The sequence below is a fragment of the Musca autumnalis genome, unplaced genomic scaffold (genome assembly GCF_047663935.1).
Source record: "Musca autumnalis isolate F117 unplaced genomic scaffold, ASM4766393v1 scaffold_4, whole genome shotgun sequence".
Taxonomy (NCBI): domain Eukaryota; kingdom Metazoa; phylum Arthropoda; class Insecta; order Diptera; family Muscidae; genus Musca; species Musca autumnalis.
Window position 1 is genome coordinate 233,098,882 of NW_027411977.1, and position 71,232 is coordinate 233,170,113.

Genomic DNA, 71,232 nt, shown 5'->3' on the forward strand with positions numbered 1-71,232 from the left:
GGACTATAGAAGCACCCTTTCTTTCAGAAAGGGACTATAGAAGCACCCTTTCTTTCAGAAAGGGACTATAGAAGCACCCTTTCTTTCAGAAAGGGACTATAGAAGCACCCTTTCTTTCAGAAAGGGACTATAGAAGCACCCTTTCTTTCAGAAAGGGACTATAGAAGCACCCTTTCTTTCAGAAAGGGACTATAGAAGCACCCTTTCTTTCAGAAAGGGACTATAGAAGCACCCTTTCTTTCAGAAAGGGACTATAGAAGCACCCTTTCTTTCAGAAAGGGACTATAGAAGCACCCTTTCTTTCAGAAAGGGACTATAGAAGCACCCTTTCTTTCAGAAAGGGACTATAGAAGCACCCTTTCTTTCAGAAAGGGACTATAGAAGCACCCTTTCTTTCAGAAAGGGACTATAGAAGCACCCTTTCTTTCAGAAAGGGACTAAAGAAGCACCCTTTTTTCAGAAAGGGACTGTAGAAGCACCCTTTCTTTCAGGAAGCGATTATATATCCAAGGATAGATGGCCTTTAAGCCCATCTATCCAACGATAGATGGCCTTTAAGCCCATCTATCCAACGATAGATGGCCTTTGAGACCATCTATCCAACGATAGGTGGCCTTTGAAGACATCTATCCAACGATAGGTGGCCTTTGAAGACATCTATCCAACGATAGATAGCCTTTGAACCCATCTAATCAACGATAGATGGCCTTTGAGCCCATCTATCCAAAGATAGATGGCCTTTGAGCCCATCTATCCAAAGATAGATGGCCTTTGAGCCCATCTATCCAAAGATAGATGGCCTTTGAGCCCATCTATCCAAAGATAGATGGCCTTTGAGCCCATCTATCCAAAGATAGAAGGCCTTTGAGCCCATCTATCCAAAGATAGATGGCCTTTGAACCCATCTATCCAACGATAGATGGCCTTTGAGCCCATCTATCCAACGATAGATGGCCTTTGAGTCCATCTATCCAACGATAGATGGCCTTTGAGTCCATCTATCCAACGATAGATGGCCTTTGAGCCCATCTATCCAACGATAGATGGCCTTTGAGCCCATTTATCCAACGATAGATGCCCTTTGGGTCCATCTATCCAACGATAGATGCCCTTTGGGTCCATCTATCCAACGATAGATGCCCTTTGGGTCCATCTATCCAACGATAGATGCCCTTTGGGTCCATCTATCCAACGATAGATGCCCTTTGGGTCCGTCTATCCAACGATAGATGGCCTTTGATGCCCATCTATCCAACGATAGATGGCCTTTTGAGCCCATCAATCCAACGATAGATGTCCTTTCGAGCCCATTTATCCAACGATAGATGCCCTTTGGGTCCATCTATCCAACGATAGATGGCCTTTGAGCCCATCTATCCAACGATGGATGGCCTTTGAGCCCATCTATCCAACGATGGATGGCCTTTGAGCCCATCTATCCAACGATAGATGGCCTTTGAGCCCATCTATCCAACGATAGATGGCCTTTAAGCCCATCTATCCAACGATAGATGGCCTTTAAGCCCATCTATACAACGATAGATGGCCTTTGAGCCAATCTATCCAACGATAGATGGCCTTTGAGCCAATCTATCCAACGATAGATGCCCTTTGGGTCCATCTATCCAACGATAGATGACCTTTGACGACCATCTTTCCAACGATAGATAGAATCTGATGACCATCTATCGAACGATGACCATCTATCTATCCAAAGATAGATAGTCTCTGATGACCATCTATCTATCCAACGATAGATAACCTCTGTTGACCATCTATCCAACGATAGATGGCCTTTGATAACCATCTATGCAACGATAGATGGCCTTTGAGTCCATCTATTGAACGATAGATGGCCTTTGACCCATCTATCCAACGATAGATGGCCTTTGACTCATCTATCCAACGATAGATGACATTCGATGACCATATATCCAACGTTAGATGGCCTGTGACCCCATCTATCCAACGATAGATGGCCTTTTAATCTATCTATCGAACGACGATATATGGCCTTTTGAGCCCATCTATCCAACGATAGATTGCTTTTGGGCCCATCTATTCAGCGATAGATGGCCTTCGAGTGCATTCCAAGTAAAGATGGCCTTTAAAGGAAATTTTGTTTTTGATTTACAAATTCTTCTCCTCTCCCTAACTTTTGTGGCCTCAAAACACTTATTTTCCTTTTCTTCCTTCTTCTCAGTTTTATTTTAATTTTATTATGGTTTTCTTACAAATTTTCGTTTCTTTTTTTATAAATTAATTGTTAAAAATGTTCCCATGTCCTTTTACCATGGACACTGATAAAGCTCCGCCGGCACACAGCTAGCCAGCTCAGCACTGAATAACCAGTTGACTTGACATTGCCATATTTTATTCATTGCTTTGTTGCCAAAGCAAAGATAATATTTTGTGCAATCTCCCACGAAGGGTATAGCTTGACCATAACCCACCTCCAAGCAATCGGGCATATCTATAAAACCAATATCTGGCTTACATTCACCGGTGGTAGAATCATACTCCGTGTGTTTGGGACATTGAACAATTTCCGGTAAAGGATCTGGACATATGATATATTCGGTGCTATCATTAGGATACGGTATACGAGCACCGGCCATTTGATCTTTACAAAGTTCTTCAAGGATGGAGAGGGTGGAGAGAGTTGAGGTTATGGGAGTTTCTGGCGTTGTGGTGGTCGCTGTTACTGTTGAAGTTGTCGGTACAGGTGTTTCTGTTGTCGATTTAGCAGTTGTCGATATAAGTGTTGTCGTTGTAGGAGCAGCTGTTGTAGTTGTCGGTACTGCAGTTGTAGTTGGAACTGTGGTTGTAGGTACTGCCATTGTGGTTGTTGTCTGGGCTGTAGTTGTTGGCATTACCGTTGTAGTTTGATCTGTAGTTGTTGGTATTGCCGTTGTGGTTTGATCTGTAGTTGTTGGTACTGCGGTTGTGGTTGTAGTCTGGGCTGTAGTTGTTGGCATTGCCGTTGTGGTTTGATCTGTAGTTGTTGGCATTACCGTTGTAGTTTGATCTGTAGTTGATGAAACTTCAGTTGTAGGATTCATAGCTGTGGCTGTAGTTGTTTCTGTGGTACTATCAGAAACTGTGGTGGGAGCAATTGTGGAAGCTTCAGTTGTAGTTTCTGGCATAGTATTAGTTGTTGGAGGCGATGCCGTCGTTGCTGCAGTAGTTTCAAATGTTGTGGTAGACTCCAGAGTCGTAGTTGTGATTGGAGCCATTGTTGTGGTTTCAGAGGTTGTCGTCTGAGCTACAGTTGTTGTTGTTTCATCAGTTACTGGAAAAGCTGTAGTTGGAGCCATTGTTGTAGTTTCAGATGTTGTCGTCTGAGCTTCAGTTGTGGTTACATCAGTCGTTGGAATAGCTGTGGTTGGAGCTACAGTTGTAGTTGCGGAGGTTGTTGTTGCAGCAGCTGTTGTAGTTTCAGAGGTTGTTGTCTCTGTTACAGTTGTGGTTTCATCAGTTGTGTCGGTTGTTGATACTGAAGTGGTGGTTTCAGCAGCTTCAGTAGTTTCTGAAGTAGTGGTTGGGGTTTCTGAGGTTGTAGTTAGAGCAGATGTTGTAGTGTCGGCAGTTGTGGTGGCAGCTACAGTACTTGTCTCAGCTACTGTAGTTGGAGTTGAGACTGTAGTTTCTGAAGTTGTCGTAACAGCTACAGTTGTAGTTTCCGAAATTGTGGTAGGAGTATCAGTTGCAGATTCTGTGGTTGTGATTTGGCCAGATGTGGTGGTTGTAGTTGTAGTTTCTGAGGTTGTGGTTGGAGCAAAAGTTGTAGTTTCTGGGGTTGTTGTTGGAGCAGAAGTTGTAGTTGCAACTTTAGTGGTAGTTTCAACGGTTGTTGTTTGTGTTGGCGTTGTAGTTTCTGAGGTTGTTGTCTCAGCTGCTGTTGTAGTTTCAGATGTTGTTACCTGAGCTGTAGTTGTGGTTTCACCAGTAAGTGTCGTTTCAGAAGTTGTGGCTGATGCAGCATTTGTAGTGGTTGGAACTGGAGTAGTTGTTGTTGTTGTTTGAGATGTTGTAGTAGTGATTGGGGTGGTAATCGAAGCGGCGGTTGTAATCGAAGCGGCGGTTGTAACTGGTAGCAAATTTGATGGTTTGGTCGACAGGATATTTGACGAAGTTGTTTTAGTAGTTGTCGTAGTTGTGGTGGTTGTTGTGGTCGAATTATTTTGCACCACACAATCCGATTGATCATAACTAACACACTCTCCCACCGCTGTACTATAACCCTTATCAAACAGACACGGTATTGGCAGGGGCATTTCAGCCAAACAATAAATAAATAATCTACAATCACCATTTATGGGAAAGGTGGTACCATCCCGCTGTGAATAACAGATGCTCCAACTAAATGTTGAATCTTCGCTGGTGTCTGTACTCGGCACGGAACTTTGTGTCTCCAAATGGATTTCATGTTTCGTTTCATTGGCACAATCCGACTGAGAATATTCCACACAACCGCGATACACGCTACTAAAACCCATATCCGAAGGACAATTTATCGTCAAGGCTTTTTGTGTTAGGCAATAAATGTAACTGCTACAGGAATCGGTGATACGTAACAGGGTACCATCCGATTTCGTGTAGCAAAGACTGTCGAGTAACAAATTATCGGCCTTTATGGTATCCGCAGAAAGGGCCAAGAGGGCCAACGCAAGGAGAATGGGTGCTGGAAAATATTTGAAAAAAAATTTTAAATTTGTTATTTGATGGTCTTTCGGGGCAACAATTTACTTTTCTCCATTTTTGTTTAGGAAAATAATGAATTTTTCTGGCAATTTTTTTTTTCTCTATACTTTCGACTCCTTCGCAGTTTCGTTATGGACTAAATGAGCTCGAAACTTATGCCGGTCATATGTAGACCTTAAAACAAAAAAATAATTTCAATAAAATTCGTAATGATGTATGAAATGGAAACTTTTGATTGATGGTTAGAAGCTTAAGATTTGTGTTGGGTGAGTAATTGAGAGGAAGTCATATGGAAGAGCAGTAATTATGTGTCACTTGTGTAGAATATTCATGGAGTATTCTCTGCAAGGTATTTAAAATAATCACACACAAAACAGAATTACTAATCCGTAAAACACCACATTAAATTCTCCATAGGGAACATAAAAAAAATTTTAAATTCAAAAAGAAAAGATATAGTCAGGACATATTTTATTTTTTAATTTTTAGATATAAAACCCCCGAAAAAAAAGTTATAATAAAAAAGAAATTTACGGGATTTCAAATAATAGTTATATTTTCTACTTTGTTTTTTATTATTTAAACATAATTTAATATCAATTTATTTTTACAATTTTGAATAACAATATTATGAATATGTTGCGGTTTAAGATAAGATAGCTAAAGACAGCTACTACCGGTCCGTAGATAAACAACACATAACTACAAAAAATTTACAGAATTTAATAATATTGATAATTATAATAATATTTTTTTATAAATTATTTTTATATAAATAAATAATTTTAAATAATCATGTATTTTTTAAAAATTATTTTTTTCAAAAATTGTAGAAATTTAAAAAAAAAATTTAAAATAATCGTGGATATTTTACAACCATTTTTAAAATAATCGTGGATTTTTTAATAATTGTTTTTATAAAAATCGTTGATGTTTAAAAATTATTTTTAAAACAGTCGTGGATTTTTTTAAAATTATTTTTAAAATAATCGTGGATTTTTTAAAAATAATTTTTAAAATAATCGGGATTTTTTAAAAAATATTTTTTCAATAATCGTGATTTTTTAATAATTATTTTTAAAATAATCGGGGATTTTTTAATAATTATTTTTAAAATAATCGGGGATTTTTTAGTAATTATTTTTAAATTAATCGGGGATTTTTTAAAAATCATTTTTAAAATAATCGTGGATTTTTTTAAAAGATACTTTTTAAACAATCTTGTCTTTTTTAAAAATTATATTTAAAGTAATCGTGAATTTTTTAAAAATTATATTTAAATTAATCGTTGATTTTTTACAAATAATTCTTAAAATAATTGTGGATTTTTTTAAAAATTATTTTTAAAATAACCGTGGATTTTTTAAAAATTATTTGTTCAATAATAGTGGACTTTTTAAAAATAATTTTTTCAACAATCGTGGATTTTTTAAAAATTATTTTTTCATAATCGTGGATTTTTTAAAAAATATTTTTAGAATTATCGTGTATTTTTTAAAAGTTATTTTTAAAACAATCGTGTGTTTTTTTAAAAATTATTTTTAAAGTAATCGTGGATTTTTAAAAAATTTATTTAAATTAAGCGTTGATTTTTTAAAAATTATTCTTAAAATAATCGTGGATTTTTTAAAAATTATTTTTAAAATAATCGTGGATTTTTTAAAAATTATTCTTAAAATAATCGTGGATTTTTAAAAATTAATCATAAAATAATCGTGGATTTTTTAAAAATTATTTTTAAAATAATCGTGGATTTTTTAAAACTTATTTTTAAAATAATGGTGGATTTTTTAAAAATTATTTTTAAAATAATCGTGGATTTTTTAAAAATTATTTTTAAAGTAATCGTGGATTTTTAAAAAATTTATTTAAATTAATCGTTGATTTTTTAAAAATTATTCTTAAAATAATCGTGGATTTTTTAAAAATTATTCTTAAAATAATCGTGGATTTTTTAAAAATTATTTTTAAAATAATCGTGGATTTTTTAAAACTTATTTTTAAAATAATCGTGGATTTTTTAAAAATTATTTTTAAAATAATCGTGGATTTTTTAAAAATTATTTTTTAAAATAATCTTGGATTTTTTAAAAATTATTTTTTAAAATAATCGTGGATTTTTTAAAAATTATTTTTTAAAATAATCGTGGATTTTTTAAAAATTATTTTTTAAAATAATCGAGGATTTTTTAAAAATTATTTTTCAAATAATCGTGGATTTTTTAAAAATTATTTTTCAAATAATCGTGGATTTTTTAAAAATTATTTTTCAAATAATCGTGGATTTTTTAAAAATTATTTTTCAAATAATCGTGGATTTTTTAAAACTTATTTTTAAAATAATGGTGGATTTTTTAAAAATTATTTTTTAAATAATCGTGGATTTTTTAAAAATTATTTTTTAAATAATCGTGGATTTTTTAAAAATTATTTTTAAAGTAATCGTGGATTTTTAAAAAATTTATTTAAATTAATCGTTGATTTTTTAAAAATTATTCTTAAAATAATCGTGGATTTTTTAAAAATTATTCTTAAAATAATCGTGGATTTTTTAAAAATTATTTTTCAAATAATCGTGGATTTTTTAAAAATTATTTTTCAAATAATCGTGGATTTTTTAAAAATTATTTTTCAAATAATCGTGGATTTTTTAAAAATTATTTTTCAAATAATCGTGGATTTTTTAAAAATTATTTTTCAAAAATCGTGGATTTTTTAAAAATTATTTTTCAACTAATCGTGGATTTTTTAAAAATTATTTTTCAAATAATCGTGGATTTTTTAAAAATTATTTTTCAAATAATCGTGGATTTTTTTAAAATTATTTTTCAAATAATCGTAGATTTTTTAAAATTATTTTTCAAATAATCGTGGATTTTTTTAAAATTATTTTTCAAATAATCGTGGATTTCGTGGATTTTTTTAAAATTATTTTTCAAATAATCGTGCTTTTTTTAAAAATTATTTTTCAAATAATCGTGGATTTTTTTAAATATATTTTTCAAATAATCGTGGATTTTTTTTAAATTATTTTTCAAATAATCGTGGATTTTTTTAAAATTATTTTTCAAATAATCTTGGATTTTTTTAAAATTATTTTTCAAATAATCGTGGATTTTTTTAAAATTATTTTTCAAATAATCGTGGATTTTTTAAAATTATTTTTCAAATAATCGTGGATTTTTTTTAAATTATTTTTCAAATAATCGTGGATTTTTTTTAAATTATTTTTCAAATAATCGTGAATTTTTTTAAAATTATTTTTCAAATAATCGTGGATTTTTTTTAAAATTATTTTTCAAATAATCGTGGATTTTTTTAAAATTATTTTTCAAATAATCGTGGATTTTTTTTAAATTATTTTTCAAATAATCGTGGATTTTTTTAAAATTATTTTTCAAATAATCGTGGATTTTTTTAAAATTATTTTTCAAATAATCGTGGATTTTTTTAAAATTATTTTTTAAATAATCGTGGATTTTTTTTAAATTATTTTTCAAATAATCGTGGATTTTTTTTAAATTATTTTTCAAATAATCGTGGATTTTTTTAAAATTATTTTTCAAATAATCGTGGATTTTTTGAAAAATATCTTTTCAATAAACGTGGATTTTTTGAAAAATATCTTTTCAATAAACGTGGATTTTTTGAAAAATATCTTTTCAATAAACGTGGATTTTTTGAAAAATATCTTTTCAATAAACGTGGATTTTTTTAAAATTATTTTTCAAATAATCGTGGATTTTTTTTAAATTATTTTTCAAATAATCGTGGATTTTTTTAAATTATTTTTCAAATAATCGTGGATTTTTTTAAAATTATTTTTCAAATAATCGTGGATTTTTTGAAAAATATCTTTTCAATAATCGTGGATTTTTTGAAAAATATCTTTTCAATAAACGTGGATTTTTTGAAAAATATCTTTTCAATAAACGTGGATTTTTTTAAAATTATTTTTCAAATAATCGTGGATTTTTTTCAAATTATTTTTCAAATAATCGTGGATTTTTTTAAAATTATTTTTCAAATAATCGTGCATTTTTTTAAAATTATTTTTCAAATAATCGTGAATTTTTTTAAAATTATTTTTCAAATAATCGTGGATTTTTTTAAAATTATTTTTCAAATAATCGTGGATTTTTTTTAAAATTATTTTTCAAATAATCCTGGATTTTTTTAAAATTATTTTTCAAATAATGGCGGATTTTTTTAAAATTATTTTTCAAATAATCGTGGATTTTTTTAAAACTATTTTTCAAATAATCCTGGATTTTTTTAAAATTATTTTTCAAATAATGGCGGATTTTTTTAAAATTATTTTTCAAATAATCGTGGATTTTTTTAAAACTATTTTTCAAATAATCGTGGATTTTTTGAAAAAATATATTTTCAAATAATTGTGGATTTTTTTAAAATTATTTTTCAAATAATCTTAAATTTTTTTAAAAATAACTTTTCAGTAATCGTGGATTTTTTTAAAATTATTTTTCAAATAATCTTGGATTTTTTTAAAATAATTTTTAAAATTATCGTAGCTTTTCAAAAATTTATTTTAAAATAATAGTGGATTTTTCAAAAATTTTTTTTTTTAAAAATGGGGGATTTTTTAATTATTATTTTTATAAAAATCGTGGATTTTTTGAAACTTATTTTTATAAAAATCGTGGATTTTTTTAAACTTATTTTTATAAAAATCGAGGATTATTTAAATATTATTTTTATAAAAATTGTGGATTTTGAATATAATTTTTATAAAAATCGTGGATTTTTTAATTATTTTTATAAAAATTGTGGATTTTTTAAATATTATTTTTATAAAAATCGTGGATTTTTTAAATATTATTTTTATAAAAATCGTGGATTTTTTAAATATTTTTTTTTATAAAAATCGTGAATTTTTTAAATATTATTTTTATAAAAATCGTGGATTTTTTAAATATTATTTTTATAAAAATCGTGGATTTTTTAAATATTATTTTTACAAAAATCGTGGATTTGTTAAATATTAGTTTTATAATAATTTGAATATAATTTTTATAAAAATCGTAAATTTTTAAATATTATTTTTACAAAAATCGTGGATTTGTTAAATGTTAGTTTTATAATAATTTGAATATAATTTTTATAAAAATCGTAAATTTTTAAATATTATTTTTACAAAAATCGTGTATTTTTTCAATATTATTTTTAAAAAACTCGTGAATTTTTTAAATATTGTTTTTATAAAAATCTTGCATTTTTTTAAATATTAATTTTATAAAAATCGTGGATTTTTTAAATATTCTTTTTTATAAAAGTCGTGGATTTTTTAATATTATTTTATAAATATCGTGGATTTTTTAATATTATTTTTATAAAAATCGTAGATTTTTTAATATTATTTTTATAAAAATCGTGGATTTTTTAAAGAACGTGGATTTTAAATATTTTTTAAAAATCGTGGATTTTTAAATATTTTTTTTTAAATCGTGGATTTTAAATATTTTTTTAAATCGTGGATTTTAAATATTTTTTAAAAATCGTGGATTTTTAAATATTTTTTTTAAATCGTGGATTTTAAATATTTTTTTTTAAATCGTGGATTTTAAATATTTTTTAAAAATCGTGGATTTTTAAATATTTTTTTTTAAATCGTGGATTTTAAATATTTTTTTTTAAATCGTGGATTTTAAATATTTTTTTTAAATCGTGGATTTTAAATATTTTTTAAAAATCGTGGATTTTTAAATATTTTTTTTAAATCGTGGATTTTAAATATTTTTTAAAAATCGTGGATTTTTAAATATTTTTTTTTTTAAATCATGGATTTTTAAATATATTTTTTTAAATCGTGGATTTTAAATATTTTTTTAAAAATCGTGGATTATTTAAATATTTTTCAAAGATCATGGATTTGTAAAACATGTTTTTTTTTAAATTTTTTGATACTTTTAAAAAAAGTGAGAATTCACGACCCCTTTGCGAACTTTAACCAGTGAATCATTTGTGCAACTTTTTCGCCAATACTACTTCCTTTCAATTAATCAACGAAACAAATCTTAAGCCTCTATTCATCAATCAAAATTTAAATCACATATCATTAAGAATTTTTATAGAAAAATATTTTTTGCTACATATGACTGCACTAATTTGATATTTTTTTAGTCCCTAACGAACCAGTGAAGGGATCGAAAGCATGAAGAATATTTTACGAGAAAGGAAAATGAAGAAAGGTATAATTTTCCATTGTTTTTTCAAAACTTTCTCACAAAATAATAAATTTTCATTGTTTTCAGGTACTATTTTCCTTGTATTGTCTCTCATTGTCCTCTCACTGGAGAACACTAAGGCCGCCAGCATAAGTCCGCCAGCCGATCCTTGCTACTCAAAGGCAGATGGCACCCTCTTACGCATTACCGATTCCTGCAATAGCTATATTTATTGCCTATCCGAAAAAGCCTTAACCATAAATTGTCCTGCTGGCATGGGTTTCAATAGTTTGGCTCGGGGTTGTGTGGATTACTCCCAATCAGATTGTACCATTGAATCACAGCATGAAGGTCATTTGGATACACAAAGTTCACTTAATTCACAATCAAGTGAAAATTTTACAATCAACTGGAGCATTTGTGATTCACAACATAATGGTACTAACTTCCCGAATGCCAGTACCTATACCATGTCTATTTAATATGGGTTTTAGTAGCGCATTTGGCGAATGTGTCGCTTATGATCAATCGGATTGTGTGAAATTTTTTACAACAGCTCAATCGTCTAGTACTAGTGCCTCACCCTCTTCGGAATCTACAATAAGAACAACTTCAACTCTTATACCCGAAACTTCTGGAGCCAAGACATCATCTCAATTAAGTACCACATCAATAATGTCAACCACAGCTCCTACTCCAACTCAAAAGACTACTACTAAAACATCTCAAACCACAACTACAACTTCTCCTACCAAAACTTCACCAACTACAACTGGAACCCCAACTACAACCTCGAAAGTCACAACTGTAGATTCCACCACAACTCCTAAAACAACAACAACGGTTGTTCCAATTTCAAAAACTACTAAAACAGCTCAAACTACAAATTCTCCACAAAAACTTCAGGAACTACAACTGCAGCTCCAACTACAACCTCCAAAACTCCAACTGATGATCAAACCACAACTTCAGAATCCACAGTTCCATACACAACTACGAAAAATACAATTGTAGTCCATACTTCGGAAACCACAAGCGGAGCTACAACCAAACCTAGTCAAGCTACAACTGCAGTTCCAACCACACAGTACGAAACTACAATTACAATCACAACTGCAACAGCTAAGAAGACTGATTCGACAACAACAATTGTTTCTCCAACCACAACTTCAGAAACTACAGCTGCTGCTCCAACTACACACTCTGAAACTGCAACTCCAATAACAACTACAGGTGCTACAAAACCTGCTGAAAGTAAAATGTTGGATAATACAACTGGTTCTCCAACTACAACAGCTTCTTCAATCGCAACTTCGGAAACTACTACTGCAGCTTCAACTACAACCTCAAAAACTACAATAACAGCTCCATCCGCCACTAAGAAAACTACAACTGGAGGCCACAAAATAACATCTGAAACCACAACTCAAGCTCAGACCCCTAGTAACGAAACTACACCAGCTGTTCTAACTACTTCATCTTCAACCACAACAAACCTACCAACATCCACTACATCTCAAGTTTCAAAAGCTGCACAAACGGAAACTACAACTGGTGCTTCAACTACAACATCTTCTTTAACTGCAACAACAGAAGCTAAAACTGACGCTCCATCTTCAACTACAAAAACCAAAAAATTAGTCCAAAGCACAGCAGGAGTACGAACTACCACTGAAACTGCAACCACAACCATAACTACAACAGATGTTCTTACGACTACAACCACATTACCTAAAACTACAACAGCTATTCCTACAACATCAGTGCCTACAACTACAGCAAAAACTACAACAGCTGTTCCTACAACTGGAACCTCCACAAACCCTACAACAGAAGTTCCTACAACCACACCCACAACAGCACTACCTACAACTACAGTAAAAACTACAACAGGTGTTCATACAACCGCAACGGTGCTACCTACAACTACAGCTAAAACGACAACAGCTGTTCCTACAACTGGAACCTCCACAAAACCTACAACAGAAGTTCCTTCAACCACACCCACAACAGCATTACCTACAACTACAGTAAAAACTACAACAGGTGTTTATACAACCGCAACGGTGCTACCTACAACTACAGCTAAAACGACAACAGCTGTTCCTACAACTGGAACCTCCACAAAACCTACAACAGTAGTTCCTGCAACCACACCCACAACAGCGTTACCTACAACTACAGTAAAAACTACTACAGGTGTTCCTACAACTGCAACCACAACGGCGCTACCTACATCTACAGCAAAAACTACAACAGCTGTTCCTACAACTGCAACCTCCACTATATTATCTACAACTACAACAAACCCTACGACAGAAGTTCCTGTAATTACAACCACAACAGGGCTTCCTACAACTACAACCACAACGGCTCTACCTACAACTACAGCGACAGTACCATCAACTACAGCAGCGACTACAACAGATCTCCCTACAACTGCATTACATATATCTACAGCAAAAACTACAACAGGTGTACCTACAACCATAACTGCGCTACCTACAGCTAAAACTACAACAGACGTTCCCACAACTATAGCAACAACTATAACAGATGTTCCTACAACTACAACCTCCACTGTACTACCTACAACTACAACAAAACCTACAACAGAAAAAGCAACTACAACCGCAACCACATTACCTACAACTACAGCGAAGATTTCAACCACAACTGTATTACCTACCACTACAGCAAAGGCTACAACCTCAACGGCGGTACCTTCAACCAAAACAGCTGTAGCGGTAACAACAACTGCTGTACCTACAACCACAACAGGTGTAACTACAACTGCAGTACCGACCGCGACAACAACTTTACCGACTACGGGTGCTGCAGTAATAACACCAACAACTACAACCACCGACTGCCTAGAAGTTGGCATTGGTCAAGCTATACCATTCATTGGTGATTGTACCAAATTCCAAATTTGCTTTGGGAACAACACACTAAAAATCTGGCAATGTCAATCAGATTGGTTATTCAATGCTGAATTGGGTGTCTGTGTACCTGGGGAAATCTATCAATGTCCATGGTAAATTATTATTAATTATAAAAAAAATATATTAAAAAACTAACATATGAAGTTGAAATAAAAAAAATAAATTTTGGTAAAAGCAGAAGGCACTGCATTTTTTAAGAATTAAAAAAAAAATAGGAGAGTTCTAAGACCAACGTGGAGTTTTCTAAAGAAATGTAGAAACATTCTAGGACCAAGGTGGAATTTTAAGACGGTAGATTTTTTTAAATAATTTTAGAAGGGTTCTAGCACCAACTTGGATTTTTTAAATAATTTTGGAAGGGTTCTAGCACCAACGCGGATTTTTTAAATAATTTTAGAATTCTTCTAGGACCAACGTGAACTTTTTAAATAATTTTAGAAGGATTCTAGGACAAACGTGGATTTTTTAAATCATTTTCACAAACGTGAATTTTTTAAATAATTTTAGGAAGCTTCTCCGACAAACGTAGATTTTTTAAATAATTTTAGGAAGTTTTGATTTTTCAAAATAGTCTGGCTTAATCCCTTTTGTTGTTTTAATATTTAAAACAACAAGTTTATTAGTGGAGAAGGTTTGGCATTGTTCGCCAAGGGGTAAGGCAAGGAAGACTAGTTTCGATCCACGCCACTGGATCTCATCAGTTCCCTTTGTTTCTTGTTTGTGGATATTCTCCACCGAAGTTATTTTTCAATAACTTCTTCAACAAGGAACTTTTTATACCCAAACATCAATCGTCAGCTCGAAGTATAAACGTAAACAAAGAAAACCCTTCAATGAGAAGTTTTTCTTTGGGTACCTAACACAACTCCGACGAAAGTGTTTACGAAACAAAGCAAACCTTCTTCCACTCGTATGTGTCGTTGATTTTTCAACAAATGCACATACCCAAATGCTGTTTGGTAGCTTATATACCAACAACACACAAAACCGTGCCAGTGTTTCTCAAATAGAACATTGGTGGCGTTCATTTAATTGGGATAGCTGTTACAATTTTGATTTTTCAAAATAGTCTGGCTTAATCCCTTTTGTTGTTTTAATATTTAAAACAACAAGTTTATTAGTGGAGAAGGTTTGGCATTGTTCGCCAAGGGGTAAGGCAAGGAAGACTAGTTTCGATCCACGCCACTGGATCTTGTTGTTGTTTTAAATATTAAAACAACAAAAGGGATTAAGCCAGACTATTTTGAAAAATCAAAATTGTAACAGCTATCCCAATTAAATAAACGCCACCAATGTTCTATTTTAGGAAGCTTCTAGAACCAACGTTGATTTTTTAAATATTTTTAGAAGGGTTCTAGGACCAACGTGGATTTTTAAAATAATTTTAGAATGCTTCTAGGACCAACGTTGATTTTTTAAATAATTTTAAAAGGCTTCTAGGGCCAACGTGGATTTTCTAAATAATTTTAGAAGGCTTTTAGGACCAACGTTAATTTTTTGAATAATTTTAGAAAGCTTCTAGGACCAACGTTGATTTTTTAAATAATTGTTGAAGGCTTCTAGGACCAATGTGGATTTTTAAATAATTTTATAAGGCTTCTAGCACCAACGTGGATATTTTAAATAATTTTAGAAGGCTTCTAGGACCAACGTGTATTTTCTAAATAATTTAAGAAAACTTCTAGGACCAACGTGTATTTTCTAAATAATTTAAGAAAACTTCTAGGACCAACGTGGATTTTTTGAATAATTTTAGAAAGCATCTAGGACCAACGTTGATTTTCTAAATAATTTTAGAAAACTTCTAGGACCAATGTGGATTTTTTTAAATAATTTTATAAGGCTTCTAGGGCCAACGTGGATTTTCTAAATAATTTTAGAAGGCTTTTAGAAATAACATGGATTTTTTAAATAATTTTAGAAGGCTTCTAGGACCAACGAGTATTTTTTAAAGGATTTTACGAAGCTTCTAAGACCAACGTGGATTTTTAAATAATATTATAATTATTCTAGGACCAACGTGATTTTTTAAATAATTTTAAAATTATTCTAGGACCAACGTGAATTTTTTAAATAATTTTAGAGGGCTTCTAGGACGTGGATTTTTGAATAATTGTAGAAAGCTTCCAGGACCAACGTGGATTTTTCAAAGAATTTTAGGAAGCTTCTAGGACAAACGTGGATTTTTTAAAGAATTTTAGGAAGCTTCTAGGACCAACGTGGATTTTTAAATAATTTAGAATTCTTCTGAAGCAACGTGGATTTTTTAAATAATTTTAGAAGGCTTCTAGAACCCACGTGGATGTTTTAAATAATTTTAGAAGGCTTCTAGGACCCACGTGGATTTTTTAAATAATTTTAGAAGGCTTCTAGGACCAACGTGGCTTCTAGTACCGATGTGGATTTTTGTAATAATTTTAGAAAGCTTCTAGGACCAACGTTGATTTTTTAAATAATTTTAGAAGCGTTCTAGCACCAACATGGATTTTTTAAATAATTTTAGAAGACTTCCACGACCAACGTGTATTTTCTAAATAATTTTAGAAAACTTCTAGGACCAACGTGGATTTTTTGAATAATTTTAGAAAGCTTTTAGGACCAACGTGGATTTTTTGAATAATTTTAGAAAGCTTTTAGGACCAACGTGGATTTTTTGAATAATTTTAGAAAGCATCTAGGACCAACGTGATTTTTTTAAATAATTTTAAAATTATTCTAGGACCAACGTGAATTTTTTAAATAATTTTAGAGGGCTTCTAGGACCAACGTGGATTTTTTGAATAATTGTAGAAAGCTTCCAGGACCAACGTGGATTTTTCAAAGAATTTTAGGAAGCTTCTAGGACAAACGTGGATTTTTTAAAGAATTTTAGGAAGCTTCTAGGACCAACGTGGATTTTTAAATAATTTAGAATTCTTCTGAAGCAACGTGGATTTTTTAAATAATTTTAGAAGGCTTCTAGAACCCACGTGGATGTTTTAAATAATTTTAGAAGGCTTCTAGGACCCACGTGGATTTTTTAAATAATTTTAGAAGGCTTCTAGGACCAACGTGGCTTCTAGTACCGATGTGGATTTTTGTAATAATTTTAGAAAGCTTCTAGGACCAACGTTGATTTTTTAAATAATTTTAGAAGGGTTCTAGCACCAACATGGATTTTTTAAATAATTTTAGAAGACTTCCACGACCAACGTGTATTTTCTAAATAATTTTAGAAAACTTCTAGGACCAACGTGGATTTTTTGAATAATTTTAGAAAGCTTTTAGGACCAACGTGGATTTTTTGAATAATTTTAGAAAGCTTTTAGGACCAACGTGGATTTTTTGAATAATTTTAGAAAGCATCTAGGACCAACGTGATTTTTTTAAATAATTTTAAAATTATTCTAGGACCAACGTGAATTTTTTAAATAATTTTAGAGGGCTTCTAGGACCAACGTGGATTTTTTGAATAATTGTAGAAAGCTTCCAGGACCAACGTGGATTTTTCAAAGAATTTTAGGAAGCTTCTAGGACAAACGTGGATTTTTTAAAGAATTTTAGGAAGCTTCTAGGACCAACGTGGATTTTTAAATAATTTAGAATTCTTCTGAAGCAACGTGGGTTTTTTAAATAATTTAAGAAGGCTTCTAGAACCCACGTGGATGTTTTAAATAATTTTAGAAGACATCCACGACCAACGTGTATTTTCTAAATAATTTTAGAAAACTTCTAGGACCAACGTGGATTTTTTGAATAATTTTAGAAAGCTTTTAGGACCAACGTGTATTTTTTGAATAATTTTAGAAAGCATCTAGGACCAACGTGGATTTTTTAAATAATTGTAGAATGGTTCTAGGACCAGCGTGGATTTTATAAATAAGTTTAGAATGGTTCTAGGACCAGCGTGGATTTTATAAATAAGTTTAGAAGGCTTCCAGGATCAACCTGGATGTTTCAAATAATTTTAAGAAGGCTTCTATGACAAACGTGGATTTTTTGAATAATTTTAGAAAGCATCTAGGACCAACGTGGATTTTTTAAATAATTTTAGAAGACTTCCACGACCAACGTGTATTTTCTAAATAATTTTAGAAAACTTCTAGGACCAACGTGGATTTTTTAAATAATTTTAGAAGACTTCCACGACCAACGTGTATTTTCTAAATAATTTTAGAAAACTTCTAGGACCAACGTGGATTTTTTTTAATAGTTTTAGAAGGCTTCTAGGAACAACGTTGATTTTTTTAATAATTTTAGAAGGCTTCCAGGACCAACGTGGATTTTTTTAATAATTTTAGAAGGCTTTTAGGACCAACGTTGATTTTTTTAATAATTTTAGAAGGCTTCCAGGACCAACGTGTATTTTTCAAAGAATTTTAGGAAGCTTCTAGGACCAACGTTTATTTTTTTTATAATTTTAGAAGGCTTCCAGGACCAACGTGGATTTTTCAAAGAATTTTAGGAAGCTTCTAGGACCAACGTGAATTTTTAAATAATTTAGAATTCATCTAGAAGCAACGTGGATTTTTTAAATAATTTTAGAAGGCCTTTAGGACCAACGTGAATTTTTTTTATTAATTTTAGAAGGCTTCTAGGACCAACGTGGATTTTTTTTTATTAATTTTAGAAGGCTTCTAGGGCCAACGTTGATTTTTTAAATAATTATAGAAGGCTTCTAGCACCAACGTGGATATTTTAAATAATTTAAGAAGGCTTCTATGACAAACGTGGATTTTTTAAATAATTTTAGAGGGCTTCTAGCACCAACGTGGATTTTTTAAATAATTTTAGAAGGCTTCCAGGACCAACGTAGACTTTTCAAAGTATTTTAGGAAGCTTCTAAGACAAACGTGGATTTTTTATACAATTTTGGGAAGCTTCTAGCCCCAACTTGGATTTTTAAAATAATTTTAGAATTTTTCTAGGACCAACGTTGATTTTTTAAACAATTTTAATAACAATTGTAGAAAGCTTATAGCACCAACATGGATTTTTCAAATAATTTTAGAAGGCTTCCAGAACCAACGTGGATTTTTCAAAGAATTTTAGAAGGCTTCTAGGACCAACGTTAATTTTTTAAATAATTTTTGAAGGCTTCTAGGACCAACGAGAATTTCTTAAAGGATTTTACAAAGCTTCTGGTACCGATGTGGATTTTTTTAAAGAATTTTAGGAAGCTTCTAAGACCAACGTGGATTTTTAAATAATATTAGAATTATTCTAGGACCAACGTGAATTTTTTTAAATAATTTTATAGGGCTTTTAGGACCATCGTGGATTTTTTGAATAATTTTAGAAAGCTTCTAGGACCAACGTTAATTTTTTAAATAATTTTTGAAGGCTTCTAGGACCAATGTGGATTTTTAAATAATTTTATAAGGCTTCTAGCACCAACGTGGATATTTTAAATAATTTTAGAAAGCATCTAGGACCAACGCTGATTTTCTAAATAATTTTACAAAACTTCAAGGACCAATGTGGATTTTTTAAATAATTTTAGAAGGCTTTTAGGACTAACATGGATTTTTTAAATAATTTTAGAAGGCTTCTAGGACCAACGAGAATTTTTTAAAGGATTTTACGAAGCTTCTATTACCGATGTGGATTTTTTTAAAGAATTTTAGGAAGCTTCTAAGACCAACGTGGATTTTTAAATAATATTAGAATTATTCTAGGACAACGTGAATTTTTTAAATAATTTTAGATAGCTTCCAGGACCAACGTTGATTTTTTAAATAATTTTAAATAGCTTCTAGGACTAACGTGGATTTTTTAAAGAATTTTAGGAAGCTTCAAGGACCCACGTGGATGTTTTAAAGAATTTTAGGAAGCTTTTAGGACCCACGTGGATGTTTTAAATAATTTTAGAAGGAATAGGACGCTAGTCCTAGAAGAGTCCCAATATTTTTTAAAAAATCCACATTAGTCCTAGAAGAGTCTTAACGTTATTTACAAAATCCACGTTAGTCCTAGAAGAGTCCTAACATTTGCTAAAAAATCCACGTTAGTCTCAGAATAGTCCTAACATTTTTTAAAAAATCCACGTTAGCCCTAGAAGAATCCTAATTTTTTTAAAAAAAATCCACGTTAGAAGAGTCCTAACATATTTTTAAAAAATCCACGTTAGTCCTAGAAGAGTCCTAAAATTTTGTTGGGCTGTCCTAAAATTGTATTAAAATCTACGTTTGTTCTAGAAGCCTCCTACATTTGTGTTAAAAATCCACGTTTGTCCTAGAAACCTCCTAAAATTCTTTAAAACATGCATGTTGGCCTTAGAAGTCTCTTAAAATTCTTTAAAAAAAGCATGTTGGTCCTAGAAGGGTCCTAAAATTCTTTAAAAAAATTAACGTTGGACATAGTCGGCAATATCCACTAACTGAAATTCTTTAAAATATCCACGTTAGTCCCAGAAGACTCCAAAAATTCTTTAAAAAAATTTAAATTGTTCTTAGATGTCTCCCAAAATTCTATACGCCAGTGTAAAATGACACTGCACAAAGTGAAAAAAACAGATTTTGTTTACTTTCGTTCATGTTTTTTTTTTTTTTTTTGCAAAGCTAATTAATTTCTTTTTATGAATGTGTTTCCATTTTTGTTATCACCTGCTTATCTCCACTATCACATACACTCAATCACTCCATCATACTTCAGTGATTCAGTTATTTGACGTTCCAAAACAGAACGAATAAGCACAAACATTTTGGTTTTGCAGTTTCAAGTATTTGTTTGTGTGCAACAAAGATAATAAATAAATAAAATATTCATTTTAAAACAATTACAAATATATTGATAAGGTAGTGTTTTAGAATTCTTATCGCTGGAAAGCGACCAACATAAGAAAGTTATGACGTATCATAGGTTCTTTTTTTAATTTAGCTTGAAGTGTTTCATTGATAAGCGTTATATCAATTTACAAATGTAGCCGGACGGGGAAACACCTAGAAAAGTTAAGTTGTTTATATTTTTATAAATTTAAATAATTTTTTTATTAAAAGGGTTGTAAATTTTGTTTAAATTTGTTATTACAAAAAATCTTTGATTGATTGGCTTGTTTGCAAAACTTTTGAAAATTGCCGCCAAATGTGATTTGAAATCGATCACGCGGTATGTAATTAGCATTAATTGAGAATAATGACAGTTAATTGTCTCCATGATATGAGAGAAAGAGAATAAGAGCAGTTTGTTACTATGAGAAAATGTACATGGACAAATTTGAATATTAATCTAATTTTATAAAAAACAAAATATTGTGATAAAAATAATTAAATGGACTTTGAACACAAACCAATTAACGACATGAGAGCATGGAATTTGTTACGTCAGGAAAAAGAGATCACGATTTTAACATGAAATATTTTGAATATTTTTTTAATTTGGAGGCTACTATTACCAACATGAATTTTAAAAGAATTTTAGGAGACCTTTAGGACTAACGTGGATTTTTTAAATAATTTTAAAAGGCTACTAGGACCAACGTGGATTTTTTTAAATAATTTTAGAAGGCTTCTATAACCAACGTGGATTTTTCAAATAATTTTAGAAGGCTTCTATGACCAACGTGGATTTTTCAAAAAATTTTAGAAGGCTTCTAAGGCCAACGTGGATTTTTTTAAAGAATTTTAGAAGGCTTCTATCTATGACCAACTTGGATTTTTCATATAATTTTAGAAAGCTTCTAGAACCAACGTGGATTTTTCAAATAATTTTAGAAGGCCTCTAGGACCAACGTGGATATTTTAAAGAATTTTAGAAGGATTCTAGAACTAACGTGGATTTTTTTTAAATAATTTTAGAAGGCTTCTAGGGCCAACATGTATTTTTTAAATAATTTTAGAAGGCTTCTAGGGCCAACGCGGATTTTTTAAATAATTTTAGAAGGCTTCTAGGGCCAACGTCGATTTTTTAAATAATTTTAGAAGGCTTCTAGGGCCAACGCGGATTTTTTAAATAATTTTAGAAGGCTTCTAGGGCCAACGTGGATTTTTTTAAAACTTTTAAGAAGGCTTCAAGGGCCAAGCGGATTTTTCAAATAATTTTAGAAGGCTTCTAGGACCAACGTGGATTTTTCAAATAATTTTAGAAGGCCTCTAGAACCAACGTGGATTTTTCAAATAATTTTAGAAGGCTTCTAGGGCCAACGTGGATTTTTTTAAATAAAAATTTTATTTTTTTAAATAAAAATTTTAAATAATTTTAGAAGGCTTCTAGGGCCAACGTGGATTTTTAAAATAATTTTAGAAGGCTTCTAGGGCCAACGTGCATTTTTTTAAGGATTTTATAAGGCTTTTAGGGCCAACGTGGATTTTCTAAATAATTTTAGAAGGCTTCTAGGGCCAACGTGGGGTTTTTAAATAATTTTAGAAGGCTTCTAGGGCCAACGTGGATTTTTTAAATAATTTTAGAAGGCTTCTAGGGCCAATGTGGATTTTTTAACTAATTTTAAGAGGCTTCTAGGACCAACGTGGATTTCTTAAACAATTTTAGAGGGCTTCTAGGACTAATGTGGATTTTTCAAATAATTTTAGACGGCTTCTAGAGCCAACGTGGATTTTTTAAATAATTTAAGAAGGCTTCTAGAACCAACGTGGATTTTTTAAATAATTTTAAGAGGCTACTAGGACCAACGTGGATTTTTTAAATAATGTTAGAAGGCTCCTAGGGCCAACGTGGATTTTTCAAATAATTTTAGAAGGCTTCGAGGACCGACGTGGATTTTTTAAATAATTTTAGAAGGCTCCTAGGGCCAACGTGGGGTTTTTAAATAATTTTAGAAGGCTTCTAGGGCCAACGTGGATTTTTTAAATAACTTTAGAAGGCTTCTAGGGCCAACGTGGATTTTTTTAAGGATTTTATAAGGCTTTTATGACCAACATCGATTTTTTAAATAATTTTAGAAGGCTTCTAGGGCCAACGTGGGGTTTTTAAATAATTTTAGAAGGCTTCTAGGGCCAACGTGGATTTTTCAAAAATAATTTTAGAAGGCTTCTAGGGCCAACGTGGATTTTTTAAATAATTTTAGAAGGCTTCTAGGGCCAATGTGGATTTTTTAACTAATTTTAAGAGGCTTCTAGGACCAACGTGGATTTCTTAAACAATTTTAGAGGGCTTCTAGGACTAATGTGGATTTTTCAAATAATTTTAGACGGCTTCTAGCGCCAACGTGGATTTTTTAAATAATTTAAGAAGGCTTCTAGAACCAACGTGGATTTTTTAAATAATTTTAAGAGGCTACTAGGACCAACGTGGATTTTTTAAATAATTTTAGAAGGCTCCTAGGGCCAACGTGGATTTTTCAAATAATTTTAGAAGGCTTCTAGGACCGACGTGGATTTTTTAAATAATGTTAGAAGGCTCCTAGGGCCAACGTGGGGTTTTTAAATAATTTTAGAAGGCTTCTAGGGCCAACGTGGATTTTTTAAATAATTTTAGAAGGCTCCTAGGGCCAACGTGGATTTTTCAAATAATTTTAGAAGGCTTCTAGGACCGACGTGGATTTTTTAAATAATTTTAGAAGGCTCCTAGGGCCAACGTGGGGTTTTTAAATAATTTTAGAAGGCTTCTAGGGCCAACGTGGATTTTTTAAATAATTCAGAAGGCTTCTAGGACCAATGTGGATTTTTCAAATAATTTTAGAAGGCTTCTAGGACCAATGTGGATTTTTCAAATAATTTTAGAAGGCTTGTAGGACCGACGTGGATTTTTCAAATAATTTTAGAAGGCCTCTAGAACCAACGTGGATTTTTCAAATAATTCAGAAGGCTTCTAGGACCAATGTGGATTTTTCAAATAATTTTAGAAGGCTTGTAGGACCGACGTGGATTTTTCAAATAATTTTAGAAGGCCTCTAGAACCAACGTGGATTTTTCAAATAATTTTAGAAGGCCTCTAGAACCAACGTGGATTTTTCAAATAATTTTAGAAGGCCTCTAGGTCCTAGAAGTCTTCCAAAATTATTTAAAAAATCCACGTTGATCCTAGAAGTCTTCCAAAATTATTTAAAACATCCACGTTGGTCCTAGAAGTCTCCCAAAATTATTAAAAAAAATCCATGTTGGTCCTAGAAGTCTTCCAAAATTATTTAAAAAATCCACGTTGGTCCTAGAAGTCTCCCAAAATTCTTTAAAAAATCCACGTTGGTCCTAGAAGTCTCCCAAAATTATTTAAAAAATCCACGTTGGTCCTAGAAGTCTCCCAAAATTCTTTAAAAAATCCACGTTGGTCCTAGAAGTCTCCCAAAATTATTTAAAAAATCCACGTTGGTCCTAGAAGTCTCCCAAAATTATTTAAAAAATCCACGTTGGTCCTAGAAGTCTCCCAAAATTATTTTAAAAATCCACGTTGGTCCTAGAAGTCTCCCAAAATTATGTATTTAAAAAATCCACGTTGGTCCTAGAAGTCTCCCAAAATTATGTATTTAAAAAATCCACGTGGGTCCTAGAAGTCTCCCAAAATTATGTATTTAAAAAATCCACGTTGGTCCTAGAAGTCTCCCAAAATTATGTATTTAAAAAATCCACGTTGGTCCTAGAAGTCTCCCAAAATTATGTATTTAAAAAATCCACGTTGGTCCTAGAAGTCTTCCAAAAATTATGTATTTAAAAAATCCACGTTGGTCCTAGAAGTCTCCCAAAATTATGTATTTAAAAAATCCACGTTGGTCCTAGAAGTCTCCCAAAATTATGTATTTAAAAAATCCACGTTGGTCCTAGAAGTCTCCCAAAATTATTTAAAAAATCCACGTTGGTCCTAGAAGTCTTCCAAAATTATTTAAAAAATCCACGTTGGTCCTAGAAGTCTCCCAAAATTACTTAAAAAATCCACGTTGGTCCTAGAACTCTCCCAAAATTATTTAAAACATCCACGTTGGTCCTAGAAGTCTTCCAAAATTATTTAAAAAATCCACGTTGGTCCTAGAAGTCTCCCAAAATTATTTAAAACATCCACGTTGGTCCTAGAAGTCTTCCAAAATTATTTAAAAAGTCCACGTTGGTCCTAGAAGTCTCCCAAAATTATTTAAAAAATCCACGTTGGTCCTAGAAGTCTCCCAAAATTATTTAAAAAATCAACGTTGGTCCTAGAAGTCTCCCAAAATTATTTAAAAAATCCACGTTGGTCCTAGAAGTCTCCCAAAATTATTTAAAAATTCCACGTAGGTCCTAGAAGTCTCCAAAAATTATTTAAAAAATCCACGTTGGTCCTAGAAGTCTCCCAAAATTATTTACAAAATCCACGTTGGTCCTAGAAGTCTCCCAAAATTATTTTAAAAATCCACGTTGGTCCTAGAAGTCACCCAAAATTATTTAAAAACTCCACGTTGGTCCTAGAAGTCTCCCAAAAATATTTAAAAAATCCACGTTGGTCCTAGAAGTCTCCCAAAATTATTTTAAAAATCAACGTTGGTCCTAGAAGTCTCCCAAAATTATTTAAAAAATTCACGTTGGTCCTGGAAGTCTCCCAAAATTATTTAAAAAATCCACGTTGGTCCTAGAAGTCTCCTAAAATTATTAAAAAAATCCACGTTAGTCCTAGAAGTCTCCCAAAATTATTAAAAAAATCCACGTTGGTCCTAGAAGTCTCCCAAATTTATTTAAAAAATCCACGTAGGTCCTAGAAGTCCCCCAAAATTATTTACAATTTCCACGTTGGTCCTACAAGTCTCCCAAAATTATTTAAAAAATCGACGTTGGTCCTAGAAGTCTCCCAAAATTATTTAAAAAATCCACGTTGGTCCTAGAAGTCTCCCAAAATTAGTTAAAAAATCCACGTTGGTCCTAGAAGTCTCCCAATATTATTTAAAAAATCCACGTTGGACCTAGAAGTCTCCCGAAATTATTTTAAAAATCCACGTTGGTCCTAGAAGTCTCCCAAAATCATTTAAAAACACCACGTTGGTCCTAGAAGTCTCCCAAAATTATTTAAAAAATCCACGCTGGTCCTAGAAGTCTCCCAAAATTATTTAAAAAATCCACGCTGGTCCTTGAAATCTCCCAAAATTATTTAAAAAATCCACGTTGGTCCTAGAAGTCTCCTAAAATTCTTTAAAAAATCCACGTTGGTCTTAGAAGGCTCCTAAAATTCTTTAAAAAATTCACGTTGGTCTTAGAAGGCTCCTAAAATTCTTTAAAAAATCCACGTTGGTCTTAGAAGGCTCCTAAAATTCTTTAAAAAATCCACGTTGGTCTTAGAAGGCTCCTAAAATTCTTTAAAAAATCCACGTTGTCTTAAAAGGCTCCTAAAATTCTTTAAAAAATCCATGTTGGTCTTAGAAGGCTCCTAAAATTCTTTACAAAAATCCACGTTGGTTTTAGAAGGCTCCTAAAATTCTTTAAAAAATCCACGTTGGTCTTAGAAGGCTCCTAAAATTCTTTAAAAAATCCACGTTGGTCTTAGAAGGCTCCTAAAATTCTTTAAAAAATCCACGTTGGTCTTAGAAGGCTCCTAAAAATTCTATAAATAATCCACGTTGGTCCTAGAAGTCTCCCAAAATTATTTTAAAAATCAACGTTGGTCCTAGAAGTCTCCCAAAATTATTTAAAAAATCCACGTTGGTCCTGGAAGTCTCCCAAAATTATTTAAAAAATCCACGTTGGTCCTAGAAGTCTCCTAAAATTATTAAAAAAATCCACGTTAGTCCTAGAAGTCTCCCAAAATTATTAAAAAAATCCACGTTGGTCCTAGAAGTCTCCCAAATTTATTTAAAAAATCCACGTAGGTCCTAGAAGTCCCCCAAAATTATTTACAATTTCCACGTTGGTCCTACAAGTCTCCCAAAATTATTTAAAAAATCGACGTTGGTCCTAGAAGTCTCCCAAAATTATTTAAAAAATCCACGTTGGTCCTAGAAGTCTCCCAAAATTAGTTAAAAAATCCACGTTGGTCCTAGAAGTCTCCCAAAATTATTTAAAAAATCCACGTTGGACCTAGAAGTCTCCCGAAATTATTTTAAAAATCCACGTTGGTCCTAGAAGTCTCCCAAAATCATTTAAAAACTCCACGTTGGTCCTAGAAGTCTCCCAAAATTATTTAAAAAATCCACGCTGGTCCTTGAAATCTCCCAAAATTATTTAAAAAATCCACGTTGGTCCTAGAAGTCTCCTAAAATTCTTTAAAAAATCCACGTTGGTCTTAGAAGGCTCCTAAAATTCTTTAAAAAATCCACGTTGGTCTTAGAAGGCTCCTAAAATTCTTTAAAAAATCCACGTTGGTCTTAGAAGGCTCCTAAAATTCTTTAAAAAATCCACGTTGGTCTTAGAAGGCTCCTAAAATTCTTTAAAAAATCCACGTTGGTCTTAGAAGGCTCCTAAAATTCTTTAAAAAATCCACGTTGTCTTAAAAGGCTCCTAAAATTCTTTAAAAAATCCATGTTGGTCTTAGAAGGCTCCTAAATTTTTTTACAAAAATCCACGTTGGTTTTAGAAGGCTCCTAAAATTCTTTAAAAAATCCACGTTGGTCTTAGAAGGCTCCTAAAATTCTTTAAAAAATCCACGTTGGTCTTAGAAGGCTCCTAAAAATTCTATAAATAATCCACGTTGGCCCTAGAAGTCTCCTAAAAGTCTTTAAAAAATCCTCGTTATTCCTAGAACCCTCCTAAAAATGTTTAAAAATATTAAAAAAATAAGTTTTATTGTTATAATTTATTTGGAATTTCTTTTTTTAAACATTCGATTGACATTCGGCATGCTGCGGCCATTCACATCTCAAATTCTTGGTGCTAAACTGCAAACCCTTGGGACAAGACATAATATGGGCTTTCCTCTGGAGACAATAAATAAAGCGGCTACAGTCATATGGATGGGGCAAAGTGCGATTAGTTTTGAAGGCTGAACATAAAACCGATAGGTCACGAGTCCGTTTGATATTCAATAGTGGTGGATTTCGGGAATCCCCAGTATCATTAAGGGGCGTAGCATGATTTGTAGTGGTTTTAGGCACGGGAGTTGTAGAGGTAGTGGCAGCTATTATAGGTTTTTTAGTTACCTTCACCGACTGGGCGGGTACTGGCAGCGGAATTGTATAGTTACACTTGGCCTTATCGATATCCATGCACTTCCTTTCGGCCAAATTGAAATGTTTCTGTGGTGGACAAACCCGTCGCACTGCATATTTTTGATAGCAAACATAAAATAGTGTGCACGACTCCTTTTTGCCAAATGCATAACCAGGTGGAGCTTGGGAACACACATCATTTGCCTCATTGTCATTGGATGCCTCAATTATGGTGGAGTCCTCCTGTTCACATTTGGCATTGAGGGGATGATCACATATGGCCAAATCTGCATTGAAGTGATAAAAGCTTCCACAAGAACTGGCAATGGCATTTCCATCGACACAGAAAAAGAATCCCGAACAGGAACCAGGCATGGCAACCATAACACCATTTTTACCCGTACACAAGGATGTTGTTACAAGTTTGCCGCTCTCCTCATTGGCCTAAAGGAGGGATAGGAGCAATCTTAACCTTATTCGTTATGTTTTGTCAAATCCCAAACAAAGGAGCCTTAGCGTTTACTTACTTCCGCCGCCGCTGGAGCCTGCAAGCCATATGTGGCCACAATAAGACAAATTATTAACAGCATAACACCCATTTCATAAACAAAACCACACGATTTTCACGATTGTAATGCTGAAAGAAGATTTCCCCATTATTTATAGGCCATGATTTGTTTTTGCACATCTCATTTTCTGGGCCATTCCCCCATGGCTTGGTAATATCATCAGCTGGGAATGATACTGGATGATACCAAAAAGTCATTAATATACCATGTTCCTCTGCTGAACTTGGCAATGATAGCAGCTTATCATTTTGTCGTTTGCGAAGATATTGGTATCTTCAAGAAATCAGTAAACAACAGGCAATTGGCATATGTAAATGAAACATGAACGTAATCAAAAACGCAAGCCTCTTTAACCCCCTCCCCCTCATTTTTTTAATAGTCTGCATTCATTAATGGCGTCTCAAAAATGACTAGTATCTCCTCCAATTGATAGCTGTTTGCGAATATTTTTTAATTGATCGCATAGTATTTGGTTCCATGTTACGCTTATCAGTATTTTTTACAATTACCCCACACCAAAAACTGATAAAAATAAGCTCGCCAGTGTCAACAGCTAAGGAGGCAAAATAATTTTGCTACTCCAAGACTTTTGGGAAGATTTTACCTGCCAAGTTAATCGATATATGTGTAGATAGATTAAAGTAATTAGCATTTAATGGGAGGCGTTTTATATTGACAGTACAGCATACTTTTAGGCGTTAAAATTTACAAACAGCAGATCAAAGCTGTGTTCCAGAACTAAAAAGTTTTTACAATTTTTACGACTTTTACACATTTTACTCGAAAAAGCGTTCCCGTACACAGAAAAGTTGTAAAATGTTCACTTCTCTTTAAACAAAAATGGCGCTGAATGCCGCTCTCTTTAAAAACTTTTTACTCGACAAATTTGAGCGTGTAAAAAATAGTAACATGGTTGCCGGCGTCTGATTGGCTGGTATGCCGACTTTGACATTTGTTCCAGCTTTTTTGACGTTTTTTCCATTTTTGCGTTCCCGAACTTTTTGAAAAAACTTTTGTGTTACAACAATTTTTCTCTATTTCTCTCTTTTACGAGTTTTACTATTAAAAAGTACGGGAACAAAGCTCAAATGATAATACAATTTGATTGTTGGGGAAATTGTTTCAAATCAAGTTTTCTAGAGGAAATGGTGATCTCCAACATGTTTTCTATAGAAAACCAAGGTCTCCACTAAGCTTTCTGAAGAGAACCAGGGTCTCCACTAAGTTTTCTGAACCGAACCAAGGTCTTCACCAAGTTTTCTATAGAAAACCAGGGTCTCCACCAAGTTTTCTATAGAAAACCAGGGTCTCCACCAAGTTTTCTATAGAAAACCAGGGTCTCCACCAAGTTTTCTATAGAAAACCAGGGTCTCCACCAAGTTTTCTATAGAAAACCAGGGCCTCCACAAAGTTTTCTATAGAAAACTAGGGCCTCCACCAAGTTTTCTATAGAAAACCAGGGTCTCCACCAAGTTTTCTATAGAAAACCAGGGTCTCCACCAAGTTTTCTATAGAAAACCAGGGTCTCCACCAAGTTTTCTATAGAAAACCAGGGTCTCCACCAAGTTTTCTATAGAAAACCAAGGTATACACTAAGTTTTCTATAGAAAACCAGGGTCTCCACCAAGTTTTCTATAGAATACCAGGGTCTCCACCAAGTTTTCTATAGAAAACCAGGGTCTCCACCAAGTTTTCTATAGAAAACCAGGGTCTCACCAAGTTTTCTATTGAAAACCAAGGTCTCCACCAAGTTTTCTATTGAAAACCAAGGTCTCCACCAAGTTTTCTATTGAAAACCAAGGTATCCACCAAGTTTTCTATTGAAAACCAACGTCTCCACTAAGTTTTCTATAGAAAACCGGGGTTTCCACCAAGTTTTCTATAGAAAACCGGGGCCTCCACCAAGTTTTCTATTGGAAACCAGGGTCCCCACCAAGTTTTCTATAGAAAACCAGGATCTCCACCAAGTTTTCTATAGAAAACCAGGGTCTCCACCAAGTTTTCTATTGAAAACCAGGGTCTCCACCAAGTTTTCTATTGAAAACCAAGGTCTCCACTAAGTTTTCTATAGAAAACCAATGCCTCCACTAAATTTCTATAGAAAACCAGGGTCTCCACTAAGTCTTCTATAGAAAGCCAGGGTCTCCACTAAGTCTTCTGTAGAAAGCCAGGGTCTCCACTAAATTTTCTATAGTCTTCACTAAGTTTTCTATAGAAAACCAAGGCCTCCACTAAGTTTACTATAGAAAAGCAGGGTTTCCACCAAGTTTTCTATATAAAACCAGGATCTCCACCAAGTTTTCTACAGAAAACCAGGGTCTACACCAAGTTTTCTATAGAAAACCAGGGTCTACACCAAGTTTTCTATAGAAAACCAGGGTCTCCACCAAGTTTTCTACAAAAAAACCAGGGCCTCCACCAAGATGTCTATAGAAAACCAGGGTCTCGACAAGTTTTCTATAGAAAACCAAGGCCACCACTAAGTTTTCTATAAAAAACCAAGGTCTCCACTAAGTTTCTATAGAAAACCAAGGGTTCCACTAAATTTTCTATAGAAAACAAAGGTCTCCAATAAGTTTTCTATAGAAAACTAAGGTCCCCGTCAAGTTTTCTATAGAAAACTAGGGTATCCACCAAGTTTTCTATAGGAAACCAAGATCTCCACTAAGTTTTCTATAGAAAACCAGGGTCTCCACCAAGTTTTCTATAGAAAACCAGGGTCTCCACCAAGTTTTCTATAGAAAACCAGGGTCTCCACCAAGTTTTCTATAGAAAAACAGGGTCTCCACCAAGTTTTCTATAGAAAACCAGGGTCTCCACCAAGTTTTCTATAGAAAACCAGTGTTTCCACCAAGCTAACAAACCAGGGTCTCCACCAAGTTTCCTATAGAAAAGCAGCGTCTCCACCAAGATTTCTATAGAAAGCAAAGGTCTACACCAAGTTTTCTATACAAAACTAGGGTCTCCACCAAGTTTTCTATAGGAAACCTCCACCATGTTCTCTACAGAAAACCAAGGTCTCCTTCTATAGAAAACCAAGGTCTCCTTCTATAGAACACCAGGGCCTCCACCAAGTTTTCTATAGAACACCAGGGCCTCCACCAAGTTTTCTATAGAAAACCAGGGCCTCCACCAAGTTTTCTATAGAAAACCAGGGTCTCCACCAAGTTTTCTATAGAAAAGCAGGGCCTCCACCAAGATTTCTATAGAAAACCAGGGTCTCCACCAAGTTTTCTATTGAAAACCAGGGTCTCCACCAAGATTTCTATAGAAAGCAAAGGTCTACACCAAGTTTTCTATACAAAACTAGGGTCTCCACCAAGTTGTCTATAGGAAACCTCCACCAAGTTCTCTACAGAAAACCAAGGTCTCATTCTATAGAAAACCAAGGTATCCTTCTATAGAACACCAGGACCTCCACCAAGTTTTCTATAGAAAACCAGGACCTCCACCAAGTTTTCTATAGAAAACCAGGGTCTCCACCAAGTTTTCTATCGAAAACCAAGGTCTCCACCAAGTTTTCTATCGAAAACCAAGGTGTCCACCAAGTTTTCCATAGAAAACGTGGGTCTCCACCAAGTTTACTGTAGAACACAAGATTCTCCACCAAGTTTTCTATAACAAACCAGGGTCTACACCTAGTTTTCAACCAAGTTTTCAATAGAAAAACAGGGACAGATGGAGACCTTGGTTTTCTATAGAAAACATAGTGAAGACTTTGGTTTTCCATAGAAAACTTAGTGGAGACTTTGGTTTTCTATAGAAAACTTAGTGGAGATCATGGGTTTCTATAAAAAACTTAGTGGAGACCTTAGTTTAATAAGGAAATCTTAGTGGAGACCTTAGTTTTCTATAGAAATCTTAGTGGAGACTTTGGTTTTCTATAGAAAACTTAGTGGAGACCTTAGTTTTCTATAGAAAACTTAGTGGAGACCTTAGTTTTTCTATAGAAAACTTAGTGAAAACTTGTTAGAGACCACTGTGACTGACTATGTTGCAGTGATTAATCGAACTTTATATTGTCAATCACTTCACATTAACAATTTTACTCTTCGTGCTGATAAAATTCGAAATGTCCGGCAACAAGTGACGTTAAATGGCCGTGAAGAGGTGTTGAGACAACAACTAAAAGTGTACTTTCATACATATGTACATTCGTGTGCAACGAAGATAACTAAATTCTTAGTAAGCGAAATTATCTTCGATAAATGCAAACACACATTTTCAGGCACCGTGGGAGAAAATCTTAGTACGGATGGAATCATGTTTACGATTTCCGACCAGAGCTGAATAAATCTTTAAACATTTTTAAGTATTTTAGCCTAGGAGGTACTACGTATGTATCTACACAAGATATCCGAAAAAACCTCGGATTTAAACAGTTATGAGCATCAGGCATCACTTTTTTGATGTGAGAGGTTTTCCCAACCTTCTTTTTCATTGCCTTTTCAACTCTTTACAAATGTCTTTAAATTGCAATAAATTCATAAACAGGCGTTTTCTCTTTGGAACCCACTGTGCTTTAATCACAACCACCTTATCAATAATATAAATAATGCTACAACAACACCAAAAATAGTTATATTATTGCTTTTCGTATTTATTTATAAAATCAATTAATCGTTTCGTATAATATTATTATCTTGGGGAGCGGTGAGGGCTTGGTAAAAGAATAATCGTTAATGGCCAAGGTTCCTATGACCCTTTGTTTTCACGTTTCGATATGAACACAGGTCTGTAATGGTTCATCGAATGTAGTACCTGGGGCGCACAACATTGCCATTTCACATTCACATTGACAGACGATGTAACCGTTGGTGTTGGGATTTGCAAAGAGGGTACCATCGGGTTGGCCAACACAGCGACCACCATTAGAGCAGGTGGTTCCCGAGGGTCCAGTCCATGGGACATCTGGTGTGGGAGAAGGTGATGGTGAAGGTGTTGGGGAAGGAGAAGGTGTTGGTGTAGGGGTTGGTGAACCTCCGCCATTGCCATCTTCACATTGTTGGGATACCTCATTAAATTCAGTTCCTGCTGGACATGTTTGTGCTACTTCGCAGCCATTTACACATTCTATGTAGCTGTTGGAGTTCATACCGGGAAGTAGAGTGCCATCGGGCTTACCTTCACAACGACCGGTATCTGTTGCAGAACAAGATTCGCCAGGTGTTGGAGTTGGTGTAGGGGTTGGTGTAGGGGTTGGTGAATTTCCTCCGCTGCCTTCTTCTTCACATTGTTGGGTTTCTTCATTAAACTCTGTTCCAGTGGGACATGTTTTGGCAACTTCACAACCACTGACACATTCTATGTAGCTGTTGGAATTCATACCAGCCAGCAGGGTCCCATCGGGTTTACCTTGACAACGACCAGCATCGGTAGAAGAGCACGATTCACCAGGTGATGGTGTGGGGGTGGGTGTAGGCGATGGCGATGGACTGCAATTTCCATTTAACTCGCAATCGATGTGATCACAGATCTGCAAGGTCTCATTGAAGGCCGTGCCAGGAGCACAAGCCATTTCATATTCACATCCGTGGACACACACAATGAAACCACTAGAATTTGGATCCGCAAACATGGTTCCATCGGCCATTCCTGCACAACGACCGGTGCCAGAGCATGTACCGGGGGATGGAGAAGGTGAAGGCGAGGGAGATGGAGAACCGCTACCTTCTTCACATTTTTGAGATGCTTCATTGAATTCAGTTCCTGATGGGCATGTCTTGGCTATTTCGCAACCATTCACACATTCAATGTAGCCATTGGAGTTCATACCGGCAAGCAGGGTGCCATCGGCTTTACCTTCACAACGACCGGTATCTGTTGTAGAACAAGATTCGCCAGGTGTTGGAGTTGGTGTAGGGGTTGGTGTTGGCGTAGGGGTTGGTGTTGGTGAAACTCCGCCGCTGCCTTCTTCTTCACATTGTAGGGTTTCCTCATTAAATTCCGTTCCAGCAGGACATGTCTTGGCAACCTCACAACCACCGACACATTCAATGTAGCCATTGGAGTTCATACCGGCAAGCAGCGTGCCATCGGGTTTACCTTCACAGCGTCCAGTATCGGTAGAAGAGCACGATTCACCAGGTGTTGGGGTGGGAGTAGGGGTTGGCGTTGGGGTGGGAGTCGGAGATGGTGATGGACTGCAATTTCCATTTCCGTCGCACTCGATGTGATCACAGATCTGCAAGGTCTCATTGAAGGCCGTGCCTGGAGCACAAGGCATTTCGAATTCACATCCGTGGACACACACAATATAGCCACTTGAATTTGGATCCGCAAACATGGTTCCATCTTCCATTCCTGCACAACGACCGGTGTCAGAGCATGTACTGGGGGATGGAGAGGGAGAAGGCGAAGCGCCACCGCTGCCTTGTTCACATTGATGAGATACTTCGTTGAATTCAGTTCCTGACGGACATGTCTTGGCGACCTCACAACCATTAACACATTCTATGTAGCCATTGGAGTTCATACCGGCAAGCAGGGTGCCATCGGGTTTACCTTCACAACGACCGGTATCTGTTGCAGAACAAGATCCGCCAGGTGTTGGAGTTGGTGTAGGGGTTGGTGTGGGTGTAGGGGTTGGTGTGGGGGTTGGTGAAACTCCGCCGCTGCCTTCTTCTTCACATTGTAGGGTTTCCTTATCAAATTCCGTTCCAGCGGGACATGTCGTGGCAACCTCACAACCACCGACACATTCTATGTAGCCATTGGAGTTCATACCGGCAAGCAGGGTGCCATCGGGTTTACCTTCACAGCGTCCAGTATCGGTAGAAGAGCACGATTCACCAGGTGTTGGGGTGGGAGTAGGGGTTGGCGTTGGGGTGGGAGTCGGAGATGGTGATGGACTGCAATTTCCATTTCCATCGCACTCGATGTGATCACAGATCTGCAAGGTCTCATTAAAGGCCGTGCCAGGAGCACAAGGCATTTCGAATTCACATCCGTGGACACACACAATATAGCCACTAGAATTTGGATCCGCAAACATGGTTCCATCCTCCATTCCTGCACAACGACCGGTGTCAGAACATGTACCGTGGGATGGAGAGGGTGAAGGTGAGGGAGATGGCGATGGAGATGGAGAACCACCACCGCTTTCTTCTTCACATTTTTGAGATGCTTCATTGAATTCAGTTCCTGATGGGCATGCCTTGGCTACTTCGCAACCATTCACACATTCAATGTAGCCATTGGAGTTCATACCGGCAAGCAGGGTGCCATCGGGTTTACCTTCACAACGACCGGTATCTGTTGCAGAACAAGATTCGCCAGGTGTTGGAGTTGGTGTAGGGGTTGGTGTAGGGGTTGGTGTTGGGGTAGGGGTTGGTGTAGGGGTTGGTGAAACTCCGCCGCTGCCTTCTTCTTCACATTGTAGGGTTTCCTCATTAAATTCGGTTCCAGTGGGGCAAGTCCTGACAACTTCGCAGCCATTAACACATTCAATGTAGCCGTTGGAGTTCATACCGGCAAGCAGGGTGCCATCGGGTTTACCTTCACAACGGCCGGTGTCGGTGGCAGAGCATGATGGTGTAGGTATTGTAGGTATTGGTGTTGGTGAACCCGATCCACCACAGCTTTCATTGTCACCGCATTCAGTTTGATCACAAATCTGCAAATCCTCATTATACGAAGTTCCTGGTGGGCAAGCCTTTGTTACTTCGCAACCATCAACACATTGAATATAGCCTGTGGAATTGGGATCGGCAAGCACTGTTCCATTGGGTTTACCTTCACAGCGACCATTATCGGTTGCAGAACAGGATGGGCCGGGAGATGGTGAGGGTTGGCCTTCGCCACAACAGCATTGTGTTATCTCACTGAAAGCTGTTCCAGGTGGGCATGTCATCAGTTTTTCACAATCATTTTTACACTCAAAGTAACCAGTCGAATTGGGATCTTTAATCATTGTACCATCGGGTTTTCCGATACACAGACCGGTGTCGTTGGCGAGGCATGATGGGCCAGGTGAACCACCACCACTGCCTTCTTCTTCGCATTGTTGAGTTTCTACATTGAACTTGGTACCAGCGGGACATGCCTTGAGAAATTCACAGCCATCAACACATTCAATGTAGCCATTAGAATTCGTATCGGGAAGCAAAGTTCCATTGGGTTTTCCAGAACATCTTCCCATATCTGAAGAGGTGCACATTTTTGGTTCTTCACAGCTTAGGGTATCCTTGTTGAATTCTGTGCCAGCTGGGCAGTTCCTGGCCACCTCACAACCATTCACACATTCAATGTAGCCATTGGAGTTCATACCGGCAAGCAGGGTGCCATCAGGTTTACCTTCACAGCGGCCAGTATCAGAAGAAGAACACGATTCACCAGGTGTTGGGGTGGGAGTAGGGGTTGGCGTTGGGGTGGGAGTCGGAGTCGGAGATGGTGATGGACTGCAATTTCCATTTCCGTTGCACTCGATGTGATCACATATCTGCAAGGTCTCATTAAAGGCAGTGCCAGGAGCACAAGGCATTTCGAATTCACATCCGTGGACACACACAATATAGCCACTAGAATTTGGATCCGCAAACATGGTTCCATCCTCCACTCCTGCACAACGACCGGTGTCAGAACATGTACCGGGGGATGGAGAGGGTGAAGGTGAGGGAGATGGAGAACCACCACCGCTTCCTTCTTCACATTTTTGAGATGCTTCATTGAATTCAGTTCCTGATGGGCATGTCTTGGCTACTTCGCAACCATTCACACATTCAATGTAGCCGTTGGAGTTCATACCGGCAAGCAGGGTGCCATCGGGTTTACCTTCACAACGACCGGTATCTGTTGCAGAACAAGATCCGCCAGGTGTTGGAGTTGGTGTGGGTGTAGGGGTTGGTGTTGGTGTAGGGGTTGGTGTTGGTGTAGGGGTTGGTGAAACTCCGCCGCTGCCTTCTTCTTCACATTGTAAGGTTTCCTCATTAAATTCCGTTCCAGCAGGACATGTCTTGGCAACCTCACAACCATTGACACATTCAATGTAGCCATTGGAGTTCATACCGGCAAGCAGGGTGCCATCAGGTTTACCTTCACAGCGGCCAGTATCAGAAGAAGAACACGATTCACCAGGTGTTGGCGTTGGGGTGGGAGTAGGGGATGGTGATGGACTACAATTTCCATTTCCGTCGCACTCGATGTGATCACATATCTGCAAGGTCTCATTAAAGGCCGTGCCAGGAGCACAAGGCATTTCGAATTCACATCCGTGGACACACACAATATAGCCACTAGAATTTGGATCCGCAAACATGGTTCCATCCTCCACTCCTGCACAACGACCGGTGTCAGAACATGTACCGGGGGATGGAGAGGGTGAAGGTGAGGGAGATGGAGAACCACCACCGCTTCCTTCTTCACATTTTTGAGATGCTTCATTGAATTCAGTTCCTGATGGGCATGTCTTGGCTACTTCGCAACCATTCACACATTCAATGTAGCCGTTGGAGTTCATACCGGCAAGCAGGGTGTCATCGGGTTTACCTTCACAACGACCAGTATCCGTTGCAGAACAAGATCCGCCAGGTGTTGGAGTTGGTGTAGGGGTTGGTGTGGGTGTAGGGGTTGGTGTAGGGGTTGGTGAAACTCCGCCGCTGCCATCTTCATCACATTGTAAGGTTTCCTCATTAAATTCCGTTCCAGCAGGACATGTCTTGGCAACCTCACAACCATTGACACATTCAATGTAGCCATTGGAGTTCATACCGGCAAGCAGGGTGCCATCGGGTTTACCTTCACAACGACCGGTATCTGTTGCAGAACAAGATCCGCCAGGTGTTGGAGTTGGTGTGGGTGTAGGGGTTGGTGTTGGTGTAGGGGTTGGTGTTGGTGTAGGGGTTGGTGTTGGTGTAGGGGTTGGTGTGGGTGTAGGGGTTGGTGTTGGTGTAGGGGTTGGTGAAACTCCGCCGCTGCCTTCTTCTTCACATTGTAAGGTTTCCTCATTAAATTCCGTTCCAGCAGGACATGTCTTGGCAACCTCACAACCATTGACACATTCAATGTAGCCATTGGAGTTCATACCGGCAAGCAGGGTGCCATCAGGTTTACCTTCACAGCGGCCAGTATCAGAAGAAGAACACGATTCACCAGGTGTTGGCGTTGGGGTGGGAATAGGAGTTGGCGTTGGGGTGGGAGTAGGGGATGGTGATGGACTACAATTTCCATTTCCGTCGCACTCTACGTGATCACATATCTGCAAGGTCTCATTGAAGGCCGTGCCAGGAGCACAAGGCATTTCGAATTCACATCCGTGGACACACACAATATAGCCACTAGAATTTGGATCCGCAAACATGGTTCCATCCTCCATTCCTGCACAACGACCGGTGTCAGAACATGTACCGGGGGATGGAGAGGGTGAAGGTGAGGGAGATGGAGAACCACCACCGTTTCCTTCTTCACATTTTTGAGATGCTTCATTGAATTCAGTTCCTGATGGGCATGTCTTGGCTACTTCGCAACCATTCACACATTCAATGTAGCCGTTGGAGTTCATACCGGCAAGCAGGATGCCATCGGATTTACCTTCACAACGACCGGTATCTGTTGCAGAACAAGATCCGCCAGGTGTTGGAGTTGGTGTGGGTGTAGGGGTTGGTGTGGGTGTAGGGGTTGGTGTTGGTGTAGGGGTTGGTGAAACTCCGCCGCTGCCTTCTTCTTCACATTGTAAGGTTTCCTCATTAAATTCCGTTCCAGCGGGACATGTCTTGGCAACCTCACAACCATTGACACATTCAATGTAGCCATTGGAGTTCATACCGGCAAGTAAGGTGCCGTCGGGTTTACCTTTACAACTACCGCTGTCGGTGGCCGAGCATGAACCACCACCACTGCCTTCTTCTTCACATTGTTGGGTTTCTTCATTGAAGGTTGTTCCAGCTGGACAGTTTCTGGCTACCTCACAACCATTCACACATTCAATGTAACCGTTGGAATTCATACCGGCAAGTAGGGTGCCATCAGGTTTACCTTTACAACTACCGCTGTCGGTGGCCGAGCATGAACCACCACCACTGCCTTCTTCTTCACATTGTTGGGTTTCTTCATTGAAGGTTGTTCCAGCTGGACAGTTTCTGGCCACCTCACAACCATTCACACATTCAATATAACCGTTGGAGTTCATACCGGCGAGTAAGGTGCCATCAGGTTGTTTCAAGCAAAGGCCGTTATCCGTAGATGGGCATGATGGACTAGGTGAGCCTCCTCCACCTCCTCCTCCGGTGTGATCACATGTTTGCAATACCTCATTAAAAGTTGTGCCCGGTGCACAGGGCATGGCAATTTCACATTCACATTGACAAACAATATAACCATTAGAATTGGGATCGGCAAATAAGGTTCCGTCGGGCATACCATCACACATGCCATTGTTTACGCATGTAGTACCCGATGGCCCTGTTTCAGCTGAATACAGATTTACAGCAGCATTTTGTGGTACACAACCTGAACGTGCTGGCAGATCGCATATCAACAAATCTCGATTGAAATACAAACCCAAGGGGCAGGTCATGATGTGTTGTATCGCACCACCATTACAAACCAAATATTTTGTACAATCCAAGGGGTCGGACAATAGGCTGCCATCTAATTTATTGTGGCATATATCCACTGCTTCGTTTAGGCCCACACAAAGGCCTAATATAAGGCAAGTTATAATAACTGCAAAAGAAAAAAAGAAAAACGGAGTTTGGTTGCTCGTTAAATTTGTGAAAAGATCTGACGTACCTTTTTCTCTCATCGCTTTTCACAAATATTTGCACTAAGCGCGATGCCCCAAAATTTGTTTTGGAGGTTCCGCTCTTATTTTTTCAACTCGTCCAGTTCAAACGACAAATATTAACTAGCTGGGCCATTTGGTTAGTACACACTTCTTATATTCCTGTGGAATCTTATCGTCTGACAATTGTCTAATAATTGACAATTGATAATAAATATTTTTTGTTTTTTGTCTAACGGCAAAATAGAAAAAAATCGCAACACCGTTGCATAGTTAGTTGCTGATGATCTACACCAGCCGGCTTTTATCATTTAATTACGTTCGAAGTATTCAGACTTTATCTATTGCTTCTGCCGGCGCTATTTTGACACCATTTGAGAAAGAGAGACGAGTTTCTCGGTTAAGTGTAGGACGGGAGGCATGCTTTGTAGTGTGTGTTTTTGTTCATTTTGCAAAATAGTTCACAGTTGGATACCGTTAACGGAAGTAGGAAACTAATATCGAGAGTGGGACATCTCAAATCGGCATTTAAATGCACACAGCAGTTGCTAGAACATTTTCTTCCCACTCTCTTTCTCTCCCCGTCGAAGTAATTGAGGTTGGCAAGCCTCAATTACTTCGCCAAACCAATACTTAACTGTTTATGAAAGTATTGCGAAGTCTAAACAACAAACTAATCGAAGTTTTGTCCACTTTTTTTTTGTTTTCTAAAAATATAATCTTTTTCTTGGCTTATCTAGCAGTTCCTAGAAAAACAGAATAGGTATTAGACGTAGGTGAGAATGCAAAATATTTGCGAAGAATTTTATATACAAGAAAAGTAAAAAAAGAATTTATCGACAGCTAAATACCCCCAGCCTATGACTAAAAAACAATAACAGGAGTGACAGGAGTGGTGGTAAACAGGATTATGAACAGATTCCTAAGAACATTGTCGTAGGTGACAGAAGAAGTTTTGGAAGTTTCCAGATTAAATTTTTAGGCGTTTGTGGGTTAAGTGTCACAGACAGGGGCAGGTTATTTATTCCCTGACAAGCACAATCGTAGACTCCACGTTGTATATGTGGTCGTAACAAACGACCCAAACTTACTCTATATAACCCTCTCTCTCTCTCTGCATATTCACTAAATTGGATATCGCTCACAGCCTGTGTAGATGCTAACACGTTGCGAGCAACAACAAATTTACGCTCATTGAGAGCACAAGGGAGATCCAAAAAATGTCTCTGCCTTACTCTGTATTAGTGTGTGTGTATGTATGAGTGAAGGAAACAGCAACCACATGATGTTTATTGTTTGTTTTGATTCACATACACTGTAAGTGAGAGAGAGAAGCAAATGAAAAAAACAACTCAGTGGGCGCCCTCACTATACTGTCTTTGCAAAGAAGTCCGTCTCACCGATGCAGTTGCGCAGGCAGTACAATGGTAGACTGTGAATGCCATACTCCGAGACCAACCCCTATTCATCGCAACAGAAGAACGCCAGCTACCATGGCAAATGCGAGTGGTTTTAGTCCAGTTAAGATGTTTATAAAATATTTTTTAAAAAAACTACGACATTTTAAAAAAATAATTTATTTTTTTATTATTTTAAAAATAATAATGATTAGGATTTAAGTTCAAAAATGTTGCGGAAAAGTTACTTTAAGGAATGGACCGACATAGACCATGGGTGTGCCATAGGCGGGTTTTACACCCTTCGGGCTATTTTCTCAAGAAGTATGGACTTGCCCCTGAAACAACTTTTACCATCGTAATTGAGGCAGCGAATGTAAGTTGCTTCAACAAAAATCAAAGTGATTCAATAGCAGGTCTTAAAGTGAACTTATCCAAAATTTTGTGTGGGAGGTACGAGATGGAGTGGACAAATATAGTCCATATTCGAACCTGATCTATATCTGGTAGATATTATGAGAATGTGTAAAGTATGGACCAAATCGGTCACTCCCATCAAGAGTTATCGTGCGCACAATTTTTCCGAATATTTTTGAACTTTTGTGGGGTAGGTACCTGAAGGAGTGGACCGATATGGCTTATCTACGAACTTAAACTAAGTGTGGAAACAATATTACGAAGGCCAAATTTTGGCCGGAATCGGCATTTCCGTTCGAGAATTATCTTGCGCTTCCACCCATAAACATGGTGTCATAGGGTTTGTTTTTCAACTTTCAGGCTTGTATGGAAGTATGGACTTGCCCCTGAGGAAACTTGTACCTTCGTATAGGGGACAGCGAATAGAAGATGCTACAACAAAAACCAAGGCGATTCGAGAACAGGTCCTAAACAGAACTTTTCCGAAATTTTGTGTGGGAGGTACTCGAAGGAGTTTACCGATTGAGTCCATATTGGAACCTCATCTAAGTCTGGTAGAAATTTCATAATGTGCAAAGTATGGACCAAATGGGTTACTTCCTTCAAGAGTTATCGTACGCACAAATTTTCCGAACATTTTCGAACTTTTGTGGGGGAGGTACCGGAAGGAGTGGACCGATATAATACATCGCTGAACTTGAACTAAGTTTGGACAAAATATTACGAAAGCCAAATTTTGGACCGAATCGGTTGATCCGTTCGAAAGTTATCTTGCGCTCCAACCACTACACACGGTGTCAGAGGGTTTTTTGTAACTTTTAGGCTATTTTCTCAGGAAGTATGGACTTGCCCCTAATGAAACTTACAACGTCGTATAGAGGACAGCGAATACAACTTGCGTAAACAAAAATCAAAGCGATTCGAGACCAGGTCCTAAACTGAACTTTTCCGAAATTTTGTGTGGGAGGTACCCGAAGGAGTGGACCGATTGAGTCCATATTGGAACCTCATCTAAGTTTGGTATAAATTACACGATGTGCAAAGTATGGACCAAATCGGTTATTCCCTACAAGAGTTATCGTGCGCACAAGTTTTGCGACAATTTTTGACCATTTGTGGGGGAGGTACCTGAAGGAGTGGACCTATATGGCCCATCTTCAAACTTAAATCAAATCTGGACAAAATATTTCGATACCCAAAATTTGAACCGAATCGATTGATCCGTTCGAGAGTTATCGTGCGCACCAGCCAGCCAGACCGACAGACAGACGGACGGACATTGCTAGATCTACTCAAAATTGTCTGAAACGGATATCGTACAAACATACTTGGGGTCTAAAACCATTATTTCTATGAGGCACATTTTTGGTCGTATCAAAGTGTAAATACCCTCTTTAGCCTAAAGGCTGAGGGTATAAAAATCAACGAGTTTTTAGGAAATAATTTTTACAAAATAAACGAGTTTTTAGGAAATAATTTTAAAAAATTATTCGAAATTACTTAAAAATCCGCGAATTTGTAGAAAATAATTTTAAAAAATTATTCAAAATTATTTAAAAATCCGCGAATTTGTAGAAAATAATTTTTAAAAAATCCACGAATTTGTAGAAAATAATTTTTAAAAAATCCACGAATTTGTAGAAACTAATTTTTTAAAAAATCCACGAATTTGTAGAAAACAATTTTTAAAAAATCCCCGAATTTGTAGAAAATAATTTTAAAAAAATCCAAGAATTTGTAGAAAATAATTTAAAAAAAAATCCACGAATTTCTTGAAAATAATTTTAAAAAAATCCACGAATTTGTAGAAAATAATTTTTAAAAAATCCACGAATTTCTTGAAAATAATTTTAAAAAATCCACGAATTTGTAGAAAATAATTTTTAAAAAATTCACGAATTTGTAGAAAATTATTTTTAAAAAATCCACGAATTTGTAGAAAATAATTTTTAAAAAATCCACGAATTTGTAGAAAATAATTTTTAAAAAATGCACGAATTTGTAGAAAATAATTTTTAAAAAATCCACGAATTTGTAGAAAATAATTTTTAAAAAATCCACGAATTTGTAGAAACTAATTTTTTAAAAAATCCACGAATTTGTAGAAAACAATTTTTAAAAAATCCCCGAATTTGTAGAAAATAATTTTAAAAAAAATCCAAGAATTTGTAGAAAATAATTAAAAAAAAATCCACGAATTTCTTGAAAATAATTTTAAAAAAATCCACGAATTTGTAGAAAATAATTTTTTAAAAATCCACGAATTTGTAGAAAATAATTTTAAAAAAATCCACGAATATGTAGAAAATAATTTTTAAAAAATCCACGAATTTGTAGAAAATAATTTTTAAAAAATCCACGAATTTGTAGAAAATAATTTTTAAAAAATCCACGAATATGTAGAAAATAATTTTTAAAAAATCCACGAATTTGTAGAAAATAATCCAAGAATTTTTGCAAAATTATTTCTTAAAAATCCACGGACTTTTTGAAAAACAATTATCCGAATTTTTAGAAAATAGTCTTAAAAAAATCACCGAATTTTTAGAAAGTAATGTTTAAAATATTTACTAATTTATAGAATATTATTAAAAAAACATGAATTTTAGGAAACAATTTAAAAATATCCACGAATTTTTAGAAAAAAATCGTGTCACATAGTGGTGGTTGTAAAAACCATCCGTCATTAAGCTTGACTCCAACGAGAAATGAATTAAAATGAATATTATAAATGATCTTCATCCTAATAGGCGAAATTTTCAAATGAATTTATAAAATAATTTAAAAAAATCCATGAATGTTTAAAAAATAATTTCAAAAAATTCAAGAATGTTTAAAAAATATTAAAAAAATTCGCGAAATTTTAAAAAATTGTTGGCGTTTTTTATTGTTGGCCTGCAAAATTTTACATCTTTGTGTTTATTTTAGCTTAAGTCCATATTTTGTTGTAACTCAATTGTTTGAATAACAACAAAATATTTTAAAGTGGATATGAAATTGATTAGTTGCGGGCGAAGGGTAGGGAATACTATAGTTTCAGTTGTCACCAAACAACTTCATCAGTTCCCTTTTTTCGCCGACTCTGTATCGATAAACAGGTCAATAAAGCCATCTAGCAAATTAAACAAAATGAGAAATTTGCTGTATGGCCCTAAAGCTGTTTACCCTACAATTTGAGCCGAACTAAAGAATTTTATATCCACTACTGTTTTTATGTCGTCTTTGCTTCGCAAAGAATACGAACATAGGAATGTTGCTTCAATAAGCGGGGGTAAAAACAACAAGAAAGTTGTTTTTGCATTACGCATTAGTCATTAGTTATTCAAACAATTGAGTTACAACAAAATATGGACTTAAGCTGAAATAAACACAAAGAAGTTTAAAAAATTATTAAAAAAAAAACGCGAATGTTTAAAAAATAATTGAAAAAAACTGCGAATGTTTACAATTTTTTTTTTAAATCAACGAAATTTTATTAAATTTTTATTTTTCAAAAATCCCGAATTTTAAGAAAATATTTTTAAAAATGCCCAAATTTTAAGAAAAAAAAAAATGATTGTTCAAGTCTGGAGTTTCCCCCATTGGCTTAACTTCAACTAAAACAAAACAAACGAAAAAAAAAAGTTTTATTTTTGCCAAAATCGCAGAATTTTTTATTTTTTTTAATATTTTAAATTTTTTTTCACTTTTGCAGTTTTTTGTTGTGATGTGTGTTTACTTTTTATTTTTAAAGTAAGCCCAGCTTAATCACAGATTTGTTGTTTTCAAATTTTAAAAACTTGTTGTTTTTAAATGCCAATCCTTCTCCACTAATAAATTAGTTGTTTTAAATATTAAAACAAAAACAATGGGATTAAGCTAAACTATTTTGAAAAACCAAAATTGTAACAGCTATCCCAATAAAAAACGCCACCAATGTTCTAATACACGAGTTTTTAAAAAACAATTTTTAAAAATCCACGAAAGTTTAGTAAACATTTTTTAAAAATAAATTTTATAAATTAAATTTTATAAAATAATATATCTACCGATGTAATCCATACTTTGCACATCCTAATATATCTACCAGATATAGATCAGGTTCGAATATGGACTATATTTGTCTCCTCCTTCTGGTACCTCTCACACAAAATTTCAGATAAGTTCACTTTAAGACCTGCTCTCGAATCACTTTGATTTTTGTTGATGCGATTTGCATTCGCTACCTCCATTACGACAGTAAAAGTTTTTTCAGGGGCAAGTCAATATTTCTTGGGAAAACAGCCCGAAAGGTGTAAAAACCCCTATGTCACCAAATGTGGCGGACGGAGAGCACGATAGCTCTCGAACTGTTCAACCGATTTGTCCAACATATGGTCTTCGTCATATTATATCCAAATTAGTTTTATGGGACAATACCGGTCCATGACTTCCGGTACTTTTCCCCAATGTTTAAAAAATGTCACTAAAATGCTAGGACGATATCACTTGAATGGGGCAACCAATTTGGTCCAAACTTTGGATCTCCTAATATTTTATCAAAATTTAGTTTAACTTCTAAAATGGCACATTGGCTGAGGGTATATATCTGTCGGCAAAGCCGACTGACACTTTTTTACTTGTTGTTTTATTATTTTAAAACAACTAATTTATTAGTGGAATTTTTAAGACTTTTAGAAAATAATTTTTTAAAAATTCACTTTTTACAAAATAATTATTAAAAATTCATAATTTTTCACAAAACATTTTTTAAAAAAATCCACAAATGTTTACAAAACAATTATTAAAAATTTTGCTTTTCAAAATTATCAGGCTTAATCCTAGTCGTTATTTTAATAGTTTTTTTAGAAAATAATGAATTTTTACATTTTTTTTTATCAACGAATTTTTTAAATAATTTTTAAAAATTCTGCACAAATTTGTAGAAAATAATTTTAATTTTTGAAATTTATTTTTAAAAAAATTCACAATTGTTTGCAAAACAATTTCTAAAATATCCACAAATATTTACAAAATTATTTTTAAAAATACACGGAACCCAACTTTTCATTTTTTAAAAATCCACGGATTTTTTTAAATAATTTTTTAAAAAGTTCGCAATTCTTTACAAAGCAATTTTAAAAAAATCCAAGGATTTTATGAAAATAGTTTTTAAAAATCCACGGATTTTTAGAAAATCAATTTTAAAAATCTCACGCTTTTTTTACAAAATAATTATTAAAAATTCACAATTTTTTACAAACTAATTTTTAAGGAAATCCACGAATTTTTACAAAATAATTTTGAAAAATTTTGCTTTAAAAATTGTCTAGCTTAATCCTATGGTCGTTGTTTTAATATTTTATTAAAACAACTTTAGTTTATTAGTGGGAAAAATTGGCGATGTTTACCAAGGGGTAAGGCAGGGAAGACTATTGGTTTAGATCTCGCCACAGATCCTAATCAGTTCCCTTGTTTCTTGTTTTTCAACTAGATACTTTTTATATCCATGTGTCAATTGATAATAGATACGTGTCCAAAGAAACACTCTGATCGAGAATTTCTTTGGCACTACCTAAAAAAATACCAACCCTCCTAATTGTGAGATCAGGCACCGTCGAAAGTGTGGTTTATTGCTTCACTTCACTTGCAAACAAAACCAAATCTCTCCCACTGCTATGCGTTCTTTGAGTCTCAACGAAAAACACATAACTAATTTGTTGATATTGCCTATTACAGCAATAAACCATGCAAATGAGTTACTAGATTTGAACTAAACAGACAGGAACCAAAGCAAGTCAAATAAAAAATTATAACAAACAAAGGATTTTTAGAGAGTAATTCTTAAAAAATCCCCGAATTTTTAGAAAATAATTTTAAAAGTCCATGAATTTTTACAATTTTTTTAAGTACGAATTTTTGCCAAAAATAATAAGGAAAGTCACCAATATTTCGATAATATTATTTAAAAAGTCCATGAAAATTTAGAACATAATTTTTTATAAAATCCACGAATTAAAAAAATATAATTAAAAAAAATCCACAAATTTTAAAATATAATTTTTAAAAATCCGCCATTTTTTAGAAAATAATTTAAAAAAAAAAACCACGATTTTTTTTACAAAATATTTAAAAAAACTCTCAATTTTTTACAATATAATAATATATATAATTGTTCCACAAACATCCCAGGCGGGACAGGGGAGACTTCTCTCATATCAATGAGTGCACCCCGATTCATATTAGCTCAATGATATGGGACCTACAGTTTATCGCCGAGTCCGAACAACGTGTCTAAGACACCACTTGTAGAGAAGTTGTACAAGGCTGAAATACTCAGAAAATGTCGCCAACATTACTGAGGGGTATTTTGCCACCGTTGAAAAGTGTTTGATGTTGACTGGCCGGGGAATCGAACCCACGACCTTTAGCGTGCAAGGCGGGTGTGCATACCATTGCACCACGGTGGCACCCAATACAAAATAATTCTTAAAAATCCACGAATTTTTACAAAATAATTATTCACAATTTTTTTCAAAATAATTATTAAAAATATACAAATTTTTACAAAATAATTTTAAAAATATAAACAAATAGTTTACAAAATAATGTTAAAAATCGTCGAATTTTTATAAACAATTTCTAAAAAGATTAACGAACTTTAATAAAATTGCATGTAAAAAAATCTTTAAAAATGTGGAAATTTTTAAAAAATTCAAAATTTTTTACCAAATAATTTTTAAAAAATTTACAAGTTTTTACAAAAGAAACATTAAGAAATCTACGAATTATTGAAAAATAATTACATATAAAAAATTCACGAAAACTTCTATTATGCCCTTCTGGTTTTCATTAGGAAAAATTCCATTTAGACTGGTAGAATAGTGCTTTACACTGGGAAAACTCTATCCAAATCGTTTTTAATCATTTCGTTAGAATTACACGAGTGTCTTGTTAAAAGTCTGTCATTAAAGTCCACAAAAAAGTCCACCAAAAAATGTCCACCTTTGGCCAGTGACCAGTTGAATGAACATGATTCGGAGAATGCCCTACTAACCTGTCTAAAAAAGAGATATACGAACGAGAGAGAGAGAAGACCAGAAGTCCATTCTAGAGACAGAAGTTGTTTGACATGTCTTCTAGAAACAGAAAACTTTTGATATGTGTTTAAGAGAAAGAATGCCCTTGATAGGTCTTCTAAACACTGGAGACAAGACTTCTAAAGACAGAAGGCCTCTGACAAGTCTTCTAAAGACAGAAGATCGTTGGTAGTTCTTCTAGAGACAGAAGTCCTTTTACAAGACCTCTACAGATAGAAGACCTTTGGTAGATATTCTGCTTCTAGACGGGTATTCTAAAGACATTTGACAGAAGACATATTACGGGTCTTTAAGAGACAGAGGACCTTTTACAAGTCTTAAAAAATGGAAGACTCTTGACAGTTTTTCTAGGGACAGAAGACCCATTCTGTCTGGCTGAATAGTGATATCCATAGGAAAACTTTAACTCAGTCTGGCTGAATAGTGTTTTCCATCAACTTTGCTCTGGTTTATGCTTTTCTACTACCAAAAAATCTAAATCTAATCTTTAATACATATATGTATACATGTATGTATGTGTTATCAATCAGAGTTTTATACCTATTGCCATTTCTGAATAGCAAATCAGAGTATATTGCTGGTATTAATTTTTGTTATTGTTTTCCGCGCGGATAGCACTTGAAAATGAAAGTGTGTGACAGCTGATGATTTATTTGATTTATTGCACTGCTACCACCTTGAGAACTCCCAATTGGCGGCAAGCTGAAGTATTTGCATTGGATTTATCGGAATATTAACAGCTAATTGAACTAATCTTCGGGCGATAATAAGCGAACAACAAAAAACAATTTTCCACAAACATTGTATTCAGCTAAGAAAAAACACATAAATAAATTAAAAATATTTCAACCAGCCTGAACAGAAGTTTTTCTAGGGAAAAACACTATTCAGCCAAGCTGAAAACTGTATTCAACTATGCTGAATACAATCAAAATCTTAATATTAAATAAAAAAGATACATTTTTTAATAAACAATGTTTTATTTAATTTGTTTTTGTTTAATGGCGACCAGAGCGAATTCCGCGAGCACGACCACCTTTAACAGGACCACCACGTCCATGAGCTGCATTGCCTTTAGAAGATCCGCCACGACGATGTGGTCCACCATGACCACGACGACCACCACGTCCTGGGCGTCCACCATGGCCGTTTACCATGATGGGGACGTCTGCCAGCGCAAGGTTTTGATGTCGTTGTTGTAGTTGTTTCATCTACAATAGGGGTTGTGGTCTCTACATCAAGATTAGGCTCGGTTGTATATACAACAGCGACAGGTGCAACGGTGGTTGTTATATCATCAAGATAATCTGCATCGGTAACTTCTTCTTGGCCATGTACAGCACCAACAATCAAAACTATGCCCAAAATTATGGAAAAAAATTTCATGGTTTCTAATGTTTTAGCTGAGATAATAAACTGGAATTAATATCATATTAACTAAACCTTAGCAAAACCTTAAATAAACAAAAAAATGTCGCGTTTGACTTCTTAAAAAACTTCTACAAGAACAATAAATGTTATGTTTACTCTAATTCTATTTTTGAAACAGGTGTTTCAAAACATCATTGTCAAAACTAAGCAAATATGACGCTAATGCCAAGGTTCTTGGCAAACATCCGCACTATTCAGCCAGGCTGAATAGAAGTTCTCCCTAAGAGTAACGTGTTTTTTTAATGAATATTAGGAGGCCTCTTGGACCAATGTGGATTTTTAAAGGATTTTAGAGGGCCTCTAGTAGCAATGTGGTTATTTTATACAATTTAAGGAGGCCTCTAGATGCAATGTGGATATTTTAAAAATTTTAAGGAGACATCTAGATGCAAAGTGGTTTTTTTAAAGAATCTTAGGAGGCCATTGGGAACAACGTGGATTTTTTTTAAAGAATTTTAGGTGGCCTCTAGTAGCAAAGTAGATTTTTTTAGAGATTTTTAGGAGGCCTCTAGAATTAAATTGGAATTATTTTTAAAGAATCTTAGGATGTCTCCAGGAGCAACGTGGATTTTTTGGAGAATTTTAAGAGGCCTCTAAGAACAAGCAATGTGGATTTTTCTAAAGGATTTTAGGTGGCCTCTAGAAGCAACGTGGATTTTTTAAAGGATTTTAGAAGGCTTCTAGGAGCAATGTGGTTATTTTAAAAATTTTAAGGAGGCCTCTAGATGCAATGTGGATATTTTAAAAATTTTAAGGAGACATCTAGATGCAAAGTGGGTTTTAAAGAATCTTAGGAGGCCTCTAGGACAAACGTGGAATTTTTAAACAATTTTAGGAGGCCTCTAGGACAAACGTGGATTTTTTAAACAATTTTAGGAGGCCTCTAGGAGAAACGTGGATTTTTTAAACAATTTTAGGAGGCCTCTAGGACAAACGTGGATTTTTTAAACAATTTTAGGAGGCCTCTAGGACAAACGTGGATTTTTTAAACAATTTTAGGAGGCCTCTAGGACAAACGTGGATTTTTTAAACAATTTTAGGAGGCCTCTAGGACAAACGTGGATTTTTTAAACAATTTTAGGAGGCCTCTAGGACAAACGTGGATTTTTTAAACAATTTTAGGAGGCCTCTAGGACAAACGTGGATTTTTTAAACAATTTTAGGAGGCCTCTAGGACAAACGTGGATTTTTTAAACAATTTCAGGAGGCCTCTAGGACAAACGTGGATTTTTTAAACAATTTTAGGAGGCCTCTAGGACAAACGTGGATTTTTTAAACAATTTTAGGAGGCCTCTAGGACAAACGTGGATTTTTTTAAACAATTTTAGGAGGCCTCTAGGACAAACGTGGATTCTTTAAACAATTTTAGGAGGCCTCTAGGACAAACGTGGATTTTTTAAACAATTTTAGGAGGCCTCTAGGACAAACGTGGATTTTTTAAACAATTTCAGGAGGCCTCTAGGACAAACGTGGATTTTTTAAACAATTTCAGGAGGCCTCTAGGACAAACGTGGATTTTTTAAACAATTTTAGGAGGCCTCTAGGACAAACGTGGATTTTTTAAACAATTTTAGGAGGCCTCTAGGACAAACGTGGATTTTTTAAACAATTTTAGGAGGCCTCTAGGACAAACGTGGATTTTTTAAACAATTTCAGGAGGCCTCTAGGACAAACGTGGATTTTTTAAACAATTTTAGGAGGCCTCTAGGACAAACGTGGATTTTTTAAACAATTTTAGGAAGCCTCTAGGACAAACGTGGATTTTTTAAACAATTTTAGGAGGCCTCTAGGACAAACGTGGATTTTTTAAACAATTTTAGGAGGCCTCTAGGACAAACGTGGATTTTTTAAACAATTTCAGGAGGCCTCTAGGACAAACGTGGATTTTTTAAACAATTTTAGGAGGCCTCTAGGACAAACGTGGATTTTTTAAACAATTTTAGGAGGCCTCTAGGACAAACGTGGATTTTTTAAACAATTTTAGGAGGCCTCTAGGACAAACGTGGATTTTTTAAACAATTTTAGGAGGCCTCTAGGACAAACGTGGATTTTTTAAACAATTTTAGGAGGCCTCTAGGACAAACGTGGATTTTTTAAACAATTTTAGGAGGCCTCTAGGACAAACGTGGATTTTTTAAACAATTTTAGGAGGCCTCTAAGACAAACGTGGATTTTTTAAACAATTATAGGAGGCCTCTAGGACAAACGTGGATTTTTTAAACAATTTTAGGAGGCCTCTAGGACAAACGTGGATTTTTTAAACAATTTTAGGAGGCCTCTAAGACAAACGTGGATTTTTTAAACAATTATAGGAGGCCTCTAGGACAAACGTGGATTTTTTAAACAATTTTAGGAGGCCTCTAGGACAAACGTGGATTTTTTAAACAATTTTAGGAGGCCTCTAGGACAAACGTGGATTTTTTAAACAATTTTAGGAGGCCTCTAGGACAAACGTGGATTTTTTAAACAATTTTAGGAGGCCTCTAGGACAAACGTGGATTTTTTAAACAATTTTAGGAGGCCTCTAGGACAAACGTGGATTTTTTAAACAATTTTAGGAGGCCTCTAGGACAAACGTGGATTTTTTAAACAATTTTAGGAGGCCTCTAGGACAAACGTGGATTTTTTAAACAATTTTAGGAGGCCTCTAGGACAAACGTGGATTTTTTAAACAATTTTAGGAGGCCTCTAGGACAAACGTGGATTTTTTAAACAATTTTAGGAGGCCTCTAGGACAAACGTGGATTTTTTAAACAATTTTAGGAGGCCTCTAGGACAAACGTGGATTTTTTAAACAATTTTAGGAGGCCTCTAGGACAAACGTGGATTTTTTAAACAATTTTAGGAGGCCTCTAGGACAAACGTGGATTTTTTAAACAATTTTAGGAGGCCTCTAGGACAAACGTGGATTTTTTAAACAATTTTAGGAGGCCTCTAGGACAAACGTGGATTTTTTAAACAATTTTAGGAGGCCTCTAGGACAAACGTGGATTTTTTAAACAATTTTAGGAGGCCTCTAGGACAAACGTGGATTTTTTAAACAATTTTAGGAGGCCTCTAGGACAAACGTGGATTTTTTAAACAATTTTAGGAGGCCTCTAGGACAAACGTGGATTTTTTAAACAATTTTAGGAGGCCTCTAGGACAAACGTGGATTTTTTAAACAATTTTAGGAGGCCTCTAGGACAAACGTGGATTTTTTAAACAATTTTAGGAGGCCTCTAGGACAAACGTGGATTTTTTAAACAATTTTAGGAGGCCTCTAGGACAAACGTGGATTTTTTAAACAATTTTAGGAGGCCTCTAGGACAAACGTGGATTTTTTAAACAATTTTAGGAGGCCTCTAGGACAAACGTGGATTTTTTAAACAATTTTAGGAGGCCTCTAGGACAAACGTGGATTTTTTAAACAATTTTAGGAGGCCTCTAGGACAAACGTGGATTTTTTAAACAATTTTAGGAGGCCTCTAGGACAAACGTGGATTTTTTAAACAATTTTAGGAGGCCTCTAGGACAAACGTGGATTTTTTAAACAATTTTAGGAGGCCTCTAGGACAAACGTGGATTTTTTAAACAATTTTAGGAGGCCTCTAGGACAAACGTGGATTTTTTAAACAATTTTAGGAGGCCTCTAGGACAAACGTGGTTGTTTTAAACAATTTTAGGAGGCCTCTAGGACAAACGTGGATTTTTTAAACAATTTTAGGAGGCCTCTAGGACAAACGTGGATTTTTTAAACAATTTTAGGAGGCCTCTAGGACAAACGTGGATTTTTTAAACAATTTTAGGAGTCCTCTAGGACAAACGTGGTTTTTTTAAACAATTTTAGGAGGCCTCTAGGACAAACGTGGATTTTTTAAACAATTTTAGGAGGCCTCTAGGACAAACATGGATTTTTTAAACAATTTTAGGAGGCCTCTAGGACAAACGTGGATTTTTTAAACAATTTTAGGAGGCCTCTAGGACAAACGTGGATTTTTTAAACAATTTTAGGAGGCCTCTAGGACAAACGTGGATTTTTTAAACAATTTTAGGAGGCCTCTAGGACAAACGTGGATTTTTTAAACAATTTTAGGAGGCCTCTAGGACAAACGTGGATTTTTTAAACAATTTTAGGAGGCCTCTAGGACAAACGTGGATTTTTTAAACAATTTTAGGAGGCCTCTAGGACAAACGTGGATTTTTTAAACAATTTTAGGAGGCCTCTGGGACAAACGTGGATTTTTTAAACAATTTTAGGAGGCCTCTAGGACAAACGTGGATTTTTTAAACAATTTTAGGAGGCCTCTAGGACAAACGTGGATTTTTTAAACAATTTTAGGAGGCCTCTAGGACAAACGTGGATTTTAAAGGATTTTTAGAGGCCTCTAGAAGCAACGTGGATTTTTTAAAGAATTTTAGGAGGCCTCTAGGACAAACGTGGATTTTTTAAACAATTTTAGGAGGCCTCTAGGACAAACGTGGATTTTTTAAACAATTTTAGGAGGCCTCTAGGACAAACGTGGAATTTTTAAACAATTTTAGGAGGCCTCTAGGACAAACGTGGATTTTTTAAACAATTTTAGGAGGCCTCTAGGACAAACGTGGATTTTTTAAACAATTTTAGGAGGCCTCTAGGACAAACGTGGCTTTTAAAGGATTTTTAGAGGCCTCTAGAAGCAACGTGGATTTTTTAAAGAATTTTAGGAGGCCTCTAGGACAAACGTGGATTTTTTAAACAATTTTAGGAGGCCTCTAGGACAAACGTGGATTTTTTAAACAATTTTAGGAGGCCTCTAGGACAAACGTGGAATTTTTAAACAATTTTAGGAGGCCTCTAGGACAAACGTGGATTTTTTAAACAATTTTAGGAGGCCTCTAGGACAAACGTGGATTTTTTTAAACAATTTTAGGAGGCCTCTAGGACAAACGTGGATTTTTTAAACAATTTTAGGAGGCCTCTAAGAAAAACGTGGATTTTTAAACAATTTTAGGAGGCCTCTAGGACAAACGTGGATTTTTTAAACAATTTTAGGAGGCCTCTAGGACAAACGTGGATTTTTTAAACAATTTTAGGAGGCCTCTAGGACAAACGTGGAATTTTTAAACAATTTTAGGAGGCCTCTAGGACAAACGTGGATTTTTTAAACAATTTTAGGAGGCCTCTAGGACAAACGTGGATTTTTTAAACAATTTTAGGAGGTCTCTAGAGCAACATGGATTTTTTGAAGATTTCAGATGGGCTCTAGAAGTACCGTGGATCTTTTAAACAATTTTAAGAGGCCTGTTGAAGCAACGTGGGTTTTTTAAAGAATTTTATTAGCCCTCTAGAACCAACGTGGATCTTTCGAAGAATTTTAGGAGGCCTCTAGACCCAACATGGATTTTTTAGGAATTTTAGGAGGCCTCTAGAAGCAACGGGGATTTTTAAAGAATTTTAGGAGGTCTCTAGGACCATCAGAGATAGTTTAAAGAATTTTACGAGACCTCTAGGAGCATCGTTGATTTTTTAAAGAATTTTAGGAGGTCTCTAGGAACAACAAGGATTTTTAAACGATTTTAGGTGGCCTCTAGAAGCATCGTGTATTTTTTAAAGAATTTTATTGGGTCGAGCAACATGGATTTTTAAGCATTTTAGGTGGCCTCTATAACCAAGGTGGATTTTTTAAAGCATTTTACGAGGCCTCTAGAAGCAATGAGGATTTTTTAACTAACTCTAGGAGGCCTTTAGGAGCAACTTGGATTCTTTAAAGAATTTTAAGAGACCTCTAGGATCATCTTGGGTTTTTTAAAGAATTTTAAGTAGACCTCTGGGTTGTTTAAGGAATTTTATGGAGACTTCTAGAAGCAACATTATTTTTTTCCAATTCGCCAGAATCGGTGTTATCTTTAGAAAGTTTTTCATATAACTTTTATTTGCCTATTGATTTCCACTGAAACCCTGAAAGACAATGGTCATTTGTTTGGATATGTGATAAGAAAATATGGTTACATTTATTGGGTTGTAAATAAAAAATAGTGTATTTTACGGTCTATTGTCGAAGCCGTAAATTTGAAAAAATAACATTTTACTCGGCAATTGTTGCAGCAGTAAGAGGTGTATCATTGCGAACACAAAATCGATCGCAAGTCTTTAATTTGTCATTCCACAATAATTGATCGGGGCATTTGTGGATGAAGGCCAAGCCATTGCATTGTATAAATTTACGACAATCTTGGGGGTAGGGTAAATAGATATGGCCCTGGCCCAAACACCAAGAGGCACACTCATCACATAGTTCTCCACCATTAAGATTAACTGTTGGTGTTGATTGTTGTACGGTACCGGCAGTGGGTACAATCGGGGTATATGATGTGGCAGGCACAACAGGTGCTGCAGCAAATGGACATTGCGCCAATTGCGGCAGGTCACATTGATGTTTATACGAATTCCAATAATAGCCTGGAGGACAAATCTGAGCCTCACATTTATAATAACGGCTACAATCGTTGGGATACGGTTGATAATAGGTATACGAATGTGTGGAATCTGTGTCTGGTGTGGGAATTACCGTTGGTTGAAGACAAACAACATTTTCGGGGCGATCGCATAACTGATTCAAAGGATTCCATAAGAAGTTACCAGGACATGCCTCCGGATATGCCATGCCATTCAAACAGCTATAATATTTGGCACAATCTTGGGGATAAGGCAGAAAGGTTGGCATGCGAGGATCATCAATTTTCGGACATTGAGGATGAGGGAATGGTCTTTCCAGCGTGGATATCTATCGGATGGAACATTATAAACTAAAACAAAATTATGTATTTCTTCAACTAAACTTACCTCTATAGCCATTGTGGACCAACCGAGGGCCATCACAAACAATAATACTTGATGTCCAAACATTTCTTGAAATCCTGCTGTTAGTTGCCTTCAGAAGATTAGAATGATAACTGTTATTGCTTACTTGGTTTCTTGGCTTTTTATACGATTTTGTTCCGCATTGAAGGATTCCCCCATCATGTGGCGAATGACCTTGAAATCTTTCAAGTGCATTCATTTTCCTGCTGCACTACTTGGAAAATTTTTTATCGGTTATGAGACAACATAAGAAGGGCCCCAAGATTGGTTTTGTTATCAATTGCATGTTTACATTAATATCTGTCAATGTCAGATATGAAATTCCATTGCGGCTATTGGTATATGATATGATTGATGAGTTCAAGCAGCACTAAGCATTTTAAACAATTTTAGGAGGCCTCTAGGACAAACGTGGATTTTTTAAACAATTTTAGGAGGCCTCTAGGACAAACGTGGATTTTTTAAACAATTTTAGGAGGCCTCTAGGACAAACGTGGATTTTTTAAACAATTTTAGGAGGCCTCTAGGACAAACGTGGATTTTTTAAACAATTTTAGGAGGCCTCTAGGACAAACGTGGATTTTTTAAACAATTTTAGGAGGCCTCTAAGACAAACGTGGATTTTTTAAACAATTTTAGGAGGCCTCTAGGACAAACGTGGATTTTTTAAACAATTTTAGGAGGCCTCTAGGACAAACGTGGATTTTTTAAAGAATTTTAGGAGGCCTCTAGGACAAACGTGGATTTTTTAAAGAATTTTAGGAGGCCTCTAGGACAAACGTGGATTTTTTAAAGAATTTTAGGAGGCCTCTAGGACAAACGTGGATTTTTTTTAAAGAATTTTAGGAGGCCTCTAGGACAAAATTGGATTTTTTAAAGAATTTTAGGAGGCCTCTAGGACAAACTTGGATTTTTTAAAGAATTTTAGGAGACAAGCGTGAATTTTTTAAAAAAAAATTAGGAGGCCTCTTGGTGCAACGTTGATTTTATAAAGATTATGTAGGTCCTTTTGAGGGACCACTTTCTTCTGTGTTGTAATGTTTCCTTCCCTCAATTGTTTGTAAAAGAAATTCCGATTTCAAACTTGTATATTTTTTATAATTTTTTATTCAGAATTTATTGTAATCCTGGTTTCATGTTTTTTGTAATATTGTGTTTATAAAAAAATTATACATACATCTACATTTATGAACTTAAATATATATATTCAATTTTGTTTTTTTTTTTTTTTTTTTTTTTTTGTAATGTATTCAAATATTAATTTATAGTTATATGCACCAGCAAAAATAATATATTTTTTTAGCAAAAAACAAAATCATAAATAAACATAGAATCGAACGTGTACTTCAGTAATTAAGATAATCCAAATGTAAATTCAAATTAAAAAAATTTAAGAATTCTTGGATCGAAAATAGAATAGACGACTGACTATCTTATGAAATAAAGAAAAATTCGAAACGAAAATTATTTTAAATGCCATTTTCGAAAATAAGAAGAAATACATATTAAGAAAAATATAAAAATTAGAATTTCGAAATTTCCAAAACATTATTTTATTTTCCAAAACTAAGCTGGACTCTATATTCGTAGGGTGTGTGTTTTTAGATTAGACGATTTAAGAAATTGGCTAGCTGTGATGATGGACAACATCGACAATAAGCTTTTGCGCAGGGGCGGGATATCAATCAACGATGAAGAGTGCTAATTTGAGTTTTCCAAAGTTGTGTTTTGTTTTGTCTTTCTTGGGCCAAATACTAAGTTAATGATTTGGAATATTCGTATTTTTTTAATTTAATTTTGCATTACATTTTTTGATTTGCTCCCTCCTCACTCACTCCTTCTGTTACTTAATTCACTTATTTGCCATTTATTATTTAGTTTTTTTCGTATTTTAGTTTTGCATATTTTCTTAATTTCAAATTCAAAATGTTTAGCTAAGTATATAGGGTTTTTGTTTTTATATCTATATATTTTGTTGTATTTAATTTTGAAAATATTTTTAAAAAATAATTTAACTTTCCTTTCATCTTTGTTCATCGGTACTTTTTTTAAGAGCTAGTAAAAGGAACAGTAATTTTTGTTGTTGTTGCTGTGGTTTCCTGCTATATAGTGCATTGCATAGAATTGTGGAAAAAAACTGCTGTTGTTGCCTTGTCTTAGTTCTATGGTCCATAGAGATATTTACGCTTTTGATCTTCTATATAGTCCTGTGTGGACATTTGTATTGCTCGTTGTAACATTTCTGATTCTGTTAGTTGTCCAAAGTCTAAAATAAAAAATATATAGAAAAATAACATAAATTAGTAAAACATGTAAATCGAGGCCTTGAGCTCCAAAAAGTATTTTTAGGAAGACCACTTAAAGACTTTCTAAAAGTTACCAATGGCATAAAGACTTTATAAAAATCGTCTAAGAGAAGAGGTCGGCCTTTTTTAGTTTCAAAATGCCTGAAAGACGTGCAATAAAAGAATTTTAGAACACATCTAGGGCCAACGTAGATTTTTTTAAGAATTATAGGAGGTCTCTAGGGCAAACGTGGATTTTTTAAAGAATTTTAGCAGGCCTATAAAAGCTACGTGGATTTTTTAAAGAATTTTAGGAGGCCCCTAGGAACAACGTGGATTTTTTAAAGAATTTTAGGAGACCTCAGGAAGCAACGTGGATTTTTTAAAGAATTTTAGGAGACCTCAGGAAGCAATGTGGATTTTTTAAAGAATTTTAGGAGACCTCAGGAAACAATGTGGATTTTTTAAAGAATTTAAGGAGACCTCTAGGATTATTAAAGAATTTTAGAAGGCCTCTAGAAACAACGGGGATTTTTTTTAAAGAATTTTAGGAGGTCTCTAGTAGCAATGTGGTTTTTTTAAGAATGTTAGGAGGTTCCTAGACGCAACATGGATTTTTTAGGAATTTTAGGAGGCCTCTAGAAGCAGCGGGGATTTTTTAAAGAATTTTAGAAGGCCTTTAGAAGCAACGTGGATTTTTAAAGAAATTTACGAGGCTTCTTGGACTCACTCGGATTTTTTAAAGAATTCATGGAGGTTTCTAGGACCATCAGAGATAGTTTAAAGAATTTTACGAGGCCTCTAGGAGCATCGTAGATTTTTTTAAAGAATTTTAGGAGGCCTTTAGAAGCAACGAGGATTTTTTAAAGAATTTTAGGAGGCCGTTAGAAGAAACGTGGATTTTTTAAAGAATTTTAGGAGGCCTCTTAAAGCAATGTGGATTTGTTAAAGAATTTTAGGAGCAACGTGGATCTTTCTAAAGAATATTAGGAGGCCTTTAGAAGCAACGTGGATTTTATTAAGAATTTTAGGAGGCCTCTTGAAGCAACGTGGATTTGTTAAAGAATTTTAGGAGGCCTCTTGAAGCAACGTGGATTTGTTAAAGAATTTTAGGAGGCCTCTAGAAGCAACGTGGATTTGTTAAAGAATTTTAGGCCTCTAGGAGCAACGTGGATTTTTTAAAGAATTTTTGGAGGTCTCTAGGAATAACGTGAGTTTATTGAAGAATTTTTAGGAGGTCTCTAGATGCAAAGTGGATTTAAAAAAAAAATAGGAGGCCTTTAGAAGCAACGTGGATTTTTTTTTAAATTTAGCAGGTCCCTAGCACCAATGATTTAGGAGGTCTCTATGACAATCGTGGATTTTTTTAAAGAATTTTAGGAGGCCTCTTGAAGCAACGTGGATTTGTTAAAGAATTTTAGGAGCAACGTGGACCTTTCTAAAGAATTTTAGGAGGCCTTTAGAAGCAACGTGGATTTTTTAAAGAATTTTAGGAGGCTTCTTGAAGCAACGTGGATTTGTTAAAGAATTTTAGGCCTCCAGGAGCAACGTGGATTTTTTTAAAGAATTTTAGGCCTCTAGGAGCAACGAGGATTTTTTAAAGAATTTTTGGAGGCCTCTAGGAATAACGTGAGTTTATTGAAGAATTTTTAGGAGGTTTCTAGATACAAAGCGGATTTAAAAAAAGAAATAGGAGGTTTCTAGATACAAAGCGGATTTAAAAAAAAAAAATAGGAGGCTTTAGAAGCAACGTGGATTTTTTTAAATTTAGCATGTCCCTAGGACCAATGATTTAGGAGGTCTCTATGACAAACGTGGAGTTTTTAAAGAATTTTAGGAGGCCTCTTAATTTTTTTACGAACAGAGTTTTATGTGGCCTTTAGGACCAACTTGGATTGTTTAAAGAATTACGTCGTTGGTCCTAAACCAACATCGATGTTTTAATAGAATTTTAGGAGGCCCCTAAACCAACGTGAATTTTTTAAAGAATTTTAGGTGGCCTTAGGACCATCTTTTTTACAGAACTATGTCCCATTTATCCAACAATAAATGGCTTTTGATCCTATCAATCTTTGCCTTTGAGCCCACCTAACCAACGATAGATGGCCTTTGAACCCACCTATCCAACGATAGATGGCCTTTGAACCCTCCTATCCAACGATAGATGGCTTTTGAGCCCACCTATCCAACGATAGATGGCCTTTGAGCCCACCTATCCAACGATAGATGGCCTTTGAGCCCACCTATGCAACGATAGATGGCCTTTGAGCCCACCTATCCAACGATAGATGGTCTTTAACCCCATCTATCCAGCCATAGATGGCCTTTGAGCCCATCTATCCAGCCATAGATGGCCTTTGAGCCCATCTATCCCGCCATAGATGGCCTTTGAGCCCATCTATCCAGCCATAGATGGCGTTTGAGCCCATCTATCCAGCCATAGATGGCCTTTGAGCCCATCTATCCAGCCATAGATGGCCTTTGAGCCCATCTATCCAGCCATAGATGGCCTTTGAGCCCATCTACCCAGCCATAGATGGCCTTTGAGCCCATCTATCCAGCCATAGATGGCCTTTGAGCCCATCTATCAAGCGATAGATGTTAGTTGAGGCCATCTGTCCTCGCAGGACACTTACATCCGATATTTTCTTTTACTTACTTAGGTGTAGCACCTTTCCTTTCCATAACTTTGAATGTCGTACTCACCCATCTCCTTACCTTCACTTGCATATGAAGCCTCTAATAGTTCTTGATAAAAACTACTTGTCGTTTCATTTTTCGCTCTGGCCGATGTTGACGACGATGCTGATGCCGAGCAATGGGACTGGGAGGTAGACGGAGAAGTTTTAGGCAATGTAGTTGTAGATGCAGTGCTTTCTTTATCCGGCGAATTAGATTGTTTTGAGGTACAGGGTTTTTGTTGCTCAAAATCTGGTGTTACGGAACGTTTTTCTAAAGCTGTGCATGTATCATATTTAGGACTTTTATGAGGCAGAAATTGACTATTGCTGTTATCCTCACTGAAAAGGAAGGGGAATACAAATTAATTTCTGTATTGTAATTTCCTAAGATTTTCAAGTTCCTACTTTGTTTGTGTGTCTCTTCGTCGTTTCTTGCCAAGTTTTGATAATCTTGATTTACATTTTTTACTTCTAGGTTTTGCCGAGGAGGGAGAACAATTACCACCGCCTCCTGTTGAACTAGTACTACTCATATCTGTATCATCACTGGCATAACCCATTTCATCGGATTTATTTGTGACTAAATGTTTGGGTGACAAGCAAGAGGACGAGTTTGAAAATTGACGATCCAAATTTGTGCTTTCTCCAAGTTGTGCAGCAGACGAGGAACATGAAGTTGTGACTGTACTATTACCCATCGAACCACTAAAACGTTGCTGTTGTGCATTGGCATATTTTGAGGGTGAAGCCTCACAATCTGAACCGGCAGCTTGTCCCGAAGTCACAGTGGCCGATGTTGAGGCTGAGGTAGCAGTTTGATTTCGAGTCTTTTGCAAATTTTCACGACACCATTGCAAATAAGATTCACGTGCTATTTGCTCCTCTATGGCTTCATTTGTTGCTTCCCAATCTGTCGTCTTAAGTTTATCCTCAAACATTGTCTGTTCTATTTCCAGCTGTTCACTCAATCGTACAGCTTCTTTTGTTTGTAGTTCTGGTTTATAGCCAGCTAAACCCAGACCTACACCCACAGTGGCATTATAAGGATCTAATATGGCATTATAATGTGAGCCTCGTTGATAAGACAAACGTAGTGGGGGATAACCATTATTTTGCTGCTCCGAATTGAAAATGTTAATGGGAGCTGTAACAAAAATGGGGACGATATTATGACAATTGGATAGGAAATGTATAAATCAAAGATTTACTTGGCTTATAGCAATACACCTCAACGGGACGACTATAGATTTCAGACATAGCTTGAATTTCAATGTGATTGCCATGGGACTCCTTACGTCGTTTACGTTTTATGTAGTTGTTTATATCTTCAGTGACAAAATGGCTAAAGTATTCACGATTTTTATACTGCAAAGAAAGAGAAAAAGAGAAGTTTAGTAAAAATTATGTTTTCATAGCTTTTTATTCGGAAAATGTGTTCACCGACAAATTTCCTAAAGAAAAACTACTTATAGTTATAGGACAACAATAGGAAAAGATTTAATCCGACCTTTTTATAGGAAATTCCCTTGTCCGGCAATTTATCTGTAGGGACATTTGTTATCCGACAATTTTTCTATAAAAAAAGTTGTTATCCGACAACTTTTCTATAAGAAAAGTTTTTATCCGACAACTTTTCTATAAGAAAAGTTGTTAACCGACAACCTTTCTATAGGAAAAGTTGTTGTCCTAAAATTTTCTATAGGAAAAGTTTTTATCCGACAACTTTTTTTATAGGAAAAGTTGTTATCCGACAACTTTTCTTTAGGAAAAGTTTTTATTCGACTACTTTTCTATAGAAAAAGTTTTTCTCCGACAACTATTCTAAAGGAAAAGTTGTTATCCGACAACTTTTCTATAGGAAAATTTGTTATCCGACAACTTTTCTACAGGAAAAGCTGTTATCCGACATCTTTGTTGTCATCCGTTTATTTTTCTATAGGAAAAGTTATTATCCGTCAAGTTTTCTATAAAAAATGTTATTATCCGACAACACTACTACAGGAAATGATTTTATCCGAAAGGAAAAGGTGTTATCCAAAAATTTGTCTATCATAAAATCTGTTATGCGACAACTTTTCCATTGGAAAAGCCGTTATCCGATAAGTTTTCTGTTAATAAAGTTGTTTTCCGATAAATTTTCTATAGGTAAAGTTGTTATCCGTTAAGTTTTCTACAGGAAAAAAATTTTATCCGACAAATATTCAATACGAAAAGTTGTTACCCGACACCTTTTCCATAGGAAGTTATTATCCAACATATGTTGTTATCCGACATTTCTGTAGGAAAATTTGTTATCCAACAATTTCGCTATAGGAATAACTGTTATCCGACAACTTTTCTATAGGAAAACATTTTATCCGACAACTTTTCTATACGAAAATTTGTTATCCGACAACTTTTCTATACGAAAATTTGTTATCCGACAACTTTTCTATACGAAAATTTGCTATCCGACAACTTTTCTATACGAAAATTTGTTATCCGAAAACTTTTCTATACGAAAATTTGTTATCCGACAACTTTTCTATAGGAAAAGTGATTGTCCGACAACTTTCCTATATTAAAAATTGTTATCCGACAACTTCTCTATAGGAAAAGTTGTTATCCGACAATTTTCTATAGGAAAAGTTGTTATCCGAAAACTTTCCTAACGAAAAGTTGTTATCCGATTCCTATGCGAAATCTTGTTGTCCGAAAATTTCCTATGCGAAAATCTGTCAGGAAACCCAAGATTTATATTCCCCACACTTACAATATAATCCATAGTATGCTGCCGGATGACATCATGCATCTCTTCATCTCCATAAATTTGCAAAGAAATTGCCCGAAAGAGGCAAGCACCATCTTCTTCGACCGGTTTCAAAATATAACCACGATCGGCCATACATTTGGCAAATTGTTCATCTTTACGCTGCCATTCATCGGCTGTAGTTTTTGCATCAGCTGGCTGCAAATGTTCATCCCCCGAATTGTAACCCGAAAAGGTGTCCTCAATAGCTTTCAAAAGACTACTAGCTGCCTGTGCAACACTTGCCGACTGGGAATTAGCCGAGTGGTTGGGGGAACCCAACATTAAATGCTCTGGTGAGTTATTACCAGTTGCAGCTGAAATCGAACTATTGCCCACAGCTGCTGCCACACCACCAGCCATAGAAGAGGAACTAGGACCACCAGCCACACCACCAACACCAATACCGACGCCACCCACACCACCACCATGAGGGCTGTTACATTTTGGATATTTATCGGCAACTCTTTCACGTTTATGATGATGATGTTCGGACAAATGATCACGACGTTTACTGCGATTTGTCTTGTGGGGACTACGACGATGACGATTGATTTCATCATAGACATCTACTCTGCGTTGAGGGCTCTGTAAGGGGGCACAAAAACAAATGCAAAGAAAAACAAAAATATTAGAAAATTTGTTCTTCAATTGGCTTTACCGACCTGTCCATGGTTATCTATTACCACATTACGGTGGGCATGTACATTGGATGTCCTACTCGTTGATGAATGACTGCTACTGGCTGTATCTCCTACACTGGAAACATTGTGTGTATCCTTTTTGTCACCATCAGCTCGGTCACCAGCTGCAGAATTGGCCGAACGTTGTTTTTGGGGTGCTGGTTTTAATATAGTCATTTTTTCCAATCAGCTGTTCTACTTCCTTACTTTGTTTTTCCGTTTTTCTATTGATGAGGAGCAGTTCGGTTCAGTTCACACTCTTTCTAGGTAGGCAAATGACGCAGATCTCGAAATGGTTTCTTGCTTTTACCACTACAAACGACAGTCCACTCACTCTCGTTGTTGAACTAATAGTTGATTTTGTGGTGGAGATGTCTGTCCGAGTCGTTGAGTCTTTTTCACACAGTGGTTGATATTTTGCTTTTTCTTTGTGTTTTTGTTGTTAGTTCTTGTTGTCTATGAATCTTCTCTTCCTTTTCTTTGTCAATGTTAATTCCCTTTTAACTTCTCTGACTTCTCTGTAATCTTTCTATCTTTCTTTTAATACTTTTTCAACAAACTTTGTTAACTTCTTAGCCAATTTTAACTAGCTTTCATTGGCCACAATTTTCAATTTTAGATTTTTAGATAGATTAAGATTTTTTAGATTTTTTGATGATTTATTGAGGGATAGCGTTGACTTTCGATTAATCGACAGTCAAGAAGCCGAAGTTGGTTATACACGAATGACGCCGTTAAAACGGGGTACACAACAGAGCTGGCACTATCGATAATTTTTTTTTAAAATTCAATATCAATAGATAGGTTTGCCTTTCCATATTATCGAATTAAAAATCCCTAACCTAAAGCATCCCTGTAGGAAATGTCAATAGTGAATCTATACTGACTTACTACCCAGCAAAAAGTTTGCATCCGCGGATGCAGTTGAATCACTACAAGTGTACAGTACATTTGCCGTTGGAGTACATCTTTTCCTATGAATTCACTTATGAATTTTACAAGAGAGCGTGCGGCTAGGATGCACTCTATTTTGCTTCCACAGCACACAGCTAGGATGCACTCCGTTTTCGATCCAAATCACAGCTTTTGATGTAGTCGTTTGGATTGAATTTAAAGGCACTCTTCGGATTGTGTTTTTAATCAATCTAAAGATGCAGTAAAAATGCAAGCTATTGCGAAATATCCCAGAATAAATAAAATGCATTTATTATTTGTGTAAAACAATAATACAAAGAACTTTATTATATAGACACAAATTAAAAAAAGTTTCCATTAAATTCAATCACATTTGAGTTTACATTCTCCGTTCTCTAATTAATCCAAGCGCATCTGATTTTGCTTCATCATCTTAAAGGTTTTTTATGTTGCCTTCCCATCACTAGTTCAGCTATCGACATGAACTCCACTCCATTAAAAATTTCCGTCTTGTAAATTACCGCAAAAATGTTCGCAAATTTAAGCTGTGTTCCAGAACTTAAAAGTTTTTACAATTTTTACGACTTTTACACATTTTACTCGAAAAAGCGTTCCCGTACACAAAAAAGTTGTAAAATGTTCACTTCTCTTTAAACAAAAATGGCGCTGAATGACGCTCTCTTTAAAAACTTTTTACACGACAAATTTGGGCGAGTAAAAAAATAGTAACATGGTTGCCGGCGTCTGATTGGCTGTTACGTCGACTTTGACATTTGTTCCAGCTTTGACGTTTTTTCCATTTTTGCGTTCCCGAACTTTTTGAAAAAACTTTTGTGTGACAACAATTTTGCTCTCTTTTACGAGTTTTACTATTAAAAAGTACGGGAACAAAGCTATAATTATGAAAATACCAAGAAAGTACAAATTGCGTATTACAGTCTTTTTTATCTTTATAAAGAGCTAAGCTCAAGATTCCACATAAGCACAAAATTAGTAAATAAAGCCAATGTTTTCAAGGTTGTCTAACCAATAATAATACAATTGTTTTCATTGTCAGAAATATCAGCTGTGTCTGGTTACCCTAAAATTTGTAACAATTTGTACCAATTGTTGCTGGAAGTCGTCTGTTAACACAAAAAACCAGCAAAAGAGAGCGATTCGAGAGAGACATTTTGACAGTTCTTTCACTGAGAGCTTGCAAATTCTTGCTGGACAAATTTCTTCTAGCAAGCTCTTCTTCTTCCTGAAAACAATCAATCAGCTGTTTTTAATTTATTGTTGATTTATGTTTGTGAAAATTAAAAACAATTTTATTGTGGAAATAGCAAGCCTAATGGTATTGTTTTTTTGGAGAACAAAGTTGCAAAGTGAAAAAATACATTTGTTGGTAATTTTCTTTTTTATTTTAAAAAAATACAATATCTTTGCTTCCTTTGGTTCCTTTATTGACGAGCAAATTGTTCTGTTTTGGCAAGTCAGCTGATTACTTGCTGGGAAAGTGTCTGTTTACTTTTTACAGTTCTCTTGCAAAAGAGAATAAAAACTTCTTACTCTCTGAGAAAGTTCTTGCTGGACAATTCTTGCTGGAAAAGTAACCAGACAGACTTATCATCACCTTTTTATTTTCTTGGGCTAAAGGATTGGTGTGATTTATCTGCTTAAAATATTTCTTCTTCTGCTGCACTTAACGTTTTATCAGGCGATTCGCTGAATATTGATATAACATCTAGGAATTGAAAAGAATAAACATGTATAAATAAGCAAAATGTCCTTAAATCCAGAATTTGTATTTTGATTTAGTATTGTCTATTTCTTCACTTGTCTGTTATTTTCCTTTCCTAATTTCCTTTGCTCATACTTGTTGTTATTAAAATTATATATTTTATTGATTTTTCACAAAAACACTTTTTTAACTAACCGCCAAAATTATTTTACGCTAAACAATTAAGAAAATGAAGAAAAAATAAGAAGATGCTTTGTTGGGCTATCAGTTTTCAATATAAACAATGCTTCTTCTTATTAAGGTAAAAGTATCAATTGTTGACTTTGTCACCATAATAGTAGACAAAGTGGTGACATGTCAACACATGTCCCCATGCTTCCTACACGGATAGTACACACTGACCAACAAAACTGACTGTCATCGAGGTCTACTTCGTTAATGTCAAAGTCTAGCTAAATTCTTACTTCATATTGGTCTGTTCCAGTACTGCAAGAATCTTCTAATTTTTACTATTTTTTCCGATAACATAAAGGAAAAAATGTTATCGTAGTAAAAAATAGTAGCTTCTTGCAGGTTCTGGAACAGAGCATATATTGTACAGTTGAACCTCGATTATCCGTGAATCGATTATTCGGGAACCTCCATTATCAGTGATAGAAAAGAAATGTTGGAATTTTTTCCATTTCTTCTATTTTTCGTTATAAACTTCATTGTCCGGGAGTAAAAACACACTTTCCAATTAATCTGATTAAGCAAACAGAAGGTAAACAAACGAAAACTGGAAATTCTCCCGTAGTGCACAATGGTATCACAAAAACCATGGGACAAAGTCCATTCAGATGAATCTGATGATGATGATATTATGTATCCTTCTAAAATTTGGTGGATTACCGTAACGAATTTAATAAAAATTGCAGATTTTCATATTATTATACAATGGGGTGTTCCTTTACTTTTGAAAGTGGTAAAACCGGCAAAAGTAGCAAAAGTTGTAAACTGCTCCCATATGAATTGTATGGTGTATGAAGTAAAGGAACGCTTTTCGAGTAAAAAGTGGTAAAACTTGAAGATTCTTGCACGTAAAGGAACAGAGCTAATATTAGCTTCGTTCCCGTACTTTTTAATGGTAAAACTCGTAAAAGAGAGAACTGCAAAAAAATTGTTCTCACACACAAGTTTTTGAAATAGTTCGGGAACGGAAAAATGGAAAATACGTCAAAAAAAACTAGAACAAATGTCAAAGTCGGCGTATCAGCCAATCAGACGCCGGCAGCCATGTTACTATTTTTTTACTCGCCCAAATTTGTCGTGTAAAAAGTTTTTAAATGATCTGTTCCTTTACGTGCCTGAGGTTACAATTTCTTACCATTTTTAACCTGCAAAGCGTTCCTTTACTTTAAAAAGCATACAATTTATATGAGAGCAGTTTACCACTTTTACCATTTTTTGCCACTGTTACCATTTTTAAAAGTAAAGGAACAAACCAAAAGAGAGCATCATTCAGCGCCAGTTTTGTTTAAAGAGAAGTGAACATTTTACAACTTTTTTGTGTACGGGAACGCTTTTTCGGGTAAAATGTGTAAAAGTCGTAAAAATTGCAAAAACTTTTTAGTTCTGGAACACAGCTATTATGTCATTTTTACTTAAAAAATTGGTCTGTTTCCTTTACTTTTGAAAATGGTAAAACCGGCAAAAGTAGTAAAAGTTGTAAACTGCACCCATATGAATTGTATGGTCTCTGAAGTAAAGGAACGCTTTTCGAGTAAAAAGTGGTAAAACTTGAAGATTCTTGAACGTAAAGGAACAGGGCTAATATGTTCAAAAACTGCGTTAAAGCATTACCTCCATTATCCGGGAAAATCTATTATCCGTAATGCTTCCGGTCCCGACCATTACGGATAATCGAGGTCCGACTGTATTTCAATCATTTTTAGCTAAGAGGTAGTTTACACTATCTATCAATGTCATATGACACGAAATAAAAACATTCCATATTTACCCACGGAGGCAATGTGGAGACGTAGTTTTTTTACATTTTTGCTGGTGTGGACGCACATAGTAAATGGCGTAAGGAAAATCTCCAATATTACACATATTAGCGAATATATAACGATGGAAAATTGCATGTCATATGACATTTACATATAGTGTAAACTACACCTAAACAAACATTTTTCAAAGACATATATACAACAAGATAAGACATTTCTTTTGCTATCATTCTTCAGTGAATGGCTTTTGAATTTAACATAATGTTATATCACGATATGGTGATATAACATTTTTTCTTTTATACATTTTTACGTATTTAACCGAATTTACCGATCCAATTGACATAGAATTATTCTTGAATAGATCCTTGAATTCATAAATTTCGTTTCTGATACCATTACATGAAATGTTCCTCCTTGGTTGCGATTTTGAATTAACTGCAATCTGTTAAGGGTAATGTTTCTACACAAAGTTTCGTAAACATTTTTTTGTTGCATGCATTTTGTCAGGTCTTTATTACTTTATGTCTTTGCATTTTTGCTCTGTTCCAGAACCTGCAAGAATCTACTAATTTTTACTACGATAACATTTTTTCCTTTATGTTATCGGAAAAAATAGTAAAAATTAGTAGATTCTTGCAGTTCTGGAACAGACCATTTTATTTGCCACAAAATTGTCCTAAAGCGGGGTACACACGATCAGTTTTGGCTATCGATTTTTGTTTCTGATAAGTGTCAACCTGTCTAGCAACCACAAAATATTTTGTGGTTGCCTGATGACTGACAAAAATGAACGGCCACACTGGCAAGCAACCGATTATTTGAGCAAAACTGACAGTCAAAATTGATCGTGTGTACCCCACGTAAAAGTACGTTGACTGTCAGCATTGAATGATGCTGTGTACCCCGCTTTAAAATTACGCGGCTTTTCGGTCTTGAGGATGTG

At 35.0% G+C, this 71,232-nt stretch overlaps 7 protein-coding genes across 11 annotated transcripts; 2 read left to right on the top strand and 5 right to left on the bottom strand.

Moving 5' to 3' along the window:
* Positions 1–2,202: 2,202 nt before the first annotated feature.
* On the bottom strand, positions 2,203–4,878 carry LOC141403502 (uncharacterized). The gene is made up of 2 exons (XM_073986019.1): positions 4,750–4,878; positions 2,203–4,684 (listed from the first exon to the last, which is right to left on the bottom strand). The coding sequence occupies exons 1-2, from the start codon at positions 4,757–4,759 to the stop codon at positions 2,289–2,291; spliced, it is 2,406 nt and encodes an 801-aa protein (XP_073842120.1). The 5' UTR covers positions 4,760–4,878; the 3' UTR covers positions 2,203–2,288.
* A 6,000-nt stretch (positions 4,879–10,878) lies between these two features.
* On the top strand, positions 10,879–11,461 carry LOC141403504 (uncharacterized). The gene is made up of 2 exons (XM_073986022.1): positions 10,879–10,916; positions 10,980–11,461. Exons 1-2 carry the CDS (start codon positions 10,880–10,882, stop codon positions 11,372–11,374), a joined length of 432 nt encoding a protein of 143 aa, XP_073842123.1. The 5' UTR covers position 10,879; the 3' UTR covers positions 11,375–11,461.
* LOC141403278 (uncharacterized) lies at positions 11,376–13,933 on the top strand. The gene is made up of 2 exons (XM_073985466.1): positions 11,376–11,553; positions 11,799–13,933. The coding sequence occupies exons 1-2, from the start codon at positions 11,376–11,378 to the stop codon at positions 13,931–13,933; spliced, it is 2,313 nt and encodes a 770-aa protein (XP_073841567.1).
* A 13,540-nt stretch (positions 13,934–27,473) lies between these two features.
* LOC141403279 (uncharacterized) lies at positions 27,474–28,415 on the bottom strand. Its single transcript, XM_073985467.1, has 2 exons — positions 28,334–28,415; positions 27,474–28,250 (listed from the first exon to the last, which is right to left on the bottom strand). The coding sequence occupies exons 1-2, from the start codon at positions 28,403–28,405 to the stop codon at positions 27,474–27,476; spliced, it is 849 nt and encodes a 282-aa protein (XP_073841568.1). The 5' UTR covers positions 28,406–28,415.
* Positions 28,416–32,954: 4,539 nt separating this feature from the next.
* Positions 32,955–40,713, bottom strand: LOC141402694 (uncharacterized). The gene is made up of 2 exons (XM_073984479.1): positions 40,103–40,713; positions 32,955–40,036 (listed from the first exon to the last, which is right to left on the bottom strand). Exons 1-2 carry the CDS (start codon positions 40,113–40,115, stop codon positions 33,087–33,089), a joined length of 6,963 nt encoding a protein of 2,320 aa, XP_073840580.1. The 5' UTR covers positions 40,116–40,713; the 3' UTR covers positions 32,955–33,086.
* A 15,731-nt stretch (positions 40,714–56,444) lies between these two features.
* LOC141403280 (uncharacterized) lies at positions 56,445–57,302 on the bottom strand. Its single transcript, XM_073985468.1, has 2 exons — positions 57,203–57,302; positions 56,445–57,143 (listed from the first exon to the last, which is right to left on the bottom strand). Exons 1-2 carry the CDS (start codon positions 57,263–57,265, stop codon positions 56,445–56,447), a joined length of 762 nt encoding a protein of 253 aa, XP_073841569.1. The 5' UTR covers positions 57,266–57,302.
* Positions 57,303–58,311: 1,009 nt separating this feature from the next.
* Positions 58,312–66,398, bottom strand: Duba (Deubiquitinating enzyme A). 5 transcript variants are annotated; one of them, XM_073987073.1, is made up of 6 exons: positions 65,640–66,398; positions 64,939–65,562; positions 63,395–63,551; positions 62,592–63,330; positions 62,224–62,525; positions 58,312–59,486 (listed from the first exon to the last, which is right to left on the bottom strand). In XM_073987073.1, exons 1-6 carry the CDS (start codon positions 65,832–65,834, stop codon positions 59,383–59,385), a joined length of 2,121 nt encoding a protein of 706 aa, XP_073843174.1. In that variant the 5' UTR covers positions 65,835–66,398; the 3' UTR covers positions 58,312–59,382. The 5 variants fall into 5 exon arrangements, with proteins under 5 accessions (XP_073843174.1, XP_073843176.1, XP_073843175.1 ...); XM_073987075.1 differs by having other exon boundaries at positions 65,664–66,387; XM_073987074.1 differs by having other exon boundaries at positions 62,212–62,525; positions 65,664–66,387.
* Positions 66,399–71,232: the final 4,834 nt, after the last annotated feature.

Excerpts from the sequence above, each read along its gene's own strand:
- LOC141403504 (XM_073986022.1), top strand. The coding sequence starts at position 10,880 with ATGAAGAATATTTTACGAGAAAGGAAAATGAAGAAAG. Across the intron at positions 10,917-10,979 it reads AGAAAGGAAAATGAAGAAAG|GTACTATTTTCCTTGTATTG; the intron begins GTATAATTTTCC and ends CATTGTTTTCAG.
- LOC141403278 (XM_073985466.1), top strand. The coding sequence starts at position 11,376 with ATGGGTTTTAGTAGCGCATTTGGCGAATGTGTCGCTTATGATCAATCG. Across the intron at positions 11,554-11,798 it reads CAAGACATCATCTCAATTAA|GAACTACAACTGCAGCTCCA; the intron begins GTACCACATCAA and ends CAAAAACTTCAG.
- LOC141403279 (XM_073985467.1), bottom strand. The coding sequence starts at position 28,405 with ATGGGTGTTATGCTGTTAATAATTTGTCTTATTGTGGCCACATATGGC. Across the intron at positions 28,251-28,333 it reads AGGCTCCAGCGGCGGCGGAA|GCCAATGAGGAGAGCGGCAA; the intron begins GTAAGTAAACGC and ends TCCCTCCTTTAG.
- LOC141403280 (XM_073985468.1), bottom strand. The coding sequence starts at position 57,265 with ATGTTTGGACATCAAGTATTATTGTTTGTGATGGCCCTCGGTTGGTCC. Across the intron at positions 57,144-57,202 it reads GGTCCACAATGGCTATAGAG|ATATCCACGCTGGAAAGACC; the intron begins GTAAGTTTAGTT and ends TCCATCCGATAG.
- Duba (XM_073987072.1), bottom strand. The coding sequence starts at position 65,834 with ATGACTATATTAAAACCAGCACCCCAAAAACAACGTTCGGCCAATTCT. Across the intron at positions 65,563-65,639 it reads TAATAGATAACCATGGACAG|AGCCCTCAACGCAGAGTAGA; the intron begins GTCGGTAAAGCC and ends GCCCCCTTACAG. Across the intron at positions 63,552-64,938 it reads AGCATACTATGGATTATATT|TATAAAAATCGTGAATACTT; the intron begins GTAAGTGTGGGG and ends CTTTCTTTGCAG.